Source organism: Mirounga leonina, unplaced genomic scaffold (genome assembly GCF_011800145.1).
Source record: "Mirounga leonina isolate KUSES-001 unplaced genomic scaffold, KU_Mleo_1.0 Mir_413, whole genome shotgun sequence".
NCBI classification, from domain to species: Eukaryota; Metazoa; Chordata; class Mammalia; order Carnivora; family Phocidae; genus Mirounga; species Mirounga leonina.
In genome coordinates this window covers 1,935,440-2,006,894 of record NW_023270734.1, presented here as the reverse complement: position 1 = coordinate 2,006,894, position 71,455 = coordinate 1,935,440, and the positions used below count along the sequence as shown (strand labels likewise).

General features: G+C 47.2%; 1 protein-coding gene across 1 annotated transcript; it reads left to right on the top strand.

Moving 5' to 3' along the window:
• The first annotated feature begins 28,913 nt into the window (after positions 1–28,913).
• JCAD (junctional cadherin 5 associated) lies at positions 28,914–69,590 on the top strand. Its single transcript, XM_034987203.1, has 4 exons — positions 28,914–29,009; positions 40,978–41,313; positions 55,314–59,116; positions 64,780–69,590. The coding sequence occupies exons 2-4, from the start codon at positions 41,036–41,038 to the stop codon at positions 64,812–64,814; spliced, it is 4,116 nt and encodes a 1,371-aa protein (XP_034843094.1). The 5' UTR covers positions 28,914–29,009; positions 40,978–41,035; the 3' UTR covers positions 64,815–69,590.
• The last annotated feature ends 1,865 nt before the right edge of the window (positions 69,591–71,455 follow it).

The window sequence follows — 71,455 nt, the reverse complement described above, 5'->3', positions numbered from 1 at the left end:
ACTAATGGAAGTTTTTTTGTTTATTTATTTTTGCCCCTGATTTCTTTGGCGGGGGGGGGCGGGGAACTGGAATGAGACAAAAAATGGGAAGATGGGAATCCCCCTGAAGGCTTTGGAAATGATTATCTGAGACCTTTCTTTTGTAATGTTGTTTTACATTTCGAAGGGAGGGAGTAAGAAGAATTGGGGATAATTGTAAGTTTCATTTTCCCCACTTTTTAAAACTTTGAAGGACAAGAATAAAAACTAGGCAGATTGGAAATTCAGAGGAAGTCTATGGAAGAGATCACAGAAAAAGTCCGGGTGGAGAATAAACTAAAAATCGCAAAAGACAACACACCTCTCCTGGCAGACAGCAAATGAGGAGTTCAGAGGCTACCAGTGAAATCAAGTGAAGGAAACAGTGGGAGGAAAAATCCAGAAAATGCATCGTTAAGGAAAGCAGCACAGATGCTGTTCAGCTTGCCAGCACGAGAGCCAACTGTTTAAAGGAAACAGGAAGCTTTGGGGGCGAAGGTAGTAAGTAGAGCAAATAAGGGAGCCGTGGATGGAATTTTTAGGCTGGAGATTTCATGGTGAAAAGTTATGGACGGTAAGAACTTTGGCATGGTGGTTAAAGGGATGAGTCATTCCAGAGACTAAAGAGGCTTTATAAAAAAAGATGTGAACATGTTAGGAGTTGGAGGACACTTGTCACACTAAACATCTTAGAAACAAACCGGAATTCACTCATTCTTTCATTTAGCATTTATTAAGCATCAACCCGCTACTGGGGATGCAAAGGTGGATGAAGCAGGCCAAACACAATCCCTGCTTCTTGGAGTTTACAAATGGATAAATCAGATAGTCTCACTGATGAATATATATGTTCAAGCAGGTGTTCTGGGCAAAGGAGTTCAGATGGAAGCGTGGACACCAAAGGAGCCAGGTCTGCATGGGCTGGGGCGGGGGTGGCGGTGTAAGCAGGCTTTCCAAGGAGTGGCATTTGAACTGGGATCTGGAGTGGGAGAGGAAGAAGGTTGGGTGGAAGAATCCTTCTAGATAGAGGGAACAGCGTGTGCAAAGCCCTATGGAGGAAGGCTCATGGCACCTTCAGGAAATAGAAGGTGCTGGAGAACAAAGAGTCAGGAGGGTGTGATGAAGTGAGGTGGGAGGGGCTGACAAAGCCACATCCGGTGGCCTAGGAAGTCATGGTCACTCTCTGGGGTTTCATCCCAAGAGCAGGAGGACATCATAGGGAGCTATGATTTCTTCCTTATGGGAGGAATGAGATGACCCCAGTAGCTGGACTTCTCAGATAACCAAAACTCACCCATTGGTGAGTTTATTTGTTGCAATTGCCAAAACTGCTTGTATTTTTCCCACCTTTGATGGACAAAGGTCTTGGATGAGGCTTGCTCATTTTCTATCCTTCCCAAGGCTTATGTCCCTGAACGCTTAGCATTTTCTCAATGGTGCAACGCATCAAAGACTGTACTTTTGAGGTATAAAAGCTGCTTGTCCTTATGCTTAGTAAGCCTAGACTGTTTTTTCTTTGAATCCTGGTCTGGCCGTGACCTTTATCAATTCCAGGGGCTGCCATTGTGTCTGCCTCACTCTCTAATGCCCCAGTCTGTTGTGGAAAGAAGAATCTGAGAACCAAATCAGGAGGCTTCAGTTCAGCCTGAGTACATGGGCTTCGTGGCTCCCTGGGTGCATTTTGGGTATCCTCCCGTGCGCACTGATGCTCCAAACGGCAGGGCGGCTGGAGTGGGCTTCAGCTCGTGGCTTAGGGCTGTGCTGTACAATACGGTGGCAACTGCCACACGCGGATTTAAATGTAATTAGTTAACACTGAATAAAGTTGAGAATTCAGGCCTTCATCTCATTAACCACATTTCAAGTGCTTGATGGCCACCATATGAGACAGCACAAATCCAAATGCTTCTATTATCACAGAAAGTTGAATGGGGCAGTACTGTCTCAAGATGTTGGCAGAGAGCAGGGACCAGACCATCTACACTATTGTCATTAATATTTTTAAACATCTATCTGACGGTGACTCTAGACACGGACAAAATGCAGAACTGGATGTGGCCCTTCTTCTGCCTCCAAGCTGACGAAAATACAACCCGCAAATTATTCCTTTCAGAATTGTTATAATTACTGTAATGCTATTGAAGAAATGCTTGGAGATCTGCTATTTCCAGCAGAGCAATGGACTCAAAGCTCATTAAAATTCTACAGTTGCTCCCTGGAAAGTCTGAGCTCTTGCTCGGTTCACCTTCCCACAGTGCCTCCAAATAGACACACGTTGCATGCATGCCATGCAGCCTTAATGATCTGTTCGAGAAATTCCATGACACCACCTGAGCCTCTGTCAGTTTATACCTCAACCTCAGGAAACCAGGTACATTCAGGACCCTGAGTCCTTGGCACAAGCAGATGCTCATTAAAAAAAAAAAAAATCATCAGCTTGTTGAACTGATGAGCTAGTTATCCTATGTTCTGAGCTCAGAATAGCAAATGAAGAAGAAATAGATCGAAGATATTCTGGCTGAATGTTATATAAAAGTCATATCAAGGTGTGATGAATAATGCATTAGAGATTCCTTGATTTTCATTATGTGCCAGCTTGAGAATGTGGTCTGTGCCCAGAGGTTTCCATAACCATCACAATCATAATGACATGTATACAGGATCCCTAATCCCTGTGACAACTCTGTAGGATAGGTAGCATTCTCATGGAACAGATGAGGAAACGGGTTCAGGGAGATGGGTTTGGTGGCAAAGCGGGAGTCTGGCTCTAAGCGGATGTGACTTGTATGCCCTCAGGGCCAGCCAGCACCCCCCCAACCCCGCGCTGCTCTGCTCCCAGATGCACGCTCCCCTGTCTCCTGGGAGATGGGTTAGGAATATGCACGCACCAAGGCAGCCTGACAGGAAAAGGAGGCCTTTCTGGTCCAGGCGGCTCGAATCTTTCTGGAAGCTTCTCCTCCTTGTAGTTCCTCAGGTGATGGTGTGACTTGTGTACACTGAACCTTAGCTTTTACTGACAGTGAAAGAGAAAAGCAGAACACAGCATTCTTTTTCTGACTGTTGTTGTCAGCTGACCCAACATGACATGAGTTTCAGAGAGAAGTTCCACTTTATTTAAAAGTGAACAAATGAGCAAACAGAAACAAACAAACCTGAAAAAAAAATTCTCCAGGATGAATGCGAACAGCCTATCTCTTGCTAATTTGGCCATTTGTCATTACCACTGCTTCCGGCGGAATGTATTGCCCACGGCAAGGCTGGGGTTTTTGGGTTTTATAAGGTCTCTCCCCTAGAGAACCTCAGCTACTAACCTGAGTGGCTCATAAATATTTTCTGAGCACCTGTCCTGTGTCGGGCACTCAGGATCCAGGGATGAGTGAGATGCAGTCCTTGCCCAAGAGGGGTCTGTGGTCTGGCCTGGGAGAGCCACAGGTCAACAAATAATTAAAACACAGCAGGATAAACGTTATGATACCAGTACATAAGAAGTGCAGAAGATTTGAGTACTAAATGCATACTTTCAACCTCAAAACCCAAGTTAGGGTAGGTTGGATGGGGATGCAAGCTTAGAGACGGGACAAGCTAGGAGCAGGCTATGGCTGCTAGGAGCAGGCTATGGTAAGTGCTGAGCAATCCAGACAAGGCGCCTAGGACACAGGCACCCATTACGGAGGCCACAGGGGAGGGTGGCCCAGGACCTAATTTAGAATGATGATCTTATAAACCACGGTTTACTCAGGGATAGAATCAACCTTAATAATTGACAAGTAAATAATCTGTCAGCGATACCGAATGAGGGCTGGGATCAGATAATAACTTCAAGAGATGAGAGTCATGGGCTCATCCATCGGGCAACATTGGGAACTGCAAGTTCGAGGCAGGAGAGAAGAAATGGGGGCTTGGACCAGGGAAGGACCCAGAGTTCTAGGGCACAAAGAAAGGACATAAAAGTTTGCCCCAAGGCCACAGGGAAAAGGATGAAATGATCAGAGGGACTCAGCATCACAGCACAGTCTACGATGCACCAGCCCGAGCCCATCCGGCCTGAAGTCTGAAGCGCTGGGTCCAACATCCTCCTTAGACAATCTGAATGGACCTTACCTCTGCTGAGCACTAGATGCTCTCCTTTGCACTCCTGAACGAGGGACTCTGTAGGCTTGTTTTCAGAGAGAGTGTGGGAGGCGGAAAAGATGGGAAACTACCCCACACCTCAGTGAGATCCGGGAGAGAGAAATTCGTGATGAAAAGGAGAGAACGGGCAGGCTGCATCTGTGACGTGTGGGCCAGAAGGAAAGGGGGTAGGAGTGGGTGGCTGGCCTTTACGAAGGCCAGGATGGCGTCTAGCTTACAGCAGGCAGAAACCCAATTTCTTTTCATAAGACCGCCCTCCATCTCCCCCAGGACTGCACGAGGGAGGGTGCAGGTGACAGCAAATCTCCTGTGCCTTCAACAAGAAGGTGAATATTCTATATAGCCGCTGGGGCAGCGACAGAACCCCACAGCACCGGGGGTCTGACTTGTCCCAGTATGTCCCATATTTCTCAGCATTCCCTCCCCCCTCCACACTTCATGAGTTTTCCTCTTGGCTTCAATACGAGTGGTGATGATGCAGGAAGGCCAGTTCCTGATGAATTCCTATAGCGACCCTACAAGCAGCATCACGTTCTTCCCTTTCGCATGGCAGATGCCACCTCACTCTCACCGAGTCCCTGGGGCCCAGCAAAGTGCTCCGCAAGACAGACAGCGCCAGGGAAGTCCCCTCCCTCTATAACAAGATGCCCACGCTCTCAGGCGGGGGCCTAATTATGGCAAGCAATAGCCAATAAACCGATATCCTACACAACCAACGAGTTTAGAGTTTACTTCCGAGATGCTTATGGAAGAACCTTGAGCTCCAAGTAGTTGCAGCATCTCGAAGCCATCCTCTGTCCCTGGGGCTCCCTCAGGTCTAGGGCTGCCACCAGACTTAAAGCCCGATCACCCAAGAGGGGCTCATACCAGGGGCTGGAGTTCAGGAGGAACTCAGGGATGCAAGGCCCTGAGCCATCCTACCCGCCAGTATTCCTTATTGACTCAGCATCCTGTCCAGCCCCTTTGTCCGTTCGTCCTGCTGCCTGAAGGGACCAGCTGCGGGCCTTATGTCTGTCTCACACATCTCCACACGCAGCTTGTATGCACCGATTTCACTGAGTTGCCAATTCCAAATGACCCAAAGTGACGTGGGTGTCCAGATGTGGCGAACAGTGGGCTGGTGAGCAGCGCTAATACGTGGGCACCAAAAAGTCGGTCTAGAATGAGCATGCCATTGGGATCTACACGGAGAAATTAGGAGACCACCTGTGGGCTTCGTCAACATTTAAAGGATGCCCAGCGTGAGTGACACCTTAGTTTCGGCTGAAGGCACATTCTTTTTATTATTCAGTCTCAGGATGTATATCAGAGCACAGGCCTTTCACATCTCAAAATCGGAAAGTGCAGTAGACTTAACATCCGGGACCTTAGCATATCTGCACATATGATGTTGAATTCCTTCTACAGTATATCCTTTCCATTATTTTTTAATTTCTCATGAATGTCTATTTCCTGGCTAAAACCCACAGCTTACTTAGGGCATTTTGAATTCTTTCACTTTCAAAATCAGCATATGTAGTTGGCTTTCTTTATAGACCCTTTTCCATAACAGAATACTTTCTAGAACCCCTCACAAGAGTTACTGAGCTAGGGGCACCTGGGTGGTGCAGTCTGTTGAGTCCAACTCTTGGTTTCAGCTTAGGTCATGATCTCGGGGTCGTGAGTACAGAGTCTGCTTGAGATGCTCTCTCCCTCTGCCCCTCCAGCTCGTTTCCCTATCTCCCTAAAATACATAAATAAATCATAAAAAAAAAAAAGTTAGTAGAAACATGGTGAAACCTGAGTTGAAATGTAGATGCTAAGCAGTAGACTACGCTCATCACCAGCTAAATGGCTTGCCCTCACCCCACACAATTGCTCTCAGACCATTCTAGTGCCTCAGCAGCAGAACAAATTATTACAGGTCACAGGCTTTTGGGGTCGTTCACAGAGAGTCAAAACCGGGAACAGTCCAGCTGCAAAGGCCCAGCAGCCAAGGAGCTGGCTCTGGCCCTGCTATTAATCCTGCCCTCAGGAAGGGAAAGGCTTCCTTCTTAAAGCCTTGGACCATTCCTTGTGGGGGCTGTGTGACACACAGCACCGGGCTCTGTGCTCAGAGGTGAGGCTTTCCCTCAGGATGTTGGCCATGGTGCAGGTGTCCATGAGGAGAGCCCTGAGGTGTCTCTTCCCTCAGGTTGGCCTGTTGGCTCCTGGGGGGAAGGATGGGGGAGGGCGGGGGGTTGGTGATGGTTTTGGCAACTGTGGAGGCTCCCAGCTTCTCTGCCCCGCCTGCCACCATAAGCCAGGAGCTGCGGTTTGGCCCTGCCAGGCAAATATGTGTCTTTGGCCCTTCCTGCTGTCATGGCCCTGCTCGGACCCCCACATTTCCATTCCCTAATCTCTGTCCCTGCCCTTATTTCCACTCTCTAATCACCTTTCTCCTTCCAGAGGATCTCTCTGTGTCACAGAAAAGGGACTGTGATTTTGGACCGAAAGGACGGTGTTCTCCTGAACTTGAATAGAGTTTAGAATATGGTTATTGCCATCATAAGGAAATTCAAATAGCTTTCTATGCCTTTCCACCTTCTAAACTCCCACACCCGTCCCAGACAATTTGACGTCAGTTCCCATGTGTTAGCACCCCCTCCTTCTGACAGGAACTTCCTTGAAAGATAAATTTAAACAGAAATTCCATTATGCCATTAGAATCTCATCCAGAATCGCATTTATTTTTGAAAATTTTTTTCTTAGTGCTGTTTAGTGATCTTTTAATTATGCCAAACAACTGTCAGAAATCATATTGCAGGGCTTCTCGCAAATGTCCCAGTCGTCTTAAGTCACCATATTGTTACTCCTCCAGAGTTTCCAGTGCTTTTGTTCAGCCAGAAGATGAAGACAAGCCTCTGCCCCTGAGGCCCCGAAGGAGAGGAATGAGCGTGACTGGGGGGGCCCAGGCCTGCGCTCCCTGTCCTCCAGGGCTGTGTCCGCGCCAGGCTGCCATTTCTAATCTTGCCTGGGGCCTGGTGCCGATTCCCTCTCGTGCCCCCGATCTTATTTATCAATAGCATGTGAATTAGAGCAGAAGCAAACAGACACCGAGCTAATCATGGCCCACCCTCGGGCTGGTGAGGACAGCTGTGTCCCAGAGGCCCGGACGTACCCCATTCCTTGCGGCGACTTGATTTTCAGTTTCGAGGGTCCTGCATCTCAGGAGCGGATGGGACCTTTGATTGAGGATGGAAAGGGATTTAGGAGTAGACAAGGATAAGATCTAGAATGTTCACATTTTCTTCCCTTAACTCTCCCTTGTATCCACCCATCCTTCTGTGGCTGCCTATCACCTATGCAAATATTTCTCCTAAAAGTCCCTCAAGCCATCAGCAAGTAAGCAGGTGGTGTCCACGATGAGTTTTGGACCTTGGTGTATTCTTAGAGTATTTTTAGTGTCCTTGGCTTTGGAAACAAAAGGAATTTACAGAACACCATTTATCACACTGCCAGACTAGCAGCTTTTGGCTGATAACCCCTAAATTAAAGATGACAATATTTAGTTAAATAGGTGCCCATTAGGTTGAGAAGGAAAATACCAACATATTCTCTAGTTGTTGGTAAAAGTTAACCAGATTATGATCACTGATGTTAACTACTGGGACCCAGACATTCTTTGGACCATTTTCATAAACATAACGGGGAATGAAACAAACCAGTCATTTTGAATTTATTTTGAAACAATTGTGTTTTCATATATTGCAAATAACTTTTATACAGCAGAGTTGATGTGTGTGTGTATGTGTGTGTACTTTAGGAGTCCCCCAATACAGAAAAGTCTTGCTGTTTGCTAGAGAGCAGGCACCTGCTGTTCTAGTCCAAGTGATTAACTCATCTACAGTGACTTCTCTTTTGGGTAAATCAGACGGCGTCACTGGCTACAAACATGGTGGTGGCTAGCCTATATTCTATGGAACTATTACCCAGTGAACTCTAGATATTTTGATGTATTTCGGAAGGGACTTCCACAAAGGTCTTCCAACATTTCTGTCCCTAGATAGCCATTAGCAGCAACGACAACAACAAAAATATGGAAGGAGCATCCACATTTCACACCCCTTCTCCCTGATGTTCCACTGAGATTCGACAGATGGAAACACAGCAGTAGTTTTGCAAGCGGCTGCCAAATAGGGCAGCCAAACGAAGCAGGGAGAGAAGAGGTGCTATTCAAGATGAGGAGAGACGGATGCTCCTCCTGCTTTCTCGCAGGTAGCCGCTCACCAAGACTGCTGCGGTTCCGCTCACCGAGACCACTGCGGTTCCACTCAGCTCACCAGATTGAAGCAGCTGGAGGCAGGAGGCCCACCCTCACCTACCCCAGGAAGCAAGCCACCCAGCCTTTCGTTTTCACAGATGGGGAGACCTTGATATAGACAGGGAAAGTGACTTATCAAGGACATAGATGATTTAGGAAAATTCCAGTCTCTCAACTCCCGTTCCAGTGGTCAGTCTCTCACACCCCAGTGCGCTGTATCCATCACAGAAGCTGACCAGGGATTGAGGAACCAGAGCCCTTCTGTCATCTGTGGCTTCTAAAAATTGCCCTAACCGGGGGAAAAAAAACCCTTCTTGATTTTGGTTAGTGAGCCTAAGTTACTTTTTATACATCATGTCCCTCCTTGGGATAGAGATCAAGGCCTTGGAACCAAATGGACTTCATCTAGTTCCTGCTTTTGAATCACTGTGTTTTTAAACCTTATTGGGTTTTTATTTTGTTTTGTTTTTAAAGAGAAAGAAACTGAATCAGGGACTTTATCTTACTGTCTTCCAAACTATTTGATTTTAAGCCCGAGCTGGCAGATCTGTCCACTTGCTCTGAATAAACCAAGGAACGAGGAGGCCTGCAGCGAGATTCCTCCAGCTTTGGCTGAGACCAACAGACTGAGAACAGAGTTGTGTTCTAGCACATCTAAGGGAGACCATTCTATCTGAACTTCCCATGGGGAGAAATACTGCCCTTTTCTATGCTAATACCAATGATCTATCTTCGGGTGTCTGAAGCTGGATCAACCGCTTCAAACTGTTTATTTGTAATGTTCACACTCAGACAACTTTGCTTTTTCCCACCAGCTCCACTCTATCGACCTTCGTTAATTTTAAGCAAAAATTTACTCATGTTCAAGGAGGTTCTTGATACCATGCTAGGTCTTTTTGAAGAGGGATGAAGACAAACACCGCTGACTTCTCCCCTGCCACGTTTGGAACCAGTTGAGTCAGGCAATTGTGTTACTGATAAAATGGTAGCGGAGAACGTGGTTTCAGTCTACTGGCCAAGCGGGCTGAATACCAGGCCCCTGAATTAGATCTGCTTTCAGCTGCCGACAGTGTTGCTGTTGAACAACCGTGACCACGTGGCTTGAGGACCGACGGATGGTGTGTGTGCTGACTGGAAGGTTCAGGGGCAGGAAGAAAGAAGGTGCTGAGCTGTGTTCAGTTCCTCCCAGACTTGACAGTGAGATACCACTTGGCCTCGTGCCTGGGGTACAGTGTGCTCAGGGGGTGGAGAGCCTGGAGGATGACTGTGTCACCAACGGGGAATAGGGCTTCCTCTGTCGTATAGGTGTTCCTACTTCAGAAGAGCCAGGATTCCCACCCAAGTCTCCAGAGCCCAAGTCTGGGGTTCGGTCCATTATTCCTACCCTGCTCCCCTAACAGGTAACAGTGGAGTTCTTTAGCGAGACATAAAAATCTACCAAAACTAAGAAATTCACTCTGTCCTTAAAAAGAAGAGATACAGCAATATGCCTTTTAGAAAGCTTGTTCTGACTTTCTCGGGTCGATTGAATTTCTTTGTTTATAAGAAGTATATGAACATTTTTAAATCATGTGTCTCAGATTGGAAAGAGTTCAGATTTACTGGTTGGAAAAAGCTAGGTGGATATCCCCCATCTCTTCATCCAACGAGTGAGCTATGGGAAGGACCATGGTCAAAAGTGAGGATGCCTTTTGTCAGTTGGAAAAAAAGCATTGAACAGCTCTTTTCAATAGTGGGACTGGATTTATACCCAGGCGAGGTAGTGATGAACGATGTGGCTTTGTGATGTGACTCTGAGCTCGCAAAAGTCACTGTTGAAAATCCGAAGCTAAGATAACTGAGCTTCCCACCTTGGGCCTACTGACGTCATCCTGCAGGCAATACAAAAGAAGCGAGCTCTAGATTGATGTATCTAACGCAGCTAATTTCGAACTCAGTAGTAGACTCTATTTTCCGCCCTGTCAGTAAAACGCACCCTTTGGGTTAAAGCCCTGCACAGCTGACACATCATTTACACGGATTTGTCTGCCAAAGGACAACTCAGTCCTTTGTGGAGGGGAGAGCTTCAATGTCCCAAAAGAGGCAGATAATAAGTAGACTTTGTTTCTAATTGTTTTGCTGGGCAGTTCTTCTTTTGTGTACTTTATACAAGTTAATTTTTCCTCGAGGAAAAGATCTTTTATAAAAAAAAATTTAAATGTACTGGTTTATTTTTCTGGTGACAGTTTGATGCTAAAAAAAGTCTGAGTTTTCCATTTTTCAAGAGTTGGCAGAGATACAGAGTTTTATACATTTTGTCTCTACAATCCCACCCAATTTGCCATGTCATTTCAATTTTTAACCTTTCAAAGGAGTTCATTTAAACAAACAAACTGTCTAGAGGGAAGACTAGATTGGTGTTAGAATTTAACTAACTCTCCCTGCTGCCATAGATTCCTCCTGTGTGGGTGAACAGAGAAGGCACTTAGAAGCCCATGGATTGGGCGCCATCACCTTAGACCCATGGGCACCCTTAGATAGAATAGGTAAACTGAGTCATCAGTGATGCAAGAGAGTAGGGCTCTTGGCCTACTTGCAGTGACTAGAGGGAATCTTCAATGTCAGCCCATCATTTCCAACTTACACATACAGTTTCCAACATATGACTTTGGTTCTTGAAACTCATTCTCATTTCTTTGGCTCATAACTCATATTGTCCCTCACTCGGAAGCCCTTCCTTCTTCCCATTTCATTCCCTTCAAGTAGTCTCACTGGCCTCTATCTTCTCCGAGTTTCTGCAGAACCTGTGTTGCATATTACAATCAGCACATCTTCTCTCTAACTTGATGGTAAATTTATTGAAATCAATGACTTTTATTCATTACAGACTTTTTGAGCTAGAAGGAATCTTACAGTAAAGACAAAGGGACATACGTAGTCATACTACTGAAGAGTAAAGAGCAATACAAAGTCACATAAAAATAGTGGCAGATAAGCAGATGGTCCACACAGAACTGGGCCACACTGTGCTCGTTGTATAGTGGATCATTTTATTTAAGCCTTGCCTGACTTCACAGTTTGAGGCACTGACTTTAACACCAAGTGTCTAGGTCAAACCAAAAGACAATCAAATTACTCCTCTTGAAAGAGTGAAAATGTAAAAAACTGACCTTGAGTTCACAAAGAAACCAAAGGATTAATTAACAAAAAAACGGTTTGTATAACTGGACGAAAAGACAGCCGTGAAGAGCAGAATACCTGCTTTTTGCATTTCTAGTGTCAGGATTCAAGTGTATTGCTAGGTCTAGGATCAGGATTGTGACTTTACTTTTGTGGGGGAAGTGATGAGGGCAAGCCAATCTGAAGGCCATACGAAGGCAGAAAACGGAACGAACATGGACTGGGTGACTGTGATGATTTCCAGAGTGTAATTTTATTGATTTTATATATATAAAATATAATGATTTTATTTCAAGTTAATTTACTCTGCCACCTCATGAATAAGAGACATTCTCAGATTCTTTAAAACTGTTTTGTCTGATTGTCTGTTTTTTCTTTTGGTCTAAATGCCTGTATTTCTGTTCTGACTCAGGACTGACTTGCGTTAGGGCCGATAGAAGTTTCATTTGATGCCCATGTAAAATTATGGATCGAGTTGTTTAAACACAGATTTGATGACTTAGCAGATAGGCATTTGAGGTTTAACTATTAAATTAAAACTCTCCCGGCTGTCTGTAGCTCTATATTCTGGTACACAAAGAACTCTGCTGTTTCTATTGAGTAGAGCCAGACACCCATAAATAAAAATATTTGAAATCTTAGAAACTCTTTGTGGTCATGTAAAATGTTGTTTAAGAATCTTTTATCAAATCATTCAGTAGATCCACATAAATCCACATGGGCAGAAAATCTAATATGAGTGGCTATTTGTAGAAATGGTCCTTTAGAAAATGCCCACTTAGGGGGCGCCTGGGTGGCTCAGTCAGTTAAGCATCTGCCTTTGGCTCAGGTCATAATCCCAGGGTCCTGGGGTCGAGCCCCACATCGGGCTCCCTGCTCGGTGGGAAGTCTGCTTCTTCTGCCTCTCCTTCTGCTGCTCCCCCTGCTTGTACACTCTCGCTCGCATTCTCTGTCTCTCAAATGAATAAATAAAATTTAAAAAAAAAAAGAAAGAAAAAGAAAATGCTAAGCGCATTGGGTGGAGGTGGTGGGAAGGCACCAGAGAGGATGCTTGGTTTCTAGCACCTGCTCTGGTTCTAAACCACGGTCTGGCCCTAGATAAGTAATTTGCTTCATCTGTAACGACTTCTGAAGGTTTCTCCAGTTCTAGAAAACTCTAACTTCCGTAAAATAGGAGATTTTTTCCCCTCCTTCTTATGTTTAATATTAAAAGATAAAACATTTCTACAAATGAGGACAGGAATATTATGCATTCTGGAAAACCCTGGAGATGTGCACCTGGAATTGGTCTGGAATCAACTGGCATCACCTTTTAAAATACCTTTTGAATTAAGTTTCAAACCATTTGATCAGAAGTCTTTTTTTTTTTTTTTTTGCATTCTGTGACATTCCTTAATAGCGAGTTGTCATAGCCTTCCCATAGCAGAATTTTTACAAAAGAATCCATATCCTAAGGGATTAGAATAAGTGAGAGCTTTTCTTAGCACTACCTGGGAACTGACTCTATTTTTCATCCTTCAGGAAGCTGCATTTGACAGCTAATGGATCTGTTTTGTTCTAAAACTACCATCTGCTCCACCGCACTTTTAAAGGTTTCTCTCATCACCCTTATGTGTGAGATGTATAAATATATATTCATAATTATTCATTTCTAAGAAAAAGGCAAAAACACAGTTACACTTAGGCTTCGAAGAGGTAATATTTAAACAAATATACCCGCGACGCCTAGTTATGCACACATTTGCTATTGCTGAAAACTCCAAGAGCACTTTAAGATTACTCCAGATTCGCAGGCAATGCTGGAGGTGAGAGTCCGAGTCACAGCCTCCAAACACGAGTCTGCCAATTCCAGAAGCTGCCATGCAGCAGCCGTGTGCTGTCTTCTCAGGGGCCTGTCTCCACCACACTGGTCTCTCTTCTAGTCCGAGACACGCTGGTGCCACCGTGGTGCCTGCTGGCGTTTGAATTCCAGGTTCTGATTTGTGTGTTCGACACTTTCTTCAATCCCGTGAGCCAAATGAATCTCTGATATGGCCATATGCTGGTTCACACTGGGTTTTTGTCATTTTCAGCAAAAAAATTCCTGACTGATGCATAAAATATCAAGATGTAGTGGCCCTCTATTCGAGTTCATTCCTTACTCTCTAGTTAACTTGGTAAACTAGGCCGTGGTGTGAGTTCATGTCTTATTCCTCCCAGGCAACATCGATGCTTCTTAAACTCGACTTCAGGAAGCATTTGCCTTCACCTGGGGAACTCTGGGTGGTCAGCAGTAAGGAGATTTTGGCCACGGGGAGGAGATGTTCTATTGTTCCTCAGTGAATCTGAAATATGAACAGTACCTGGTATAGCCTTAAACCAGGACCACCCTGGTGAAAAGAGAGTTTGCTTTCCTTTTTCTTTAAGCTGAGAACAGGTCTTGGTAGACTCCTGGTCTCAGGTTGGAGAGGAGCTCCGGAAGCCAGCTGGGCAGGAGGGGCCACAGATGAAGAGACATGGGCTGAGCCGGAGGAGAGCAGTTCAAGGAAGGCCTCCGTAGGTGCAGGCCTGTGCTATAATCCTGGGATAGCTGCTGGAATTGGACTCAAAGGGGACCTGGAGGGGGATGACGACAGGGAGCATTCCAGAGGAGGCAACGGCCTGTCGAAAGGCCGAGAGAGGGAGCAGATCTCGCACAGTGGACCCTGGAGGGAGGGCTGATAATCCATGAAGCACACGAATAGGAATTTAATGTAGGAAGCATGCGATGTAGGATTTGAACTCAACGGAGGCTCTACCATAGGTTTGCAAACAGAGGAGTAGGGTGATCTGCATGAGGTTTATGTCAGATTGTTCTCCTGACTTTGTGTGGGAAATCTGTGGGAGTAGAGGAAGGCCAGGGGTGGAGCCCCAGACAGGACACTGTTGCCAAAGCTGCAGGAATATATTGGAAGGGACGGGCTAAAAGGACACAGAGTGATGACTTTCTGTTAGGGAAAGAGACATGAGGGGAGGGAGGGGCTGCAGGTGATTCTAAGCCGTGAGCCACAGGAACTGAGAGGAGGGTGTCATTCATGACGTTCTTTGAAGACGGGAATAGGGAAGGGAGAGAAAGGAAACACTGACTCTTTAAGAAGAAAGGCGCAAGTGATACTTCGAAACCTGGCGGTTCTTCGAAGATGAGAATTCCGAAAAGAACAGTTTTTTTTTTTCCCCACTCAGTGACAATTAGATCAAACCACTGGACAGTAAGAGGATCAATTCCATCTGGATTCACCGTGGGAAACATCTCAACTACTCAACTCAGGTAACTCATTAAGGAAACACTTAGAGATTTTTTTTGTGCCAAGAGATTTATATGAATATTATTTTCATTCTGGTTATTTCTTCAGGAGGGGGTGTTGTTTGAAAAACTAAACAAATGTTGAATAATAATTGGGAATAACTGCCAGTAAGACCTGAGCTGAATTCTTTTTATAACATATTCTCATACTCTGCAGAAATCCTTCTAAGCTTTAAGCAGGGGAGACAAATGTGAAGTCCTAGTGTCTGGTTTTTGTGAGTGCAGTGTCAGCTGTGAGTGTATGAGGCCCATCAACCACAGGTGTGATAGTGCAGAAGCCCTCTTGCCCGCTGCCCTCTAGTATCCGAATGGGAGCAGCCATGTTGTGCATCATATGACCCAGCCCCTCAGCCACCGCCCATGGGAACCTGGTCAGTGAGCTGACACAAGGTCAGCCAATCCCTGGCCAGAAATCTAGGAAGAGGTTTGGCAAAACAAACAAACAAACAAACAAACAAACAAACTCTGCCCAGAGATGATAGTAAACTAATCAGATTCTTTCTCTTAGAAATTTCCTTCCTTGGCAACTCAAAGAGCCCCATCTAGAACAGTAATCTCTCCATCACTCTAAAGTTCACTTGTACCTTTCTGTACGCCGCTGCCGATCAGCCAGAAGCTCCTATAAGGACCTGACCTCCTAACGAAGTAAGGCAGATCCCTAGACCAGGATCACCAGCAATTTCACCAGTGTTGACCAGAAGAGCCTCACCAGAGTCTCACAACTAGAGACTGGAGCCAGATTTGGGGAGCTCCTACCACCATCTCCACAACCTCAAATACAGTTGCCTGCTTCAGGGGCACACGAAAAAGATGACCATGCCATCTCACCATCCATTACCACGGTGTATCTAAGACACCTTCTGTGCTGAGTATGTCCAGCCTCAGTCCCTGCATCAGGGTCACCATCCTCCTAAGTGTCACCAGGGAGAAAAGCTCTGATAGATCTAGTTCAAAAGAGGAACGCACGGTTGTCCTGCAGCCTTTTTATGTAGGAGTATAAAGGGGTCTGCTGCCATCGGCCGATCACCCGAGAAGCAACTTCTCTTGATGGATCGTTCCACAGACAGCTCTTTCCAATTATCACAGGTATAATTTACCGGCCTTGCTGTCGGGTCAGAGCAATCAGCTTTTCCCTCAAAAGCAGAAAGCCCTGCGACACTCACCTTCTGTCTAGCTTTTCAGCCATGAAAGAATCTATTTCAAATATCTTCCCGGGCCTGATGGGTGATTTGCCTGGGTTTGCACTAAGCGGCAGGTCTCAGATACTGCCACATTAAAAAAAGAAACCCTTCATCCGGCCCACTGGGAGTGCAAAGTGTCTTTCTTGATTCAGACGTTTGCCTTTCTACAATTGCAATCAGTCCCCATGCGCTATGTGGTTGTGACAGTTACAAGATGGAATCCCTGCAGAGCGGCTCCGAGATTTGTCAGGAAATAGGCTTCACACACACCCTGTTTTGGCTGACCAGGGCCAGCTACTGAAATTTCAATGGACAAACCATCCCTATCTTTATTTTTTTTTTAAGATTTTTTATTTTTATTTTAATTTGACAGAGAGAGACACAGCGAGAGAGGGAACACAAGCAGGAGGAGTGGGAGAGGGAGAAACAGGCTTCCCGCTGAGCAGGGAGCCGTATGTGGGGCTGGATCCCAGGACCCTGGGACCATGACCTGAGTTGAAGGCAGACAATGACTGAGCCACCCAGGTGCCCCCATCCCTATCTTTAGTGACTAAATTATTAAGAGCGCAGAATGCAAATCAAAACCACAATGAGATACCACTTCACACCCATCCGGGTGGCTATTTTAAAAAAGAGAATAAAAAAAATAATAATAACAGGTGTTGGCAAGGATGTGGGGAAATTAAGACCCCCGTTTATTTCCGGTGGGAATGAGAAATGGATCAGCCAATGTGGAAGACAGTGAGTTCCTCAGAAAGTTAAACATAGAGTTACCGTATCATCTGCAGCCCCGCTCGCAGGTAGGCACCTACTGAAAAACCCTGGAAGTGGAGACTCAGACAGCTATTCCTACACCACTGTTCACAGCAGCCTTATTCCCAATTGCTAAAAGTGGAACAACACATGTCCATCGATAGACAAGCGGATAAACGAGATGTGGTCTCTACACACAATGGACTATTTTTCAGCCTTAAAAAAAGGAAGGAAACTCTGGCACATGCTCCAACGTGGAAGCTTGAAAACCTTATGTTAAGTGAAATGAGCCAGTGACAGATGAAAAGTATTAATAGGATCCCATCTCTATGTGGTACCTGGAATAGGGAAATTTATTTTTTTAAAGATTTTATTATTTATTCGAGAGAGAGGCAGAGAGAGAAAGCATGAGCATGAGCGGTGGGGGGCAGGGAGCAGAGGCAGAGGGAGGAGCAGGCTCTCCACCAAGCAGGGAGCCCAATGCGGGACTCGATCCCAGGACTCCAGGATCATGACCTGAGCCGAAGGCAGACGCTTAACCGACTGAGCCACTCAGGAGGCCCTAGAATAGGGAAGTTTAAAGAGAAAATAGAATAGAGGGTGCCAGAGGCTGAAAGGACGGATGAGTGGGAAATCATTGTTTAACGGCTACAGGGTTTCTGTGAGGGGTGATGAGAAAGCTCTGACCATGGACAGTGCTAGTGAATGTACAAAATGCTACTGAACTGTACGCTTACAAATGGTTAAAATGGTAAGAAGAAATAAATGGAAAAGTACGTTTCTTCTGTTCAATTCCTTGCCGAGGGCAGAGGCAGCTCAGTTCCGGGTACCATCTTCTGCTCAGGTTTTGGGAAAGAAGCCACACCCCGTGTGTCGCCTTGTCACACAGAAGACTAGAAGCTCTGACTCTGGGAGGCAGGTTTCACTGGACCATTCCGGCTGGCTTGCAGCAGCCTTGTTAATATTCTCTGCAATTCCAAATGTCTTCTTAGATTTTCCCAAGTTCAATCACATACGTGTCCATTTATTTGCCTGCCATTCTGGGCAAGTGAGTTCTGCTGGGGAATGTGCCTTCTCCTCTCCCTGAGAAACCCTTTTAAAATGAATAAAACATGGGCCTGAGCAATTCAGCCTTCCCAGCTGGTTCTCACCAGCTTATAGGATGTCTTTTGTTTCCTTCCACCCTTGACAAGCGTGATGGCTTTGCTCTCATGCTGACTTTTATCCCGGTGAAGTTGAGGGTAACAGGCCTTCTGTCAGTCCCACCTAATAGACTCTAGTGATTCGCAATGCCATTCTACCCAGGACCACACATGTGTCCTTGTATTGCCCTAACTGCACGCAGATAGCCCTTCACAACTGCGCTGCAAAATTCGAGCAGGGATAACCAGCCAGCACTGGGGTGAAACGTGAAGTCCTGTTTCTACATCTGGCTGAGTGAGACCCACCCTCTCGGAGGACCACGCTTGGTGACTCAGCTGGAGCTGTGGTTTCTGCAATCAACAAACACCTGGACAGTGTAGCTATTTTGACAAAAGAAAATCATCGGCATTCTACCTCTAGAAAGAAGTAACTCTGTCAGATTTCTGGGTAGGCACCAAATGCTCAAAAAGTCCTGTTTGAACCATACTTGTAAATTAGAAGTGAAAACACGGACGCCCCAGGAAGCATCAGGCTAACGCCATTTGTCATCTCAGTCGAGAAGATTCGAAACAAGTGACAATGCTTGGGAATAAGTGTTGTAATATAATGAGGATACACACAGCCGTGGCAGGCTGTGGGGAACAGAGCAGACGTGGAAGCAGGACAGCTCTGTTGCTTTTTACCCTGAGTCTTCCAGGGGACTTCTTCCCCCTTCGGCAGATGTTAGTAAAGCAAAAACAAACTGCCCTAATTTCGAGTGCATTTCCCCTCCCTTGCTACTCACTTCAGATTTTTCCACTGTACTGCTCCATAATCTGATGGCATGATTCTGACAGGTTGGCACCTGCCAGTGTTTGGTGTTTGGCATTTCTGACGGGGCACTGGCTTCCATTTATGGAGGCATTTTTATCCAGAATGAATATAAGTTCCTGGAGTGGTCTTGGGGTACAGCTTCGCTTCAAAGTCCAACAAAGGGGGCGCCTGGGTGGCTCAGTTGGTTAAGCGACTGCTTTTGGCTCAGGTCATGATCCTGGAGTCCTGGGATCGAGTCCCACATCGGGCTCCCTGCTCGGCGGGGAGTCTGCTTCTCCCTCTGACCCTTCTCCCTCTTAATGCTCTCTGTCTCTCATTCTCTCTGTCTCAAATAAATAAATAAAATCTTAAAAAAAAAAAAAAAGTCCAACAAAGTCGTAGCAAACTTGGGCACTCGATCTCCTTAGCTGGTCGTCAGTTCAATTATTATATAACAATTACCCAGTGTCATCGGTCCTGACAGGAATGTGAAATCAATTAAGCCATTCCATGGAGTTGGGATAAAGCTGTGTGACATGACACCAGACTAACAGGTCTAATGAGAAGAGCATCTTGTTCCTTAAGAATCCTACTAAAAACATATTGAAAGCAACCTGTGACAGATTCTATTGCCTGGGCTTTTTCCTGAGAGCGGAGGGGAACTGTGCTTGCGTTATATCCTTCATTTCCAAAGCACACTTCTTTCCTTCAAAGGTAAGGACAACCCTGACCCATTCCATTCTGGATTCCAAGGCCTTTTTCCCCACAGAAGAATAAGATGCTTCCTAGAAGTCTATATAGATTTCTGTTTGTGTGACCAGAATTTAAATAATTAAATCCTCTAAAAGCTAGTCTGAGGTGAGAAATGCAAAGGAGGGGGTCTGCCTCCCAAGAATAAGCAGGTTTTGCTCCACATATGAGAAGCATCCTGTGTTGGGATGTGATGGTGGGCTTGCCATGGGTAATATATGCTCCGTGACCTTCCTCTCCCACAACCCTGCTCAGAGGAATCCACAGCCTTTTTGGATTCCTCCTCCATGTGGGGATCCCTGGCAGCTGGAGGTGAGCACGGAGCTGCAGATCTTGCCTTTCCCTTGAAACCATTGCTGTGGTGTGTTTGGGTGATGCAGAACCATACGCATCAGCACTCTCCCTGCCGTGACCTGCTCAGACATCAAGTGAGATGCTGTGTACCTGGGCATGTTTGAAAGCCAGGCTCAGGTAGCCAGGCTGACTCTTCTGGATGTTTAGGCCAGAGAATTTGGCCCAAGATACCTTTGAGTACTTAACCTTGAAATCACTGAAACTTTCAGTGGGTTTATAATCCAGTTGCATTCCTTCCACCTTGGCCGGTTGCCTACCTGGCACCCTTCCATTACATTTGGAAGGAAGGGGTGAAAAGCAGTGCAGTAATGTGCTAGCCACAGGTACAGTAGGTGTTAATATCCAAAAGAGGAGTCATGTAAATTTATCCTGCTCATGTATGCTTCAAAGGATATACTTGGCTTAGTATCAGATGGCTATTTAGTCCACAGTATTTTTGTCAAGATTTCTAACACATTTATTCATCCTCTCGTCACTGGGCCAAAACTGGTCTTCTGAATCCTGAAAGCTAGTTCTTTTACTGCCCTACACATGTACACACACACAGAGCCATATGCTCAGATTAAGCTCGGAGACTTCACATTTCACATTAAATAAGAGTCCTTTTATTTTTTTATTTATTTTTTAAGTAGGCTCCACACCTAGCATGGAGCCCAACACAGGGCTTGAACTCAAGACCTGAGCTGAGGTCAAGAGTTGGACACTCAACTAACCGAACCACCCAGGCGTCCCAACAAGAGTCCTCCTATTAAAGTGTTCTCTTGGAATCTTGTGATACCTGGGCTCCCTGGAAAAGTGAAGGTATCTCTAAATATCCTGCTTTACACAGTATCTGAACTGAACTCTTTATTTCAATAGCTTTAAGGAGGTCTAACACTTCATTTTAACCTGAAAATGCACATGCTCTCTGCAATACTATTCTCTTGTCTGGAAAGAAGGAAGGCAGGAAGGACAGAAGGAAGGAAGGAAGGAAGGAAGGAAGGCAGGAAGGACAGAAGGAAGGAAGGAAGGAAGGAAATGCCAATCTTGCTTTCCAATCTAAAAGACTAAGTGGAACAGTCTTAAAATTTGTTAATCATCTAGTATCTCTGTAACATTTTTTCCTATAAAAAGCAAATGAATATAGAAATAGTTTCCTCCCTTGGTTCTCAACAAACGAAGGCACTGTGCTCATAAGTTATATTTAGTTGCCCAAAACTGAAGATACTAATAGCTCGTGTTTGCAGAGGGCTATGATGTGCCAGGTGCTCTGTATTTCCCTTATTCATTCTCACATGAACCCGATGAAGAGGGCAGCAAAAGAAGAGCTCACATTTATGGAATGCTGACTCTGTACTGAAGACGTTCACAAAATATCTCATTTAATCCTCACAGATGAATTGTGGTTTGTTATCGTATAAACTGAGGCTCAGAGAACTGAAGACGCCCAATTCATAAACGCAACATGTAACTCCAAGCCAAATCTGCCTGACTCTGGAGCCTAAGTATTTCTTCCTTCAGGTTATGTTAGCTCCTGCCAAGCAGGGTAATTGGGAGGCACGTTACTGTCAATGCATTCAGCTTCCCCCAATGGGGCAACCACTCGCTTGGCAGGTAATGAGACCTACGGAGCCAGTGAAGAGGTGGGACCAGAAGAACCTTTCCGTAGGAGCAGGTTAATATTAGGATAGGTCATGAGCTGCTCTCAAACTTCAGGGCTCATTAGAATCTGGGAACTTATTTAAAAGGTGGGCTCCTTTATTTATTTATTTATGTATTTATGTATGTATGTATGTAGTATGTATGTATTTAGAGAGCGTGAGTGGAGGAGGGGTGGGGGGGTAAGAGAGTGGGTCTCAAGCAGACTCTGTGCAAGCCCAGTTCGGGGCTGGATTTCACCACCTCCAGATCATGACCTGAGCCGAAATCAAGAGTCAGTCGCTTAACTGACTGAGCCACCCAGGCGCCCCTGTCTTTTAACTTTTAATATATTCCTTTAAACATAGTTATTAAGACCTTAAAATTTAACATCAAATGGCTGAAAATCAGATTTGCTATCCTGCAATCACTTCAACATTAGAGTAATTTGTCCCCACATTCCTCACTCTGTCAGTATTTCCCTTCCCTATGTGCTCGTGCCCTACAGTTCGTTAGGAAAGCTGGGAAAAGTTAAAAAAAAATAATTGAACAATTTATTGTGAGGTAGCAGCAAAGAATTAGTAAGTAGGAAATGTACTTTAAAAAAAAAAAAGATTTTATTTGAGAGACAGAGCACGCAAGTATGAGCAGGGGCAGGGGCAGAGGGAGAGAGAGAGAGAAGCAGACTCCCTGCTGAGCAGAGAGCCCGGTGCAGGTGGGACTCAATCCCAGGACCCTGAGATCATGACCTCAGCCGAAGGCAGATGCTCAACTGACTGAGCCACCCAGGTGCCCTAGGAAATGTTCTTCTACATTTTAAGTTAATCCTTCAACATATAAAATCCATCATAACCTCATGTATAGGTTTGCCTACTGATAAACAGGTGGCCCCTGATAAAATAAACAGGTGGCCCTTGACCACGAATAAGAAAGGCAGTGTTCTCTGGAAAGGATATTAGTTTTGTTTATGAGTATCATCTGTTCCAAGAATGTATAATATTATAGCTCCATTGTATGCTGTATAGAGAAGGGGGGAAAAATAGGGGTGGGTTTAATACTACATCTGTGACTAGTTAGTTATGGTAACCTTCAGGTATTTGGTGGTTTCAGCAAAAGGTCTGATGCACATTCCAGGCATCCAGAACTATAGGGAAGACTGTAAAAATGTTTAGACAAAGAACGAATACATTCACTAGTTGACAAAACTAGAAAGTACATGCAGTTCCAGCTGACTTCAGAACTGTACTCCGTTTAGCCTCTGACGGCAGAAATGTGCTCTAGATTCGCAGGCGGGACAGAGGTTCTAGTGATGGCACTTGCAGGAATGGGGAGTCTTGCTGGGCCTTATCGGCAAAGCCTGGGAAAAAATGAACCAAGTTATCAGGGGAGGGTGGGTGACAAAAGAAACATTGCAGCCGCTGTCCTGGAGCTTACTCACCAGCGTTCTAGCCAAAGGAGACACTGGGTTCGGACTTTTATTGTTACTTTTTAACCACTGCTGATGAAAAGCTGACTTTCGCTAATGATTTATTTTCTTTTCTCTGAATTATGTTTCATGTCTATTGGTCGCCTTCCTACAAAATACTAATTATTCCCTTTGTCCTCTCTTATTTGCTTTTAGAAAATTTAATTTCTGGTGGGTTAAACCAAAGAGACAAATAGCATGCCATCTGCTTGAGATATACATCACCCAGGTTTTTAAGAGGCAAATAAGCAGAGTTTGAGGACAATAAGCTGTTTTTAAGGCAGAACACGGAAAAAGCAAAAGTAAAACTCAAAAAACAGACTTACACCAAGCAGATAAATAATTCAAGGAAACCTCGTCATTTTCTAAAAGTGTTGGCCGGTTTTCCTTTGGTAACCTTTGACCCTCAGCTGAGTGTTTTGACCCCACTCATCTGGTGAGGATTTATAACTCGGTATTTGTACGGTGTGAGTTTAAGTGATCATTTTCCGCTTCAGAGATACTCACCAATTCAGTTCAATAGACAATTGTTTCATCCAGCTGCCAAAGATAAGGTGCTAGGTTGTGGTAGACAGAGGGACTGATTTGTACTTGGGTCTCAATTTATAAAGGTGACTGAGTGACAACATGGAGAGGTCAGTGCCCCTGAAAGCCAAGAGTAAAGTTACTCACAGTTCCTCTAGAAACATGAGGCGTGGCATGCCATGCAGAGCCACGGCGGGGGGGGGGGAGCACCAGTGTCCATCAGGAGACAGGAAGGAGCACAGGGAAAGCATAGACCATGGCCTTTATTGTGGTCTCTGTGTAAAAGGCAAGGCATGGCTAGGGAAACAGCTGAGGATCGGCTGATCTGAATAACTCTAGTGGGCTTCAGGGCTGTAGGGGCGGTCCCAAGCCGGGGGACATCCTGGCTTGGGGTGTGACAGGTAGGTACGGAGGTGGTTTAGAGGATGGGCTCTCCATCACAGGGGGTTGGAAACAGCTGTGGCCAGTAGGTTGGCCCCCTACTATAATTGATGGATGCCAAACAGACAAACACAGAACTGAGGAAAACACGGTTGGGACAGGGGTGAACAATCCGTTCCACTGGGAACTCAGAATCTAGGAGCTGAACTAAACACATATGCCAAGAGAGCAAATGCTGGGTAGACCATGATACAGCATAGCAGCTTAAGCAGAATGCTGTAGGAACCTCACAGAGGCAAACACACAAAGTCATAGAAAGCTTTCTTAAATGGGAGATTGCCATTCTCTTCAACGCTCAACTAGAATCACTTCGAAATCATTCCACCCCAGTAATAGATGTTGCCCTTACATACATGGAAGGACACAAGTCAAGGCCTAGCCAAGCTCCTGGCATAGAAGAAACATTAAATGAAAGGTAGTTCCCACTTGTCTCTCACAACGTGCTGTCATTTCTGTGTTGCTAGCCATCACCGACTTATTAAAAGGCCAATAAGTCATTCTTGCCCCAAAAGGAAGCTTTTTTTTTTCTTTCTTTCTTGCAATTAATGTTGGTAACCAACTTGTTTCATTGTTGTTCACATAGTTCCCATTTCTTAAATAAAAAGTCACACGGGGTCAAAGAAAATGCTGGAGTTCTTTTTGGTTGATTCCTGATTAGCTGGTGTGTGATGGCAAGAGAAGCAGCTCAGGATTGCCCATGCCGGGACCACTCTGGTGCTGACCACACCTCTGTCTTCTCGAGGTCACATGTGCATCTCCCTTGTACCAGTGGGATCCCAGCCAGCCACTGTCATTCCTGGGAGGACAGGAAAACAGGATTTTCCTAATGAATCTGGCAAAGAATCGCAGACTGCAGGCAGGGGGATGCTTGGAATGTTCTGTCAACCACTAGTAAACAGCAACCCCCTACGCTAGGGTGGTGACAGGGCTTGGGAGAGAGGCAGAGAGGCTGTTTCCCATTAATGCGTAGCCTTATGGAGGAAAAAGCTGACGAAGAGGTAGCAAATAATTAAAAATGATTTTTCTCATGCAAAAACCATGCAGATTCACTGTCCTTAGAGTGAAGGTATAGGATTAAAAAACATTTGTGATTTCTCTCTTAATCCCCAGGATTATAAATTTTCTGTCTGGGCTGGTGCCAAATCGCGTAAATCAACAGTTAACAGATACCTCTTGCATTTTATTCCCGAGAGACTTTGCTCTGCTGCTCCTCACCATCACACAATGATGTTGATGACTTCTGTTTTTCGAATGTTTATCATGTTCCAATCATTCTGTTAGGCTTTTGACACACGATTTCTATTTCTTGTGCTCTATCCCTGCTTCTCAAACTTTCCTGTAAGAATCATCTGGACACTTACTGGACATTTCCCTAAAGTATAGATTTCTGGGTCTCAACTGTAGTAATTAGAAATTCTGATTGTGTCAGACGCGGATCAGGCTCAGGCACTTTCGGTCAAACCCCCAGTTAATCTTAAATGAAGTGGTCCATGGAATGCACTTTGAGAAACGGAGCTCAAGTTCCTGGTTAAAAATTACGCAGACTAGCCTCTGAATTAACATATAGCATGTCACTATCTAAAAAATAAGGTTTTTGGTACCTGTGGACATCAACATATGCATATGTTTACATAGTTATTATTGTCTGACTTTCAGAACGAGTTAACAAGAAGGACTTCAAGGTTTTATCAAGGACATTAATCTTTAAAAAAAATTAGAACTGGTAGTGTTTTTCAGACTAAGAAAAACATCAAAGAATATCTAAGTCAGCTAAAGGAAACCTTATAGTAGGTCATCACAAAAGAGCCCCAAAGCAAGGAGGGAGGAGGGTTATTTTAGGTCCTTGAAAAGGCAGGGAATTAAAGAAACAACGGTTTTGTCTTTTTTTTTTTCCTTTTTTCTTAAGAGGCCATTGAGCATTCTTTCTCTGGTCATCGCACATCTGCCCTGATGACTCAATAATCTGAGTTCCTTCCTGAGTCTGTGAAATCCCTTCTCTTGGACTCAGAGAAAGGCGGGGACAATCGGGCACCCAGGGCTGGATCTTGGCGCACGTTCCCTGGCCAGTGCTGGATTTCTAACGGCATCATGCTCCAAGTTGGTTTAAATCATATTTTATATCACATATCACAGAAGCAGCAGATAGATATTTTCCTCTGTGTTTAAACCTCCCCAAATCAAGCAGGTAGGAGGAAGGGACTGAAGTTGCATGAAAGCGGGGTGGGTGGTGATGAGAAGGAATGTGATTCTTCCTACAGTCAAAATAAAACTGATGCAGGTGGTTTCTGAGTTACAAAGCCCTGTTAGGAAAAAAATTCCTTTTTTTCTAAAAACACAACAACCAACATATGCATACATGCATATATAGAAGACATGAGACTACACGCGGATGTAGAGCTGGTTTCTCACGTGCCACGTCCACGGTCTCATGGCTGTGTACGGCTCACCAGTGTGGCACATTGGCCCAGTGGACCGACCTTACCAACTTTTATCCTCGTTTGGGGAAGCACCGCCCTCCCCTTTGCCTCTTGTCTTCCTACATTATAATTCAGACAGCCACCCCCTCATACTTATGTATCTTTTCAACCTTACCTCCTTCATCATTATTCTATTCTCAAATCTTCAGAAAAATCTCCCAGCTCCTCCACCGCCTTCTATCCTGTTTTCATTCTGCTTGTTCATTTCAAATGGCCTTAGTCATGGCTGGAAAGCAATAGAGTAGGGCTAGTGATGTATCAGTGCTGGAGAAAGAGGGAAGCCAAACAGTTTGAAATGAGGTTGTCATGATAAAGAGACAGGGCTCCGAAACCACAAAAGTCTTCAGAATTGCAAAGTCATCTTCAGAATCCACAGTAGCTCAATCTCATCAGCTTCCTCTAATTAAATCTGCCTTTATCAACCTTTCTGCTGAAACGCAATCTCTCATTAAACTTTATTTGGGTGGGTTTAGCTTAGTTCCTAGCATTGCTTCAATGTTTTGTTTTGTTTTTTTCCTACTACAACCATACGGCATTTCAGTTACATTATAAAACTTCTGTGGGTTTGACCCAGAAACCCAACAATATAACATTGTTCTAATCAGTTTGCTGGCTGATAAATGATCTTGCAGGAACATTTGGCTCCACATGTGTCTGCAGAGTACTGGGCATATATAGGTGTTCCACAAGAAAAAAAGTTATTTCATTGAGTTGACAAATTGAGGACAAATGGGAATTGCATGTCATTGAAACACTCTGTCCCTGAGAGACGAGTTTATGGCAAGAAGTAATGTCACCACTGCATAGGACTACGATTTTCCACAAAAGCCTCTGTGATTCATTTTCTTTTTTTCTCATCTTACTCCCTCAGCCTGGAGGTGATGTCCTTTGCCTCTGCCTAGACACAATGCAGCTGTCCTTCCGGGTGCCCCCCACAAAGCCTTCCCTGGCGGCTCCAGCCCACAGAACACTGTTAGTACAAATACCAGTGGTGGGAGCTGCCAGTTCCTGCACGTTCCCTCTGTGCCAGTACTATGGCTTTCCTAGGACAGGAGCACTATCCTTATCCCCATTTTGTCCGAGAGGAAATTGAGGTGGACAGAAGTCAAGTAAAACAACTAGAAAGTGGCAGAAGCACCCCAAATTGGGATCTGTGCCTTCCTCGAGCACCTGATCATGCTGTCCTGTCTGCCCCATCTCCCCGATGTGGTTTCCTTGGATGCATTATAGATAATGCAACACACAGCATTGGATTATATTGTTTTTCTTCTCCAGCACTAGTGTGTTTGGCTTTTTTTGCTTTCTTAGCCTATATGCTCCTTGTGGTTAGCGTTCAGAGCAGGGGTCTTTGGCCAGATTCTGCAACTTCTATCTGCATGCCTCCCGGAGCCCCAGCATCCAGGGCACCCCCTCATAGGACTGTGGTGAGGATTACGAGAAAATAATGCATATGAAGGGTTCAGACTGGGGTAGTCCATGGTGACAGTGCAAATAACTTTATGTATTACTGGTGTTGTGGCAGTGAGCACAACCCTAAATCCATGGTGTGACTAAGAGGTTTTCTAAAAATTCATTCTGCAGGGACTCCAGTCTGCTCTGCCATCCACGTTTGGCTCCGTGGACTTGACTTAGCCAACACCCTCTCCCTCTCCCCAACTCATCAGCAAAATTGAACACTTTATGTCTTTCTTCCACCCTCCAGAGTACAAGGACTTTTGCCCTTGAACAGACCTGGCAGCCGTCTAATTACTGCTGCCAGGGAAACATGCAGTGGGCGAGGAGTATCTGTTCATTCCAGTCTGGACTCTCCCACTGACCTCCTCCTACTCTCGCTTTTAGGCAAATCCCACTCCCAGCCTTAGTTTCCCCATCTGTCACAAGAGAGGATAGACTAACTGACCTCTAAAGTCTCCTTGAGCCTATAGCTAAGACTCTTAGAGGTCTTTTTTTAAACAAGGAAATCCCAAGCACTAAGCTGTTGTCACGGGCACCGTTTTCTGCTCTTCACGCCTTCCCTGATTGTGTTTTTGTGAAAGAGTATGGATGTATGGGTGTTTGTGTGTTTTATGTGAATGTCTTCGTGCATGTGTGTGTATATGTGTGTGAGTTTGTATGTGACTGTATATGCGTGTGTTGGTGTGCGTCTGTGTGTGATTATACATGAATGTGTGTGCATCTGTATATGAATATTTGTTTTGTGTATGTGTGTGTGTGCACATTAGCACAGGGTCAAAGCCGTCCAAACCCAAGTGACAGGAAAAGAGAGAAGGGTGTCCAGCTCACCTGTGCCTTTAGGGCGACCCACCCAGGCAGGGCCCGCACGAGGCGGGTGAGCTAGGCTCCCCACCCAGGTGCCGCCCCCCGGCGGAGAGAGCCAGAGCCTGGAGGCCGCCTAGCAGGAGGGGCGGGGCGGAGGGCGGGGCGAGGCGGGCGGTGGGCGGGGATCCGGGCGGGGCGAGGCCGAGCGGTGGGTGGGGCGGGCGGCGGCGGCTCCGGGCATGCTCGGCCGTGGTGGCAGCGAGCCGGGCGGGTCGCGCTGGTCCCCGGCCGGCCGGAGCGGCGGCGGCGGCGGCGCGGGGCAGCATGAGGGAGCCGCTCGGTAAGTCCCGGCGTCTCTCGCCCCTCCTGACTCCCGCCGTCCGTTTAGCCCGCTTCCATGGCGCTATGCGGGCCTCGCCCCCAGCCTCCCGCGCTCGCCCCCAACTTCTCCAGCCCGGACGTAGCTCCGGTGCGAGCCTCCCCCAGCTTTAGGGGATGTCCGCACCCCGCCCCGGGCGTCCCGCACGGTGCCCAGGCCGGCCGCCGCGGGCCCCACGCCCGCAGCCTCGGGGTGAGGGAGCGCCCGCTTTGCGGGGAGGGGGCGTCCCCGCCCCTCAGGCGTCCAGCCCGGGTGCGGGACTCCGCCGAGGGCCGCGGCTGGCGTTAGCGCTCGCGTGGCCCCTTGCGCGGGGAGGGCGCGGGACGGCGGGGGTCGCTGTCTCCCCTCTCGGCGTCCTCCCCGCCAGCCCGGCTCCAGCCAACCCCCCTTTCGCCTGCGCGCCCCGACTTCGCGGACATCACCCCAGGAACTGACAGCCGCTGCTCAGAGTCCCCGAGGTCCCCGGTTCCCACGGTGGCCGCCTCCCCCCTTCCCCCCTCCGCCGCCCCCGGCAGTCCGGACCAGCCCGCGGGACGTTGAGAGCTCGCCGCCGCCCCCCGCGCTCCCTGCTCGGGTCTCCGCCGGGCCTTGCGCGCCCTGCTCTGCGGAGTCAGGACCGCGGATTCGGGCGCTAACCGCCCTGCTTCCCAGCAAGTGCCTGGGGCGGCCCGCCCCGGCCGTTGGTGGTTAAGCAAAAAAAAAAAAAAAGGGAAAAGAAAAGGAGAGAGAAAAGGGTGGGAGAAAGGAAAGAGCCCCGCCTGAGAGTGCTGTAAATCTCGTTAATCAGCTCGTTTGTGGGATCTGGAGCCTGCCTGCCTGCCCGCCTGCCCAGGTCTCCGCACTCCGATCTCTTGAGCACCCTCGTTCCCCCCACCCTCCAGTCGCCATCAGATCACCCTAGAATGCTAGGGTTTGCGTAGATGCCCTGGCCACAGTGGGGTTCAGCACCTACAGCTGAAAACTCCCTTCTTGCTCCTTGTCATTGAGGTAGCGCCCAGCGCCTCAGATATTTCTGGGGGTTTGCAAAAGAAGCTGTGATTTCACTACTGGAGAAGAAATTAAAAAAACCTAGAACTCTACGCCAGTGCAACCTGGTCATGCCCTGTTCTTTGCTCATCCACACTCTCTAGGAGCAGAGGACTTTGGGGAATTAGCTTAGGCAGATCACCCTCCCCTCCACCCCCACACCCTGCCACCCTCATTCCCATCCCCTGCATCTCCTCCCTCTACCCCCATGCTCGCCTGTCCCTCCCTTAATCTAGTTGCCTGGCCTGTCTTGGGGAGAGGGATGAAGTAGTGTGGACCATACAATTGGGAGGTTTTCCCTATATCTTCTTGTCTTCCTTCTCTGACTTTTTGTCTTTTTAGGTTTGCAAAGAAATTTGAGATGAGGGTTGGAAGATGGTGTGTGTGTGTGCGTGTGTGTGTGTGTGTGTGTGTGTGTGTGTGGTGGGGACTTGGGTTGGGGGGGAGGGAGAGGATTCCTGGGAGAAGAGGGACATAGGATTCAGGCAGCCAGAAATACTTAGACAAAAATGGCAGACTCAGTATTCACGTGAGTGGTTGCAGGCTAAACTTCAGGAAAACAGTGCCTGATGTCAGGCAGTTTTAGAATTTAAGGTGACTGGATTAAGACCATGCAGCAAGGCAAGTGTGTATAGTTGTTTTAGAAATCACATGCAAATTCTATTTCAGGGGACTTGTGATGGTTTGCATGTGAAATTGGGAATTCGGTAAATTCATTTGGTTTCTCATAATGTTGTGTGGGTTTGAATTTTTACCTTGATATTAGGTGTCTCAATCTTGGCCACCAGCTGAAGAGCAGTCCTGAAGGTCCCTAACTATTACTCTGGGCAGACAGCATGTAGCAAACAGTTTCACTCCCCCAAGAGTGGGTGAGCAAATATTTGTTGAAGGAGGCCTTAATCTGCTGGGCCTTCCTCCTGGCAAACTTCACCCCTGTGCTGAAGAGAATGGAAGGTCAGGCCCTTGGCAGGCCCAAGAGATTTAAGGGGGTTGGGTGGGTGGAGAAAGTCTGTGCCAAAAAAAAAAAAAAAGAGAGAGCGAGAGAGAGAATTTTGTCTTTCTACCTCCTTGGACTAAAACTTCAAGTATTCACATGCTCTGGAGTGCTTGACAAGCTTATCAGAGTTATCTAATGACCTATCTGAGTAGTCACAGACTCCAGAGGTATAGGGCTTATCGTTCAATAGCTAGAAAATGTAACTAGAGATTGGAAGTACATAAGGAGAATAAATAAGGACCAGTTTTTCAGTTAAAACACACACACACACACACACAAATCTGAAAAGATCCTTAGAGTATAATTTTTTTTAAGTGCAGTTTAAAAATAAACTAGAAATGCTATCAGTAAAGAAAGCCCAGAAGTCTTTGGTTCCGCCAAGTTCTCATTGTCCTTGCTAGAGAGTCCTCTAGTTTGGGAGGACAGTAAACACCAACCCTGCTGTAGGAGTCCAGAGTTTCTCTTTTAATGAGCTTGGCGGGACTTCACGCTAATTAATCTAGGGAGAGTTTAGAACACAGAGCGTTGGATTTGAAACAATTGTTCTGTTGTAGTTTTTACTTTGATAAGCAAAGACTGTCTCTCTGAAATCCTATTTCAGGCCTATTGCTGAACCCATTACTGCAGTTTATTTGGTTTTTTAACAGATGTTGTTTTTCACCTCTTGGATGGCAAGGGTTATCTCACTCATTAAACCTTGTTATTGTGCTTTGTTTCAAGAGTCTATTGAGTTAAGGAATGCTGAGGGACACTCACTTGCTGGGGCTCGCAGCCCAGGGGAGGCGAGGTCAGTCTCCAATACTTTGATAGAGCCTTTAAACGCTAAAAGTCATTGAAAAACTATAGGAACTGCCCTGATACTAAAACCTCAGTTATCTCGATTTAAATTGATGGTATCTTGTTTAAAATTGGGATTATTACCTTTACTGTCTTTAAGTATATTTTCCAAAAACTTTCTGTAGACAATATAGTTGGGAACAGCCAGGCCAAACTGGTAAAGATTAATTATTAGACCACAAAATATCCTTGTAATTTGCTGCTTTTTGGTGATCTCTCTATAGCTTACCTCTAAGCTTGTTTCTTCTGTATGTACATGAAATAATTTGTTATAAAGGGACACCAAGATATATTTCAAAGAAGAAAAAAAAGGGGAGAGACAGAAAGCAACTGTAGGTGTATACAAAGAATAGTAGGAGAAATGGAAACCAAACTCTTGGTGGTGGTTATCTCTTGGCACAGTGGGGTTACTGGAACTTTTACTTTTTACCGAAACACTGAATTTTGCAGTGTTTACTGCTAGAATAACTTCACGTGACTTTTGCAGTTAGAAAATAATGTACAACTTATATGAAATAATTTAAACTTTAACATTATTATAAGACCTCGGCTCTTTTATCCTAAAGATATTTTAAAAGAAAACTATGTGTGTTCTAAGTTTAATAGACTACATCAGGAATCTTTACACATGGAGTTTGATTTACATGATGGTAGTGGGATTACATTCTAATCTGTTGTAAGTTTTACAGTTATTTTTGCAAATAGCCAAAAATTCCAGAAGATTTAAAAAATCTTATCCAATTTCACTCCTTTTCTTAATGACTGCTAATCTTTCAGAAATGTTAATGAGGTATTTAGGGTCTCATAAAAAGAGGTTGAGGTCGCCAAAGCAATAATTGTGTGGCAGAATTTAGAGGTGAAAGAGGTGACAGGAGTGTGTGTGTGTGTGTGTGTGTTCACACAAGTCTTGGGGGGAAAAGACAGAAAGTTAGAAGAGATAGTATTTATGAAAATAATAAAGTACATAACATTTGGTACTTTCCTTCTCTTTCTCTGTGTTTTGGAATCAGTGCCTTAACACTGACCCAACCCAGCAAGATTAGCATTCCAGGATCCTTTTGATCTCAGACCCAAGTTTTTCACCTCCTTTTTTTTTTTTTTGGTCACCTTAAAGAAACTGAACTCAGTGATGTTTGCTCTACTAAAATTAATGCTTCACAGATTAAATACGCTTTTTATGTTTAGGAGATTTTAACAACTTGAGGGCTCTGGCAAGAGCCGGCCATCACACTGTTGTGCAATGGTAACAACAGTGTGTGAGCGCTTACTGTCCCAGAACTTCACCTGGGACTGTGGAGGTCTTGATTGAATTATTAAGACTGAAAAGAGAAATGGAATCCTACTGCTCATAATAAAACACATAGTTCTGTGATTTAAAAAAAACCCCTAGAAAGCATTAGATGTCCATATATCAGTTAGCAACGTGCCCCACTGCTTCGTTTTAGGTCTTAGCCATTTACCTCTTGTTTAAAGCAAGTACTTATATATTAATCATAGCATTAGACTGAAAAGTTGTCAGTTGAAGAAATATTTACAGTGAACTGCCAACAATTTGAGGGACTAATTACATCTTAAGTATGGAATGTCAGTGAATATAACTGCGAAGTTTTAGGTTTTCTAGAAGAGTAACAATGTCTCATCAAGACCTTTATGATGCTGTTTGTAATCTTGTATTAGATTTTATCAGCAGAACATGTAACTTTTGGCTTACTGGAAACAGGTTATACGACACATGTACCATATACTAGACCCTTATAACCTTATATAATTCACTGTTCGTTTATTCTTTTCTTCAGTGTTTCTTTTATTTTCATTAAGTCTTCCAAATTCTCAAAGATACATTTTCCTAATCCTACTTAAGAAACTGTTCTTAATTTTTTTTCTTTTTTTAAAATATTTGTTTTTAAGGTAAACTCAACCCCCAACATGGGGCTCGAACTCACAACCCCGAGATCAAGAGTTGCCTGTTCTACTGACTGAACCAGCCAGGTGCCCCTAAATTTTTTTCTGATGGTGAAATCATATCAAGTTAAAGTACATGAAAGTGCCGGTATTTGACCATTTTTTTTTCCTGCAACATGGCAACTTCCTATGGTTCTACCAAATATATTTCATGACAGGACCTCATAAAATATAGTAAAGTATAAATAAAGACATTAAAAAAACCAGAATCCCCTATCACCTTTGATATTTTGATATGTTTCCTTTTGGTGTCTTTTCTCCTGTGTGTGTGTGTGTGTGTGTGTGTTTGTGTATGAAATTGCTATTGTACAGAACATAGGGTTTTGTATCCTGTCTTTACTATTTAATGTGGTGCCATGAACATTTCCCTGTGCCCTTGTATATCTGAAAACATGATTTTATACATGCATATACATATACTAGTCTACCATGTGGATGCATCAGGATTTTTTAAACCATATCTTAAAAGGACATTTAAAAAATTAGACAAATTTGTTTGATCTAAATTTTTATTTATTATAATTAAAACTTGGGTAAGTATCTTTATAGATGACGTTGTGGGTATCTCTGATTATTTCAATAGGATGGATTCCAAGATAAGATTATTAGCCCATAGGGTTTCCGATTTTTGAAGATTTTATAGCATGTCAATCACTTTTAAGAAAGGAAATACCCATTTACACACAGATGCCCCCCACATAGTCATACACCCACAAATAGGAAAACCCTTCATCATGCCCTCGCCTACAACAAATACTGCCTTCTGAAAGCTTCAGTAATTTGATCAGTGAATAATAGCATTTTGGTTTAATTTGCATATCTTTGATTACTGGTGAGAGTAAACATCTGTTTTACATTTTTAATTGGGTATTGTCTCATTCCTTTATTAATTTTCAGTTCATGTTCGAGGCAAATTTTAAAAAGGAAGAAAAGTTTTGGTTGATCTAATGTGTTTTTTAATAGTTTTATTTCACTGTCTTGGGGAGCCTTGTAACTGTAAATATGAGAATAAAAACTTTTTATTTTTATAAATGTAAAGGGAGAAGGAAATGGTACCTGTTACAAAGTAACATTCATGTGCCAATCTCAGCCTCTGGTGATGAGCATGCCTGTAATAGACACACCACAACCTAGACCATAGCATCTGCAAGGGAGGGTGTTGAAAGGGCTTGTGTCTTTTTGTTCTTCAGCACAGAGCCCCGTGCCTGGCACGTTCACTGTGACCCAAGTGTCCTGAGCGATATAAGTTGGAAGAAGTGTTCAATACCTGTGCTCCAGGACTTCTGGATGGAGAGTTACTAGCTGGTGTGCTCTGTGGCCTCAGCACCCAGCCCCGCCGCCTCCTCTTCTCTGTATGTGGCCATTCAGCTCTGCTCTCTTGGTTGGCCTTTCTGGGTGCTAATGGGGCCAAGGTCAGAGGTTCTATCTTTACATGACCTATTCAGCTTTGCTCTGTGTCATGGCCACAAGCTGTATCTTTTTTACTGTGGCCAGCTGACTTAGAAATGCATGCTGTTCATCACAAGGGTGAACAGGCTTGAGAGAGGGACAGATTTCTAGAGCTAGAAGGACCCCGAAGAACTTCTAGTTCAACTTTATTTTACTTCTTCTGGAGAAGACTGAAGCCCAGGGAAGTTCCCTTCTTTGGTGCAGTGTCTCAGGCCCAATTCAACATAACAGATACGTACTGAGCAACGTGGAGAAACAGAATCTCATCCCTACAGTGAAGGAGTGGACAACTCTGTGCTTAAGTACTCATGGCTAATATTTAAAGAACTTAGAAATCTACCACAAAATAAAATTACTTGAAGTGGTCTCATTCAGGTTTTTCGGATGGGACAAATAATCTGATAAAAATCCATTTGGAAGTGATTTGGGGAAAGATAATCTTGTGGGGCTAGGTTGGTTAAATTAAAATCAAAGTACCTGTCATCTTCTCCAACCAATAGTTATTTATGATTTCTGTATTTCTCCTAAATGAAGTGACCATTATCTTAGTTACCCAAGACTAAAATCCATTGCACTTCTTTTCTTGAAAATTACCACCCTTGCATGTTTCAGTAAAAGAGACTCATAACTGCTTGTCCCCACGTCTGTCCTTGTTCTAACCACTTTCATCCTCCACCTTCCTGCCAGACTGTCAGACAGTCTTTCCCGTTTGTCCAAACACTTCTGTGGTTTACCAGTGCCTGCTCACACGAAGTCCAAATCCTATCCATGTTGTAGATAAGAGTGACTATTTCTGTATCGATCATTTTTCTTTTAGAATTTAGGGGTTTTTTTTCCTCAAAGTTTCCCCTTCCTTTCCCATTTATCATGGATGTAGTTTGTCTGCTTCTCAGAGTCATGCAACAGGTTTTATGATAGCTCTGTAGGAGCCTGAAACCAAAAATGATCTGAGGTCTGCTCAAGGTCACGAAGCAATGACAGTCTATTTGTGAATGAATCCTATTCCTGAGCACTTAAAATTAATACTAGCCCTGCCATCAAACCATCACAGTCAAGCGAGGCATTAGGCCTTGTGCGTGGGTACACGTATGCATGTACGGGTGGACACGTATGTACATACGAGTGTGCGCATGGCCTGTGTGTGCCCGGTGTGCTTAAGGAAAGAATCCTGTAGAAGAGCCATCCTAATCCAAGGGAACAAAGGAAATTTTTTTCCTTTTAAATACAGTTTTTCATTTTAATGCCACCATGCCTTCCATCTTTTCTTGTTTATTTTTATGCATTATTGGATAAATTAGGAAACTTCTGTTGTTTAATAGGAAGGAACTTTAGATGGGCAAGCCTAAAATAGAGGCAAGTAGCAAGGGCTTTGAAGCTAAACAGACCTTGGTTTGAACCTCAGATCTTCACTTACAAGCTCAGGCTCTCAGCCTCAGTTTTCTTGTCTGTAAAATGGAGACATTCATGGTTACCTTAGAAGCTTGCTGGGAGCATAGAATGAAATAAAGTGTGCTTTCTCTTTTAACCTGTTTGTTCTTTTTTTTTTTTTAAGATTTTATTTATTTGTGAGAGAGAGAATGAGAGACAGAGAGCATGAGAGGGGGGGAGGGTCAGAGGGAGAAGCAGACCCCCTGCCGAGCAGGGAGCCCGATGCGGGACTCGATCCCGGGACTCCAGGATCATGACCTGAGCCGAAGGCAGTCGCTTAACCAACTGAGCCACCCAGGCTCCCAAACCTGTTTGTTCTTATGTTAAATGTTTCCTCTGTATGAATGGTATTTAGATATTCATGCGATGAAAAAGATATTTAAAGTGGCTTCATTTGTCTCTTGTGTTCTGGTCCAGCCCATGCTGGATGTCACCCCCATAGCTGAGATTGTATCTGGACACCTGCACTGTTGTGAACACTCTTCCTAGATGTTCCACTATGAGTATTCAATACAAGGAAACAAACAAAAGTAGTGAAGGAAAAAATTTCTTAAGTGAACTGTCTGGAAAATCATACTTACAGTGTAGGTCTACCTTGAGGTGGAGGATTCGTTTGGCTTAGAAGCAATCTTCCAGAAGCTTCCTTGACCCCTTGAGATCAGGTTAGGGTCCCTTCTGCCTATTTTCCTGCAGTCTATACAGCAAGACAGTAAGATTCTCAGGGGCAAAGAATGTGTCTTATTCATTATTATAGTTTCAGGGCCTGGTGCATTATAGGCCCTCAGGACTTGTATCTTAATGTTTTGGACTATATAAAATAATACTGTTCTTAGTGACTTAGATGGAGATTGAAGTATCCATCCAAGATATATGGGTGATATAAAGCAGGCATGACCTTGGAAATCAAAAGTTACATCCTAAGTGACACAAGAGGAATTGGGAAATGGTCTGAATTTCATAGTGAAAATTAATAACTGATGTGAAGTCTTTCCATAAGGCAAGTAACTCTACAAACTAGGGCCACTGTAGCATGCTAAATCCACCATCTTGTGTTTACGTGCTGATTTACACTTTTACACATTCTTACTTGGTCCTCAAAACAGTCTGGTGGGAGGGGAAGAGAGGAGCATTGCCATTTAGCAGCCCAGAAGACTGTGGTTTGGTGCAGTTAGTCACTTAGTCCAGGGGTCACGGCTGGGACGGTGTCAGCATCACACTTGATACGGCATTATTTTAACTGTACACATACCTTTCCAAGTTGTTAAATCTAGTGTTCTACTAACTTACGTTTATGTCCGATTTCTCTGTGTTTGTCTTTACAGCAAGAGTTTGAGCTGGTGGGTGGGCGATCCAATTAATTACTGTTGATTTAGAACGCTGGTATCTCAGGATCAGAAAGAAGCTTTAAAAGGGACAGTTTTTTGTCCAGCAGTTCACCGGAGGCCTGTCTCCTCAGCCACATCAGCGTCTTCTGGTGGCCGCTGGGATCGATGTGTCCGTGATGGGGCGCTTGCTACCTCTTGAGGCAGCCCATTAAGTCTTAAATAGATAAGGATGCTAAAGAAAGTAAGCTGAATCTGATAGGGATCGGAAAAAACTATGTCGGTTTCAGGGGAGCAGTGATGTTCAGCAGGGCTGTGGAAATGAGGAGAAACCCCGGCTCTGAGTTGGGATCCGAGGGTGCAGAATGTCAGCCGAAGGGAGAGAAGCCCTCGTGGATGGGGTGGCGGCTGGGAACACTCGTTTGGGTTGTGGGGCCTGCGGGTCACCCCTCTCGTCTTGGCTTACCTGCACGGCTCCGGGCATGCTGGAGTGGCTATGCTTCGTGCTCCCGCTCCCCACGGGAACCTGGCCTCCGTGAGACAGAACAAGTTAGACGTTTCCAGTAATCAGTACACCTTTGACCTCAGACCTGTAAGGTCAAGTTATGGCTCTTAGACTTTGAATCTTTTTTGGAAGACGGCTTGGCCTGGGTCGTCATGCCACTCGAGGGTTTGCGAGATAGGATTACCCTGCTGACGTGGCCATGCAAGACCAACTGTACCAACTCCTCCCCCAGGAGGAGAATGCCCCACATGCATGCTTCTCCCACCCTGGCAGTGGACTGCAGCCCTGCTGGCTCTGTGGTGGACATGGCCCTCTCCTCTGAGTGCTGCATGGCCGCTTGGAGGATAGCACGCTCGGCTTTTCAAGAGCCTGACCTAGTACGAGAGAGAAACTGAGTGTAGTAAAACCTAACTTCCAGTGTTAACTGTGGTGCCCGCTGGATGTGGGACATTGAGCCAGCCTGTGTGGGGACCCTCCCTGGTCTAGGCTACCAGGATTGTGTTGCCATGTCATTTCTTTTTTTTTTTTAAGATTTTATTTATATGACAGAGAGAGACAGCGAGAACAGGAACACAAGCAGGGGGAGCGGGAGAGGGAGAAGCAGGCTTCCCACGGAGCAGGGAGTGCGATGCGGGGCTCGATCACAGGACCCCGGGATCATGACCTGAGCCGAAGGCAGACGCTTAACGACCGAGCCACCCAGGCGCCCGCCATGTCATTTCTTTACTTCTGAGATAACTGTACCCCAAATCTATATCCCCTCTCTCATATACACATGCATGCAGTTGAGCTAGTGAACTCCTAATCATTCTTCCAAACCTAGCTCAGATGTCCCTTTCTCTTACTTGTGCATTCATTCAACAGTTATCTATAAGAGCCTACTGTGTGCTACGTGCTGGGGGGGCGGGTAGCCCTGAACAAAATGAGGACCCTGGCCTGGTGGCCTGGCCTCTGGGTTCCCATAGTCCTGTGTTTGTAGTGGGATCACTTTCCCCTGCAGACTCTAGTCCAGTGACTTGCTCTGTTGAATCAAAGAACAAGTGCTCGCCGCTCTGGTCCTTCCATTTCTACGTGAATGACCCAAGTGTTACAACCCCCTGCAAGACCCGTAGCAGGGGCGTCAGGAGGGGCAGAATTGCTCTGGAGAGTTTTCCACCAGTACAGTAACTGCCAGAGCTCGTCAGCCTTCCATGAATTGTGGGGACCTAATGGGAAATTACCACTTCCAAAGTCTGATGCTCTCTCTCTGCTGACGGCCGGGACTTTTGGGGGCCCCCTCCCCCATCATCTAGCACGTGATGAAGAGCAGGGAGGCGCCCAGTCAGCAGAATGGCACGGCGGGCCCCAGTCGGGATTGGCACGGGCAGGAAGCACATGTGTCTCCCTTTCACCTGTGCGCGGCCCGCAGGCATTTCCCGGCCATTGTTCGCGGGGGCTGCCAGCGCGCTTTCCGCCCTGGCCGAGCGGGGCTGCCGCTGGCCTCCTCCTGCAGCTCTTCCAGGCGCGGCCCATCCCCGAACCCCCGGAAGACACAGGAAAGAAGATTCCCTTGTGTAAAAATAAACATGGCAGCCCCACCTGTTTTTACACATGGGCTCTCAAGTCCCTTCCTTTTGTTCTCGGCAGGTGCTGGGGCCTTAGGACGGCGGCCCCCCGGGAAGGAGGCGCTGTTGAAGTCATATACCCTGCTGGCGTCTGGGATGTGGCCACCCCAGGCTCAGAGAGGGAAAAGCTGCCCCAAGATTTCTTGGGGGAGAAATCTGATTCTTACAGATTTCCTGGGGGAGGGGAGAAGTGTGGGGTCCCCGCTGTGGTGCCGTCCAGGGGCTTCCCCCGCGGCCCCTCCTGGGTCAGGGCTCGGCTGCTGACAGGGCCCGCTCGGCCCTCGGAGAGCCAAAGTAGGGCTACAGGATGGAAGCGCGAAGGGTAATAAGGTAAAGCCGGGCACTAGTCGTTGCTCTTTTTAGAGACTCCCAGGCGTAATTGTGGCTTCCCCCACAATTACACAAAAATAAATCTGTGTTTATTTTGTCCTCTCTGCTTACACCCCTTGTTTTCAGAGGACGGGGGGGGAGGGAACGGTGGACACTGTTAATCATCTCGTTGCTTAAACATGGTCCCAGACTCTGCTACAAGAGGCTGCCGGCAGAGGGTGGGGCCCCCGGGTTTCCCGCCACGTCCCTCGGGGCCCGTGCCGCGTCCACGGCCACCCTCTCGGGTTGAATGTGATGGAGAATAACTTCAGGCAGAGCGATCCTTGCTTCTTCCTGGCCGATGCGGGCACCGTGCTGTGCGCATAACCGGGCCCTGGTTTTGGTTGGAGTAAGGGCAGCGGGAGGTGTCGGGCGCGGTTCCGGGAGCATCAGTGACTCCTCACAAACCCGCTCTCTGTTGTCCCTTCAGTGTGGGTCCTGCCAGTGCCACGGTCCCAGGGGCTGAGCTTTGATGAAGCCGGGGCATTATGTACAGCGTAGAAGACCTCCTGATTTCTCATGGATACAAGGTGTCGCGAAGTATCCCAGCGCCCGGCGAGGATGAGCGCGAGGGCCACCGGCAAGCGAGGAGCCGCACCAGAGCTGGCCAGGGCCTGCTGAATGGGTGTGACCATGGCCCGGCAGCCCTCCCCCCCAGCAAGCCGTCCCAGGGGAAGGGACACGCGAGCACCTCAGAGAACAGCCACCGTGCTCCCAGAGCCCATGGAGAGCCCCAGAGCACTTCTTCTCGAGCTTCTGAGCTGGGGTAAGCGTCCATGTGAACCCACCATTGTCTTTTGTCTTGGGGATTTGGCAGTGGGTACGGAAGTCAGATCCCTCAGTGCCTGTGTTTGGCTGGAGCCGGGGAGGGAGAGGGTGAGAGACAAGGACACTTCTTTCCACTGGGGTATCTGGGGTGTTCAGGCAGCACGGAGCCCAGGGCCTGGCCATAGGAGGCCTTCAGTAAATAGTGGTGAGTAAATGAATCCTATCACGTGAAACACACGGCATTCTAATACCCGCCCTCTCTTTTCCCTTACAAGCTGCTCATATTGCCTCAGCTAGGAATCATTTCAAAACTCTGTAAAAGCTAGTTTCTGTCAGGCACACATTCCTAGTCCATTAGGCTTTCTTATTAATAGGTTTCAATCTTGTGTACATTACAGAGTTGAAAGAGGTATATATCGCCCTCCATGTGTGATGAAGAAAACCTTTCTTCTTGTATATGCGTATAATTCCACTGGCTCCTGACCCATCTTTCCCTTGCACACACTGGCCCCCATATAGGTGTCCCGTCTGAATACAGCTGTATCTGTGGGTGTTTTCTTACAACCAACCAGAGGGCAGGTTGGCTGGGGGAGGGAGGGCTAAAAAAGAGGGAATTCGGGCAGCTTGCCACAGAGCCAGCATGGGAGAGGAGCCCTGCGACCCCCATGCACACAGTTTGAGGCGAGAGGAAACCCATGTCATCACTTCATAAAAGTGTGTTTGTCCTCAGCACTGCGTTGGGACTAGGCTCAGCCTGGGGGAGGAGGGCTCTGCCGGTTGAGAGCATGTTATGTAATTGTGCGTAACTGACAAGAAATGGACCCACGCACAAATGGAAGCAGAAGCCTGTCTTCAAAGGAAACAAACAAGCAGAAAACCAAGCAAACAAAAAGGGGAGTAAATTCAGTCTCAGGGAAATGAACCCACCTCCCATGGTTCAAAGTCACCTTTTCGCGGAGAGGATCTTCCTTGTTGGTTGGCAGCTTTCAGATGAAAACGGGAGGGATTTTATTCTTAAAATGTACAGCATTCAGCACCTTGGTTATCGAGTGAAAGCGAAGGCGATCAATTGCCCTGCTGGTGCCCGGGGAGGTATGAGCGGGTTGATGCTGCCCCGGGAGCTCTGTTTCTCCGACCACGGATGTGGCAGGGTCAGGAGGAACCCCGGAATGGAAAGAGACTTAAAGCTGCTTTTTTTAACCTTGCCCTTCAGACTCACACTTGTGTCCACTACTGTCTTGGGCGTCAGTCTCTTTTCAGCCATGTGCCCTGAAATACCTGCCCACGCTGGATTTGGGGAGAGGCCGCTTACGCATGAGTCGGCAGAGTTAGGACAGCCCTAATCACACTACGCAGACTTGCGCACGATTCTGTCCTGCCTTCTGTTGCTTCTAGCTTTTGTGCTGAGTGTGTCTGTACCTTCTGTCTCGGATTTCAGGGCACTGAGGCTCTCCACTGTGTCTGTTCCTTCCTATGTATTTGCTTGTTACAGTGCTGGATACATAGTGTGTCTAACGTGTGCTCATGGATTCAGTTCTTTCTTCCACCGTTGTAACAACTGTTGAGGAGCAGGAGACTCCATTTGTGGCAGTGGAATCCCTGCAGATGGGCGTTGTAGGCTGTGTGGGGTCTCCCTCAGTCTCACAGATCAGAGGAAGGGGCAGTAAAATCCCCTCTAGAATTCGGGGCAGGCCGCGTGGCTCCCAGCCTCATCTACAACCTGCTCAGATGTTCTAGTCCCTTAGTGCTAACAGGCTGTTGAGACCACAAGCACTCACAGCCCAGCCTCTAGGTAGGTAGGCATAATCGGATCTATAGGCAGTCTTTCTTTCTGTCATGAGTAAAGTGCTCATGTAAGTAGCTTTGGGTAGCACTGGGATGTCTTCATACAGATGACAGAGTTCTCGACAGATCCGGCCATTTCCCCCCACCCCCACCCCATTTCTGAGGTTGGCTGATTAACTTATGAGATGTAGGGTAGCTTTTGGATGGAAGGTTGCCTTGGGGAGTAAAAAGAATATGCATACATGTTTGCAAAACTCCATGCCAGTGCCCAGAGCCTCAGAGACCAGCTGCAAGGCTTCCTGGGTTGAATTGAAAAGATGTTTTCTTCCTTTAGTAGCTTATAGAGAACTGGAAACAGGAGGCAAACAGAAAAGCGAACAGAAAGGTAGGCAGGAGAATTTCTTTTCAGGAAAAAAAATGTCTCGAGAGGAAATAAATAGGTGCTAGGAGTTAAAGCCTGGAAATTGAAGAAAAAGAAAACCCAACAGTACTTTGGCTTATGTGAATTCTGAATCGGGATGAATCAGTGGTTCTCTGCCAAGTCCCAGCCTTCCGTCTGCTAGGTCTTGCTTCCTGCCTCTCCCACACAGTAACACTTGGGGCTGGTCTCTGGGTCTGGAGGGGCAGATGGGGCCCCCAACTCCAAGCCAGCAGCCCAGGCCGGCTCAGGAGGGCCTCCTCTTCTGGCAGTGTCTTGGGTGGGGTGAGGTTTGCCCTGGGGCGTGTCCCCACACCACAGGCCTGGCCTCAGTGCCCACGGCCTCCCCAAAGAAGATGGTCAGAGTGGTTGGGAAGGCCACAGGGGCCCAAAGAAGGTGGTTTTGTCTTATTCTGGTAGGATGGCAGGTTAGCAGTGTCCTTACAGCCAAAGGACATGAAGCCCAGAGCATGTCGTAAGGGCCACTCACTCAGGACCACAGCGGAGGGACGCCCGGCTTGGGCCTCAGGCCGGGGCTGCCAGGCAGGCTGGTGGCCAGCTCTCCCCACGTGAGGCCTGTCCCCGTTTGAAAGGGGCATGGGATTCTCTGCTGCCGTGTGGGGGACTGTCGTCTCTCACTTCCTTGTCCTCTGCCCTCCCCCTGGCATGCGCGGATGTGCAGTGTCTCTCAGAGCACAGCTGCGTCCCTTTCCTGTCTGGGGCGCTGCATGAGGGATGCATCCTGCCGTACCTAGATGAGACGCGCGTGCGCAATGCTGCCACTCCGTGTGTGTCGTAAGGGCCACGTTGTCCCGCGTCGGGGGCCACGCCTCGAACGTCAAGGTGGTCTGGTGAGAATGATGCACTTTGGTCTTTTCTTCAGTAATTAACCTCGGCTTCCAGCAGCGTTTCTTATGTAAGGGCTGGTTAGATCCAGTTAAATTGAGAAAGAAAACCTCAAATATGGAGCCTTGACTCGACTTTGCCTGCGATGTCAACCCCCAGCTCGGGATGGGCCCCACGGGCTTCCGCCTCCGCCTCCAAGCCCGAGTCCTGTGCCCTCTCCTGGGCACACCGCTGTGTGCTCTCTGTGCACCAAGCCCTGCCTGGGACGACCCAGAGCCCTCCTCCCTAGCCCCTCCTCCTAGCTCCCACCAGCAGCCCCTCCTATCAGCTTGCCTCTGGGGGAATGATTCGCTCCCGGGTGTTCTACCAGCACCGTCTCCTGGTCCCCAGGATTGTCCGCTTCCCGAAAGCTGACACCATTGCGAATTCATCTCTGGTTTTGCTAACTCCTATTAAGGAATTTTGCGTTTATTAAACACTCAACACATTTTTTTAAAATAAATTGGATGAAACCTAGTACTTCTATGCCCAGGCAGTTGTGGAAATGCTGAGTATTTCAGAACACTGGGAGAAGACGGGATGGGAAGTAGAGAAGGTTTTTCCAGTGAGAGGACCCGAGCGAGGCTGGTTTGGGAAGGTTCCATTGTGGAAAAGAGGGGCACCGACTTCCCAGGCTGGGCAGCCGAAGAGGCAGTTTTGATGGCTTTGTCCACACCACTACCTCCTGGGGGACGAACAGGGTGGAAGGGAAAGGAAGGAACAGACACGGGACTCAGCAAAAGTCCCAGGAGGCCGAATAGCCTCGGCAGGGAAGTGTCCCTCCTTTGTAGATTCTGTGGGTGCAAGACCCCAGCCCGCTCGAATGACAGGAGCAAGTTGTCCTGAGGCTGTAATGGGGAGTCTTGCGGAGCCCACAGGTAGGAAATGAAGACGAGCGGGGCCTCATTGATGTGGGGATGAGAAAGCTGGGACCCAAGATCGGTAGTCAGTCGCCCTCTCTCGGGGTCGTGAGTGGTTCCCCTGGGGGCCTCTCCGCTCTCTGTCCCCCATTGTCACCTGGCTCTGCATCTCCCGGTGCTTCTGCTCCCTCCTTTGCAGACCAGCCTCTTCCCTTCACTGACAGCCCCTACTGGCTAGTAACTTTGGCTCAGAGTGACTTTTGTTCTGCTCTTGCTTCTACGTGATGGTTTAGCTCAGGAAGCCCCTGGTGACCACCACCCATGCCTCTTAAATTTTTGAGAGAAGGACTCAGTAGTTGGGCTTGGGCCTTGGTTAGCACCTCTCAGCCCTGTCCCATCAGCGGGGACAGGGAGCAGGGGCTGGATAGGGGAAGAGAGGGTGGACGGGGAGGAGGGGATGACCAGATGTGGATGTCTGATCTTCACCTGCGCTTGGTAAAGGGGCTGCGGGTGAGGGAGGCGAGTGCTGACCATGCACCCCCAAACATGTGCTCTTTTCACAGGTCATTCATTTAGTAACTCCAGAGACTTGGCATTTCCCCCTTAAGTCAGTTACTCCGGAGAGCTTATCTCGAGGCTAAACCACTCCTAAATGGTCTCGGTTAGCAGATTGTGCTGCTGGAGCTGGCTGCAGGCTTTGCACGAAAGTCACTCACATGGTACAGGAAAAACCTCACGGGCCACATCAGATGTCACTACAGGATCGACAGGTTCATAGCTGGGAAACCACGGGTGTCTTAAAACTGCAGACAGCATTCTATATATCACATGATTTGGTGCTAGATTTTTAGTGTGTCCTCCTTCTTGCTGTATAACCAACAACAGATACTTCTGGAGTGCATCATATGTAACGTCTGTGTCCTCCCTCTGGCAATATGGAAAGGATGTTTCTGAAAGCTTACATTTACATCTGTGTTCAAAGATTATAACGAGAGGTTCATCAGTTTGCATGAAGTTGAGCCATCAATGCACATACTGTGTTGTTCCAAGGCTGGGTTGTCCACACGTGCGCGTGCGCGTGCACGCACCAAGATTAAGGAGAGAACAGAGGAAATGGGCATAGGGGAAAAGCGAGCTGTTATCTATACATGGAGGAAACGGCATGCTTAAGATGTAAGTAGCCATTACTGCATAATACTTCGCTACTTTTAAAATATGTAGAAGGCTGTTATCAGGCATTCACGGTTTCCTTACTGTGTTTCCGCTGAAAGACTATAATCAGAGGAAGCTGTAAAATAACTTAACATAGCAGGAGTTTGGATCTGAAAGTCATACCATAATAGGTTCTTCTCTGCTTGGCCCCAGGAATTCTGGTAAAGCTGTTTGTTAGTTAACCATGAGAATAACTTGCAATTACATCTTGTCATCAGTGGCAGGCGTCACTGAGGAGAGACGTAGCAACCTAGACGAGTCTCTGATGTGGTAGGGGCCTCATCTTGGGAGGTTTCTATTTGATCAGCAGACGTCTGCTCTCGATGGTGCTACTGGATATGGGAAACAGTCACTTCTCAGAGGCTTTTTAAGCTTCTCTCAAGTCATAGCCTGCTTATAATGGTTTTCCAAAAAGGAAGCCTTCAAGTTTAACATCTGTTTCTGTGTATCTGTTTTTCTTTACAAAATTATATTTCCACAAACATTATTTGTCTTTTAGCTGCTTGCTTCATATCCTAATTATTAGGTGGTATTATTCTGACCTCTTCACAGAGGAAGGTCCGAATTGTTTGAGCTGGTGAGTTCGTGAACACACATGGCAGATTCCGACCCCCTATGCTTCCCACTGTCTTTTTGGTAAACCCTTCTTGCGAGGTGCCTTGTTCTGGTTGTAAGCGCTGCCACCATCCAGACATGCCTGGAGCTGGTCCCCCCTCCGGCACACACTCTCAATGTAGCTTTCCTGTTGCCAGTGCTTCCCGACAAGAAGCAGGTTAGACCCTCTGAACATGAGACTTCAGGAAGAACAGCGATGATGATGAGGAGGTGCCTCTAGAATTAATGGGGAGACTCCAGCAGCACAGCCTAGAGCTTCATTGGTCTGGGTAGCTGGGCCCTGGTCAAGAGGAGAATTGTGAGTTGAGTGCCTTCTTTGGTCAGAGAACTGGGTCCATTAAGGAAGCCAGGAGATACCCAAGCGAGAGGCGCACTGGGTGATAAGAAGACGAAACACAGGTCCAAAAAGAGCCCTGAGTGCGTCTTTAGTTCCAGTTTACTTTGTTTCAGAGATGATGATACCTCTGAGTTCTTGATGAGGTTCAAAGAACCTGAGACCAGAATCGAGCTGATGCACTAAAGTGTACTTGCTGTACCTGATGATGGGCACAGTGTCCTCGTCTGTCTACACAGAGAGCGGGCTCGTCCCTTCTAGCCCCTTCTGGGTCTGGTTGACCTTCCTTGGCGGCTGCCTCCCCCACTCTTCACTGCTCGGAGCTTAACCTGTGAGGCACAGAGAGGGCTCGCTGCATGTCCACGTGAGCACGGGGTTGGTGGCCATAGGATCGTGAAAGAGAAGCGAGAAATTAGGGGTGGCTTTTCTTCATTGTTGATGGCGACACCATATAGACTGCGCCGGCGAAGACATTTTCACGGTAGAACTATGTCCTTATTAAAGAGAAAAGGGGAAATTCAGTATTTGCCTCACCTATTGGAGTTATGGGCAAAAAAATGGGTCAGAGCTTGCTCTTCCTGCTTTGTTTTAATAAACTAAATATTGGTCTGTTCTCCATCATCACTATGGAAGCGGGTGTAGCTTCTTCCTTAGAGACCAGCCATCACCGGAGGGGCAGAGTCTTGTTATGACAGTCAGCTATATCATTATTTCCTGTTATTGTGAAGGCCCATTGATTACGACTTCGAAAAGACAATACGGATCTAAAATAATCATCACAAAAGACAAACACTCAGTTCTTCTCTCTTTCCTTTGTGCCCCTCACCTCCTTCCTCGGATGTCACGAGGAAAAGAATTTCAAAATGATCGATGCTGCTGAGAATTTAATTGGGTTAATAATAGTAATACTTGTTTTTTTTTTTTTAAAAAAAAAAAAAAAAAACCAAGGGCTTATTGTATGTTAGACACTTCGCAAAACAGTTTGAATGTATCTTCTCATTAAGCCCTCCCAACGAACTCAGAAAGGAAGGAACTATTCCCATCGCTGAAGAATCAGAGACAAAGCGAAGGGAAGCGATGTTGCAGAAGGCACAGTCTGGAAAGCCAGCGTGTGGGCTGGGTGCTCAGGCTCCCCTCAGGGCATTGCCATACCCTCCCTGTTGGTGCACCGAGAAGCCCAAAGCCACCGATGCTCCCTGTAGCCCGGGGCAGGACCACAGCCCTGACCCTCCTGTGGACCGGAAGCAACCCTCCCTGGGGGTGGACATAGGTTCATTGGGCTCCTTCTGGCCTGACTGCAAGCACCAGTATCTCTTTCCCCTCTGCTCTGTCGTCTTCTTGCTGCTAAGAAATTTATCAGATGGTGACTAGTAACCGGTAGTAAATACAACTAACAATTCTCGTTCAGATTGAATTGTTGCTCAACAGTGATATTGATCCATAATGTTTCCAAAGGAGCCTTATCTTCTCTGACTGATCTTTATGCTACCCTCCATATGTGAGTCTTACTCTTCTCTTGACCTCATATTTTCCTTTCCAAAATTACCTTTTTATTACCCTGGGTCAGTGGGTTATTTACACAGTATAGCGTATTGAATATACCAGGGCACACTGAAAAATAGAATTGCAGGCTTGCAGGCCCGGGGAGCATTAAGAGCAAATTCTGTAGCAGTAGATGGCTGACCCCATCACAGAAACATGTCAGACATCTCACACGGGGACTGGTGAATATGAGTCACTCTAAAGAGATGGCCCAACGCCTCTGCCAATCTAGAAGAAGAGAGCTTCTCCTTCGAGGAGTGGGAGGCTCTTTAAGTGACTGTGCATCTGGGTAAGATGGGCCCATCTGGAGTAGGGAGTGGCTTCTGAAGGAATAGCGTTGGCAGAGTGCCACAACTATCCCCCACATCCTGTAGGATGTGACCAGTAGGGTGGGGAGGCAATCGGCAACACCAGCATCTGCTAGGCTGGCAGGCTTGCCAACTGGAAGAAATCACGGGACCTGGAGTCCACTTTAGTGGAACCTCCCACCCTCCACCCGGACCTCCACTGGGAAGCACTGCTGGCTAGACTTTGGGGGCTGTCCCCGGGAAACCAGGTTCAGGATTTTGTTCATGGAGGAGGGAGGGCATCTCTCCCATGCCCACCAGTATCGACGCAGAGCTAGGCTGTTGTGTGCCTGGATGAGAAGTTAGTACAGCTCCTGAGGACCTGGAGTCTACTGAGAAGGTGATCCCGGAGCGTGTGAAACCATGTTTACAAGTCACGTCAAATGTTGCCATTCTAAGTAGGCTTTTACTTTTTTTAAAAAAAAGAAGAACAGTATTTTTTGTTGTGGTTGAAAATGAGTCATGAGTGTACTCATAGAAATGTCTCTCTTTTTTTTTTTTTCACCATTAGCTTTTATATATTCCGCGAATGGGCTTGCCTCTTTTCCTTTGGACATGTTGTTTTTCACGTGTTCCCCTTTCAGATACTTTCCAAACAGTTTTTATCAGTTGTTTCTTCTCTGTGATAAGGCGTGGGCTGTCAGCAAGCGTAACGTCTGCCTCACCTCTGTCCTGCTTTCCCAGGCGCTCCGTAGAAAGACCCTGCTGTCTCTTTGAACTTGTCCACACAATTTATTTGAGTTCTCACATTCCACTTTGTTTTTCTTATCTTTTTCCCACCCTGTATTAATGTGTTCAGCTTGTTTTTGTAAAACGTCCCATTGTTAACTTGTTTAAGATGTAAATTATTAGCTCTCATTGTTTTCAAAAGAAAAATTTGATCTCCTCTCATTTCCTCAAAGGTGCGAGAAAATGCTCTTGGCCTTGAAGCCATGTGAGGGAACACACAGTTTAGCGGAGAATGGACATCACATGTTGAAGCCAGTAGATATCCATGCTTGATAGCTTGTCTGAGGGAGAAACCGACCAGCACTGTCACCAGGTGGGGTCCACTTGAACCTGTCTGAGTCAGGCATCTTGGGTACAGGACAGATGTTTGTTAAGTAGGTTCTTTAGCATGTTCTATTATATAGATTATTTATTATTTCCCAGATGACGTTGTCTTGTACAAATAGAAGAAAGCTGAATCCAGAATGCTTAGCCATTTTGGTTAGTTAGATAGGGCAGTTTTGACAAAGTTAAAGTGATACAGTGTAACCTTTTTAGGTGGGGTACCTAAACCTAAATAAACTGACTACATTACTAGTGTAGGTAGTTACAGCCTGACTGTTCTTGCCCTATTTATGTCATCCTTTATTTGTCTTCTGATCATGTTCATGGAACGTCCATAGACAAATAGCACCTTGGGATCCCGGCCACCTCTTGGCACTTAAGCACACCACACATTTACTGAGAAACCAGAATATCCATTGAGAAAATGAGCAAAAGCCACACAATGTGGTTTTTCTCATAAAGTCAGGTGCCCCAGGAGAATGTTTATAGGACTGTAAGGAGTAAGAACGGTGCTTATTAAAGCTGTGTGGTATATAAAGCCCACTCACTATCTGCTGAAGAACAGAGGCAAGAAAGGAGATTCTTGACTCTCTCTCAATTGGGTCCATGACAACTGTCACTTCTTACTAAGTTGCAGTGGTTCAGTCTTGCCCTTGGACTGTGTGTAGAGTCTAAGACCCTGCAGTCCATGCATCTTCTGCTGTTTCTCGGGGCATCTGTGATGGACAGGCGGTCAGAGAGGACTTCCTCAGGGAAGGGCCTGTGGCCTCCGGAGCGCACGGTGGTGACTTGCTGGTCCACTCAGGTGGGGGCGGGGCTGTGCAAGGAGGGTGCAGGTGAGGGCTTCCACCCTGCCCGGTCCCTATGGAACCTGCCCCAAGAAGAGTTCTGCTAAGCTTTCAAATCCTAAGTGCTCAGAACAAAGTTTCAGCAATAGCAAGAGCAAATGAAGAAGCTGACCTTCAGCCATGCCCCGTGTTAAGACTACCGCCACTCTGTGTAAGTGGTAAATGCAGTAGCATTTAGACTGCTCAGTGGCAAACGCTTTACCTCAAACTGATTTTAAGTATTTTCTGCTTTGTCAACCGATAACTCAGTTTTGCTTTAAGTGGCTGCTTAAAAAGTTATCTGGAGCGGGGGTGGGAGCAGGACTTGAGGCAAAGAAGGAATTCCAAAATACCACGACTATGGTGGTACTGATGATGGCATGCCTCAGAGAGAGTGCAGGTCCGGTTATGAATTTTGTGGTGTCCCAATACATACTAAACTTTTGTGTACACCACACCATAGTCTTTGAAGTGCGCGATAGTGTTATGTCTAAATAAGCAGAGTACGTACCTTAATTTAAAATATTGCTAGGGGCGCCTGGGTGGCTTAGTCGTTGAGCATCTACCTTCAGCTCAGGTCATGATCCCTGGGTCCTGGGATCGAGCCCCGCATCGGGCTCCCTGCTAGGCGTGAAGCCTGCTTCTCCCTCTCCCACTCCCCCTGCTTGTGTTCCCTCTCTCGCTCTCTCTCTCTCTGTCAAATAAATAAATAGAATCTTAATAAAAAAAAATATTGCTAAATGGGGGCACCTGGCTGGCTCCGTTGGTAGAGTATGGGGCTTTTGATCTCAGGGTCATGAGTTTGAGCCCCACGTGGGGCACAGAGATTAAAAAAATAGAAAATTAAAAAATTAAAATATTGCTAAAAATGCTAACCACCATCTGAGCTTTCAGCAAATCATCCTTTTGCTGGAGGAGGATCTTGCCTCGAGGTTGGTGGCTGCTGAAGGTGGGGGTGGCTGTGGCAATTTCTTAAAATAAGACAACAGTGAAGTTTGCCACACTGGTCGACTCTCCCTCCCATGAACAATTTCTCTGTGAGATGCGATGCTCTTTGATAGCGTGTGACCCACAGTAGAACTTCTTTCACTGTTGGACTGAATCCTCTCAAACCCTGGTGCTGCTTTATCAGTTCAGTATGTGGAATATTCTAAATCCTTTGTTGTCCTTTCAACAATCTTCACGGCTTCTTCGCCAGGAGTAGTTTCCATCTCAAGAAACCACTTTCTTTGCTCATCCGTAAAAAGCAACTCCTCATCTGTTCAGGTGTTCTCACGGGACGGCAGCAGTTCAGTCCCATCTTCAGGCTCCACTTCTAATTCTGGTCCTCTTGCTGTTTCCACCCCATCTGCAGGGACTTCTTCCACGGAAGTCCTGAACGTTCCGTTTGTAAAAACGGTCGGATCTGAGAAGCGCAGTAAAGTGAGGTATGCCTGTAGTGATGATGATGATGATGGTGATCATGGATGTTTACTATTTACTGACCATCCAGGCTCGCAGAATAGCAGCCTCCGTCCGGGTGTTGGGAATGGTCCCCTTTCAGCCAGTTCCTGGCAGCTCTTCACCCTCTCGCCCCACCCCAGGCCTTCACCTGCTGTTGCCCAGAACCAGCGGCCCCACGGGCCTGTTCCCACCATCCTCACTCCACTGTCAGCTGAAAAGTGGGCTGTGCTGTAGAAATCCTTTGAAAACCACAAAGGACACCTGAGCATATGGAAAAAAAAAAGCTACCCTCACTAGTAATCATTGAAATGCAAACTGAAACCAATCAGGAGTTATTTCCACTTATCTAATAAGGAAACAATTTAATTGTAACAACCAGAGATGGGAAAGGATCAGCAAGATTGGCTCTCCTCTGCATCTGGGTGGGGGGAGAGTAAATTGCAACTGTGGGCCTAAGGGCAGATTTGACAATAGACACAACATAACGCCCCCGATCTACTAATTCCTTTTCTAAGGATTTATTCTGTATAATCTGCGACCTGCTTAGTGTTTGCGAACAATAGTGTTTCTCAGAGAGTGTTGGAATGTCCTCTACAGAGGCCTAACGGTGATTAAAGGAATCCTGTCCCTATGATACAATACTAACAACCATCCTTTAAAATTATGCACTTGAGGAATTTTGCATTCCATCGGAAGACATGACACGGAGTGGCTACCCGAATGGGCTTTATTTAGGGTCACACTGTGTTTGAAGCGGTCCCTACTCCTTGCAAGCTGTGTAACTTGGGAGAGATGTCGAACCTCTCTGTGCCTCAGTTTCCTTATCTGCAAAAGGGAGAGAGAGCAGTGGATATTGGGCATCCTTCCCACAGTGCCTGAGACAGCATACGTGCCCAAGTGCATGTTAGTGTTAAGTTCCTTATCTTCTGTGCCTCCCATTTCCCCCTCGGTCCAATGGGAATGACAGCAGTTCCTGTCTCGGGAGCGCAGGTGCGTTAACGGACAGAAGGCCCGTGGCGTGGGCCGAGCACGTAGTAACGGCCACGTACGTAGCAGCTGCTGGCCGCACTACGCATGCAGGAGAATGTCCACATAAACCAGATCCCTGGCGGAGACCACAGCTCTTCGAAAGTCCGCATCCTCACCTACACCAGGCCTAGAGCATATGTATCAAAATAACTGTCACTGGGTGAGAAAGATGACAAGCAGGTTTTGTCTTTTGTACTTTCCTCTGTTTTTCCAGATTTTGGACAACAACTGCATATTGCTTTTATGATTTCAAAACCCAGTAGCGGTTTTGGAGTTGGAACACTGTCTGTTAATGAGAGCAGTTGAGCGTGCCATGATGTCTTTGGGTTGATGGCTTCTCCGCGCTATGGAGAAACTAGCCGCCTAGCCTCCAGTCGCTTGTAGCAGCCCCTGACTTTCTGCGCAGGACAACAGTGCTGTGCGGATTTCTTCTTCAGCTGCGTTAGAACAGTGACTCTGCACCCCGGGTGCGTGCTAGGATCATTTGAGGGGATGGCAAAATATACCGGTGTCGTGCTGCTGGCTAGACTGGGGGGCTCTCAAGGAAATTCTGACATGTGGCCAGGTGACGGGCGGCAAGCTGGGAGCAGGCTGGCACTTGGTACTTCCATTTCCTGCCTGCCCTGGGGGTCCTGGCGCACGACAGAGCCCTTCTTCTCCTGGTGAGTTTCCAGGTCAGCCCGAGCAGTGTTTCCTACATCACCTAAGATGAGACTCCCCTGGAGTGCTCGCTACAACTGTGGGCACCTGGACCCTGACCCAGACCTCCCGAATCTGAACTTTTACCGGAGAGACTTGGTAACGTGTGTATTTAACGAGCCCACTGGGGGCTTCTTGTCATCAGGGAAGTGCGGGAACTCTGTTGAAGCCCTGGTTCTGTCTCAGTCGCACACTGGGAATATCCGGGTACCTGGAGAAACCCCACTGCCGGCTCTGACGTGACGGAGCAGGGATATGTCTGGGCCTCGGGACTTGGGAAGCCCCTCTGGATTCTAACATGAAGTCCTGGTTCACAGTGACTGGCCGTGATGGTTCTCAGAGTGGGGTGCCTGGGACCCCATCGCTTGGCAACATGTTAGAAATACACTTTTGTGGGGTCCCACCTGAAACTGCTGAATCAGAACCTGGGGATGGGACCCGGCCGTCTGTGCTTGAGCAACCCTTTCTCATGCTTCCTGCCCACGCTGAAGTTAAGAACCATGGCCCTGGGGTGGAGTTCTGAGAAGCAGGTTCCCAGACGAACTCCCGGGAGAGCTCAGTTGTCAGGACTCAGCAGGGAGTGGACTCCTAGTGGCCCATGACCACACTTTGAGAAATGCTGCTCTCGAGTTGACCCTTGTTCCCTCGGGCACTTTGAAGTTCTAAGAGCCTTGACATCTGTCAAGTACCACCAACATCCTCATGTTCTTGTGGGCAGCTTCTTGCTGCCACCCCTAGGCCCTTGGTGACAAAACTCGTGGCTGCCTTCCAACCATAATTAGTGGGACATGTTCTCTTTAAAGTCTGTAAGTACTCTGGTTAGGAAGATACTTTGCAGAAGTACTGACCCGAGTTTGACTCGGAACGCCAGTCACAGAAGCAGAGAAGGACGTGTTTCTTCTATGTGGTTCTTGCCCCGGTATAACCTCTGTGCCTCTTTGTTTTGTAGATTTTATCATCAGCCTGTGCTAAGGTGGTCCTCTCAACCGCAGACTGCTCACGACCACGCCTACTGGAGAAGAAGACGGCAGGAGGTCAGTGGCCTGCTGGGGCCAAGGGACCGAGAAGATCTGGAGGTCAGAGGCATGGCCCAAGCACAAGGTCTGCCCATCCACGCAAGGGAGGGTCCATGGGAAGTTGGAGGAAGGACAGAGAATGTGATGAAGAAGGCAGTTTGGGAAGAAGAGCTGAGAATGGCGGGACCTGCCAAGTGGCAGAATATAAGCCTCGAGAGCTGGAACCAGCCAAGGAAATTAGGGAGGCAGATGTCCGATGGTGATGGGGAGAAATTATTTCAAGATCTGTACCCATTCATGCAAGGAGAGCAGGCGTTGAATTCCCAAAGCAAAGGGAAATCCCAGTCCCTGCCCAGGGTTCTTTCCTCCGAGAGCCTGAGTTGCATGGACATCCCCATTCCATTAAATGATGGACATTTTCCAGGTGTTCCTAAAATCCCATTTTATCCCCCAAATTGTGCACCAAATTTGGAATCCACAAGGAACCCTGAGAAGAGCGGCTCCTCGGTCCCTTTACCCCGGCCCAAGTTTGGGCGACCCCTCAAGCCCCCGTCCTACGACTCTCACCAGCACTCCAGGGTGGGAGTGGAGAACAGCGACTCTCCAGTCAGCCAGCAGGTAGACCTGTGTGTCTCCTACTTGAGCAGAACTCACGAGCCCAGGCTGGAGCTGTGTGCATCTGACTCCGGTTTAGAGCCTCCGGTGTACGTGCCTCCGCCATCGTACCGGTCACCGCCCCAGCACATCTCCAACCCCTACGTGGAGGATGCAGCGCCCAGGCCCGAGTGCGGCGGTCCCCGTCAGCAGCAGCATCCAGTGGAGCTGCCGGGCCCGGGTTGTCCGCTTCCTCCCGGCCCCCCGGGACCCGAGAATGAGTATGGTGTGAGCCCATACTCTCCTCGCGGGGTCCCCCTGCAGCCCCGGCCTACCACCGCTTATGACGGCTCTGTTCTGTATATTCCCTTTGACGACCCACGCATCCGACATTTTAAACTGGCCCACCTGCAGGGCTTCTGTCAGGAAGCAGCGGCTGATGGGCAGCCCTACAACCCCAGCCCCCGCGCCACCCCGGCACCTGAGCATGGACACAGTCAACACGATGGCACCGTCTCGAGCCCGCAGAGTGCAGTGACCCCGCCAGGCAGTGTGAGTGGCTCCTCCACCGCTGATCCCAGTCCCCGGTGGCTGTGGGGCCCGCGCCCCAGGGATGCAGAGAGCAGCGGCTTCCCTGAGCAACGAGACCATGGGGCCATGAGAGGACAGTGGCCTGCCACGGGGGGCGGCCAGCAGGGACACACAGAAGGCCCAGCCTCCTCCCCAAGCCCGCAGGGCGAGAGTACCTGGGAAACTCGAACCAAGCTCAAGAAATTTGAAACTGGGATTCTGACCAAGAAAAGTTCAAAGAAAAAAATGAACGAGACGATATTTTGTTTGGTTTCCATCCCAGTTAAATCCGAATCACATCTGCCAGATATAGATAGGAACAACAATGACTTAAAACAGAGCACTGGTAAAAAGAATGGGCTTGATAAGAGCCCGGCTTTGCAAGAACAAAGTCTGCTGAGCACGTCTTCCACCGACCTGGAGCTGCAAGCTCTCACAGGAAGCATGGTTGGGAGAACAGAATTCCAGAAACAAGATCTGGGGGAACCAGAAGAAGGCAAACAAACAAATGACCTCAGATTCATTCACCCTACAAAACACAGAGAGCTCAAGTATTCTGGCTCGTGGCCAGGACACCAGTACAGAGATCAGCAAACACAAACTACTTTCACCGAGGACTCCAAAAGCCCACGGCCCCTCGCTGCTGAGAAGCTGGGAGGGTCCCCAAAAGCCGTACTGACTCCCAGACTTTCAGACCCCCTGGCCTCTGAAGCTCACACGCCCACGGCGTTAGCTTCCAGTGACCAGAACCAGAGGCCAAAGGCGCCTCCCCTCGAAGGTCAAATGTCCCTCAGCCCCTCCAGCAACAGCGCTTTCTCAAGGACTACGTCCTGCATACACCAGGCACCCGCTCCGAAAGCAGGGCCCGGTCGGGCCGGCGCGGATGGCCGTGGCCGCGGGGCCAGCCCTGTGTCCCGGGGTGAGGTTGTGAAGGGGGAGACCACCGGCCCCTGCAACAGTAAGCAGCTGTTCGGGCAGTTTCTCCTGAAGCCCGTTAGCCGGCGCCCCTGGGACTTGATCAGCCAGCTAGAAAGTTTTAACAAGGAGCTTCAGGAGGAGGAGGAAAGCGGTCAGAGTGGCAGCGACAGTCACAGTGAGGACAGTGACACAGAGTGGCCATGCGAAGGCAAGAACTGGGGCTTCGGTGAAGCCAGCCGGGCCTGGAGAGCTGAGGAACCCCGAAGGAGGCCGGTGCTGGAGGAGCCCGGGGCCCGGCCGGGAAGAGTGAAGAGCAAGTCTGAGAGCTGGAGCGAGGAGCAGAAGCCCGGGGGGCCCCGTGTCCTGCCTCAGTCCCCGGGCCCCACGACGGTGGGGCCAGGTGGTGGCAGGGGTGCAGCCTCGCTGTGGGCACACGGAAGCCCGGTCGCAGAGGAGGGGCACCAGGAGGCGGAGCACAGAATGAACAAGCTAGCCGTCAGCCCAGGTCCGCTGCACAGAGTGACGTCTTCTAGGTCAAGTGACACAAAACCAGCGCCCTCGTCCAATCCAGCTGAACCGAGGCAGCCCCAGGGAAGTCAGGAGCTGCCCAGTGTTTCCATTTCTGGGGAGCTGAGCACAGCACCCCCTCGGCAGGCTGGGGCTGGAGGGGAGAGGAGCCCGCTGCTCCCACTCTCTCTTGCCAGCAAACCCCGAGGACTCTCCGCACCGGACTTGAGGTCTGTGGGGCTCCTGCCCGCACAGAAACCGAGTACCGATAAGTTAGATGGGTCTTTAGGAAAAGCGAGTGCAATAGAGATCCCCCCGAATGAGTCCCTTCAAGCGAGGGCTGCGAGGATCCTGGGCATTGAGGTGGCCGTGGAGTCCCTGCTGCCGGGCGCCAGGAGAACGGGACAGAACCAGCATCCCGGGCCTGATGAAAGTGCCCGCGGGCCGGAGGCCCCCAGGGAGGAGTCTGTGTCCAGCTCAGCCCAGCCGGATGACCCCCCGGTGTCCATGGATGCCTTTTATGGCAGGAGAAAGTGCGGCTGGACCGAAAGCCCTCTCTTTGTCGGGGAGAGGGAGAGTGTCCGTCGGGCTCCCCAGGCTGCTGAGCACTCAAGTGTGGACAGGACTGTCCCCAGCAAGGCCCCAAGCCCCGAGCCTCAGCCCAGTCCCGAGCCTCAGCCCAGCCCCCAGGAGTCCCAGGCCTTCAATCACAAGGACCTGGGGACAAAACCACCCTTCAGGTCCACTCTGTTCCATTTTATAGAGAGGACCCCAAGTGTGTCAGGCTCAGAAAAGAGGCTCAGAAGCACTTCCAAAGTGATCGAAAGTTTACAAGAGAAACTGGCCTCCCCCCCGAGGAGAGCAGACCCTGACCGCTTGATGAGGATGAAAGAGGTGAGTTCTGTGTCTCGGATGAGGCTCCTGAGCTCCCGGAGCACTGACTCCATGGAGGAGGCTGAGGAACTGAAGGCTGAGAGGGGCCCCGGGGTGCCACCTGGAGGCCCAGTGTCTCTGAATGCTGGGGAGCTGTCGCAGAAGGCCGGGCACCCCCCCTCTGTCTCCAGGGGTACCCCCTCGCTGGAAGAAGACGGGCATCCGTCGGCACAGAGGGACAAGAAGAACGTCCAGCAGGATTTCTGGTGCCCAGGTGAGGAGTCGGGCGAGCAGGCGGGCGTTCTCAGAGTAGAGAAAACACCAGGTTGGTGGATGATGAAAATCCTGCATTGGTGAAGTTGAGATTATGAATTATTGTTCCAAAAGATTCTTCCTTTTACAAAGAATTATCCAGAGGCTTTGCTTAAAAATCAAGATCCTGTGGTGTATTGTGAAGGATTATATCTTTATGGAAATTACCTATGCAAACAATTATATACAGTTACCTATATAAACAAGTGTTGGGTCCCTTACCGTGAAGAGGTAAATCAGTAAAGTATTCCAGCTTTGGCGCAACACCTCGATGAGCCTTGCGGGAGGCCATAACGTGGGTAGTCTGCTCTCTCTCCCAAAACAAGCGTTCATCCAGACCACCCGCACGCTCTTTATTAACTCTGATAAGAAAAACGTACCCAGATAATGATATGAACTGCCCAGCCCATGATGTTGTGTCTCACACTGCACCTTCCAAAATCCTTTGTCCCCCATTTTATCTGTTTTTGCTACCACACCTTTTATGAAACTTGAAAAAGGTTTAGGAGATAAAAGGAACAGTTTGTACTTTCTCAACACCCTACCCCTTTATAAAAGGTTCACCCATCAGCTCTGTCCCAGAAGGCCCCCTGAGGCCTGAGTGCTAAAGCCCAGGACAGAGGGTTTTGGCAGCAGGGCCGCGCAGGCCTGCGGGCCTCTCCCTTCGGTCACCCTAACGCCTTCAGAGCTGCTCCAGGTCAAACCACGAGGCGGGTTCCTGGTGGCAGCAACAGGGATTTCTCACCTCTCAGCTCTGTCACAAACAGGCAACTCTGTTTCCAGCATTTTCTTCAGGGGCTGGGGAATTAGCAATGATACATTCTAGAACTAATGAGAAAGAAGAGTGGAGGGACATGTCAAAAGGCCTGATCGTAAACCGCAGACAGGCAGGGACCTTGAATCGTTCATTCGGACCTTTTTACAGTAAGGGGAAACTGCGCCCTCGTGTGTGTGACCTCGCTGACCAGGGGCCCCGGGCCCCCCTCCTGAGCCACGCCCTCTGGTCTTACTGTAGGGCGGTGCCCTTACCCCCACCTTCTCTGTTTCCTACTTGGAAATCCAAGGATTTAAAAGTCAATGGCCAAGATTCCTTATTTCAGCTAGAAAAGTCCAGAATTCTTGTTCCACAAAACATCCCCATGGCAGTTTTTACATTTTCCCACAAATGCACTATGATTCTTGGGAGTGTTAGCCAAGTGTTGCTCAGTTGCTTATACAAAATACATGATTGAAATAACCCATTGGTCAGGGCCCTCTTGGATCATCTGACTTGACAAATTTGGTCTTTGCCAAGAAAGAGAACACTAAGATGTGCAACTCTTGCCATAATGGTGGAAAAAAGTGTTACATGGCCCATTTTTTGAGCTATTGGGACTTATTAGGCCTCAGCCTAATTCCTCTCCTGGTCCCTCCCTCTCCCCACCCAAAATATGCCCACTTGCTTTTAAGTGTGAGCTAAAATGAGTTTCTTCCTCTGTCCTGTCTCATCCCAAGAACTGTAAGGATTTTAAAATGAGACAAATCCTGTTATATTAAACGCCAGTTTGTCAAGATTTCTGTGTCTCAGTCCACGGCCCACATATTTTGGGAGGATTTTATAACACAAAACTTCTAGTTCAGTAAAGCACTCCCTCACTTTTTAGCTTGATCATTTGGCATGTGGACGGGGTTGGACAGGTATCTGAAAACATGTAGATAATGCCAATTTTAATGTTAGCCAGCCATTAGAAATGGCTCTTCATAACCTTTTTTTTTTTTAAACTATAGTTACTGACAATCAGTAGAATTTTTTTTCCCTCTCCATCTGATGCATTTATTAGTACATAATAAAATAATAAAATGACCCCAAATCTAAAGGCAGAGAGCTCCTCGTGATGCCACACGGCTCCCTCTGACACTCTTAAATAATTGCATAGCAGGACGCCATCAGGGACGATTTCGTACACGCGCCAGGGCTCAGGTGAACCTCCATCGGCCCCTCATGTGACAGTCACCAGGCCTGTCCCAAATCATTCTGAGAGGAATGCAGATCATAGGATGGAGATGGTCAGGCTTTGAGATATGTTAGCTTTTCCCCTCGTTGTTGCTTCACAAGTTGGAATAAAGCCTTGTTGCTTTTTTTGCTGATAAACTCTTGGATTTTGTTTTCCTCTTGATGTATTTTATCATGTTACACACACGAATCATCATCTCCATCCCCACCCCACCTCTGTTCCCGTCATCCCGGTGGGCAGGAGCCACTTCACCGCTCCCAAATTCACAGCCCACTTAGATCCAGATTTTGTTCTGGAATTTTAAAATAAGTTTATATCACGGATATCTGTGACGTCCCCCTGCCCAGCATACACACGCACACACGCCCTTCTAGAACTTAATGATCTGTGTGGTGGTGTAGTACCCATTGTATCATAAATACCTTTATTGCAACTTAAAGGTGGTCCTTTCAGCTGACATCTTTTTAGTGGTGCCGGCTAAGAAGGCAGCACCTCAAAACTAACTCAGGTGACAAAATCCCATCTGTGCTGGATGGATCGTGTTCCAGTTTGGAAGCATAATCCAGGCACTGGTAGTGTTCGGAGCCTGCTGGTTCCGTAGCTTCCATGGCAGACTCTGTCCATGTGGGCGCAGGAAGAGAACACGGAGAGACTGCTTCAGGCCGGGGCTGCATCCTGGGAGGGTGTGAGGTGCCAAGCAATGGCACTCGGGGGAAGGCTGGATATCAGCACAGCTTCGAGGTCAGTAGCTCTCAAGCATGTTAATGCACAAAATACCCACAAGGGTAGGCCTGAGTGAGTGGTCTCCAGCTGAAATACTGCCCACCGGAGCCAGGATTCTCATGACTCAGAGTAACCTCTCTGTCCTCCAGACCTGCATCAGCCGGGATGATAGCTCCTGGTTTCATGTGGTTCCTTGAGCATCTGAAATGGGGCCCATCCAAACTGAGAGGTGCTGCAAGTGTAAAATACACACCAGGGTTCAAAGACTTAGTCTAACTTTTTTTTTAAGTTTCTCTATTTTTATATTGATTGCCTTTCGAAATGAAATTGGATATATTTGGTGAAATAAGATATATTATTAAAATTAACTTCACCTGTTCCCTTTTATTTGCTTTTAACACAGCTTCTAGAAAAATTTAAAATAACGTTATGTGGCTCACATTGTATTTTTATTGGACCTACACCGTCCACGACCCACAGAAGGAGCCTATTGTCCTCCAGAGTTCTTTCCCCGGCTCCCTGGCTCTGGGCCGTTAGCTTCAGCAGTGAGGCTCTGGGGTGCAGGCCTGTTCTGTGGGGGTGTCTCCCTCTGCCCGGCCCAAGGTGAGCTGCTCAGTGCCCACTGTATGTACCTTGAGGCTCAATAGATGCTCAAGCTCTTCCTGGCCTCTCAGCAGCTGAAAATGTGCCCCTCCTGCCGCGTCATCCATTAGTGACCGCCCACCCCATTTCCAGTGGAGAAAAAGATGTTTTTGCTCAGAGGAGGGCCCCCTCGGATTCCGCACCCAGGAGGCTGACTGAGCACAGAAATGCTGCTCTCGGCGGTCGGTATCCTGTGTCATCACACTGGGTGTGGCCAAGTGTAAAAGATCAGAAGGCAGCAGACCCGCCTGAGCCCCCCTTGCTTTTAGCCACGTGGGCACTGGTGCAGCAAATCATGTTGGAGGTGGAGCAGGCTGCTTTTCCTACATGCAGGCACTGTGTCCTATCTGGTTTCTAACGTCTGACTCTGCGCCCTAAGCACGGTCGTCGTCGTCACGGTTGTAGTATGGATCGTAACCGGACTGGGGCTGAGTTGAGACGGTGGGGGGAGGCGTGGGAGAACATTCAGCTGCTAGAGAAATTGGGATCTATACGGTCTTCGTCATGTACAGTGGTCCAGACAGATTTGAGCAGAGATTGTTTTGCAATAGTGTTTATAACTGTCAAATTCTGCCAATCCTTCCAAATTTCGTAAGTGTTTTTTCTTAAACAGGACACCTTTGTGCTGCTGTGGCAGGAAATTCTGACTAGAGGAGGCACACAAGTGAGCTCGAGGTTGACTGGGTCCCAGAGATCTGAGTCTCCAGGGGGTCAGATTCAGCATCACCCAGCTGTAGCCCTCATGGCAGCCCCGGACCATTGTCCTTGTGTATGGTGTCCCATTTGGAAACCCCACCGCTCACTTGGGCCCAGGTTGGGATTTTCCAGTGTGGGCTGTGGAATGGGTCAGCGCGATGGCCCAGGCCCATACACCCGGGTGTGTGGGAAGGCCTAGAAGAGGGTGCTACCAATCATGTGTCCATCCTGGGGCCTGTCTGCTGGCTGGTGGCAGTCAGGGACAGCAGGCCTCTCGTTGCCAGCCAAGTGGTCAGGATTTCAGGGTCCTCAGGCCTTTCAGGGACAGCATTTGATCACAGAGATGCTTTTTTTTTTTTTTTTTTTAAAGATTTTACTTATTTATTTGAGAGAGAGAGTGAGAGAGAAAGAACATGAGTGGGGAGGGGGGGAGAGGAGATCAGGGAGCCCAATGTGGGGCTCGATCCTGGGACTCCAGAATCATGACCTGAGCCGAAGGCAGATGCTTAACCAACTGAGCCACCCGGGTGCCCCACAAAGATGCATTTTTTTTTCCATTTATATGAAAATTTTTTTTAAAGATTTTTATTTTATTTATTGAGAGAGAGAATGATAGAGAAAGAGCATGAGAGGGAGGAGGGTCAGAGGGAGAGGCAGACCCCCTGCTGAGCAGGGAGCCTGATGCGGGACTCGATCCCAGGAGTCTGGGATCATGACCTGAGCCGAAGGCAGTTGCTTAACCAACTGAGCCACCCAGGTGCCCCAGGATGCATTTTTTTTTAAAGCAAGATTTCATTAGAGTTGTAATTTACAAAAAAAGAGAGAGGAAGAAAAGAGAAAGAGAGAAAGAAAAGAAAGAAAAGAGAAAGAGAAAGAAAAGAGAAAGAGAAAGAAAGGAAGAAAGAAAGAAAGAAAGAAAGAAAAGAAACAAGAAAGAAAGAAAGGAAAGAAAGAAAGAAAAGAAAAGAAAAGATCCTTAGTATCAGCCAGACATAGCACTGCTGGTTTACCAGTGTTGCATTTAGTGTTACCGATGCCCTCCTCTTCCACTGTGGACCACAGGAAAGAACTATCAGAAATTAAGCAACTCACGGGGCGCCTGGTGGCTCAGATGGTTGAGCATCTGCCTTCAGCCTGGGTTGTGATCTCCAGGTCCTGGGATCGAGCCTTACGTCGAGCCCAACATCGGGCTCCCGGCTTATTGGGGAGTCTGCTTCTCCCTCTCCCTCTGCCTCTCCCCCTGCTCATGCTCTTTCTCTCTCTGTATCTCTCTGTCTCAAATGAATAAATAAAATCTTTAAAAAAAATTAAGCAACTCACATGTTTCCATCTGTGATTAGGTAATGATCATACATGTCCTTTTAAAACACTCTTTTGATGATAGTTTCTTACTCGGTGAAATCAATATTGTTTAAATGTCTAAGCATTCACTTTACACTTGTGGATTTTTTGTTCCCTTAACATACTTATTTATGGTCCGAGGATTAAACAGAAAACACACAAATTGAATATACCACTAATTTTTTTGTGTTGCCTTTTTTTTTTTTTTTTTTTTTTTGCTTTTTCACAGATTCCTATGACCCTAGCAGAGTGGAGAGGGTGTGAGGAGATGCCAGTGAAGCCCGAGATCGCTAGAGTTTACTCACCGGGTGTCGCCTTGTCTGGCCTGCCCTCCCGGCTCGCCCGCGTGTAGGCTGGAACCTGCTGGCTTGTAGATCCCGTCGCAGCCTCTCCAACTGCCACCAAGAAACTCCTCGTCCCTACAGAATCACTTTGTGGAAATAAAGCAGTAGTCCATTGAAACCATCTGTTTTCATAATATGAAGAGTTAATACCTCTATTTAGAAAGGAGTCACATAAACTTTCCGTAATGATGGATTTAGCCAAGCTGGTAAATAGTTTGGTGTTAATCTGGTTCTATGTGAAAATTCGAACGTGAATGATTTTGAAAGGACTGTGAATGTCATAAATTCCCCTGTGCATCTCCACGGCCTGTGGTCCATGCTCACGATAAGGAGTTTGGGACTTGGGCCAACTGCCCGGCGTTCCAGCACTTTGAGTTTAGGGGAAATGGGATGAATATATACGACCCATTTCTAATCAATTTGGCCTTCTGCTGCTGCAAGTAACTCTATTTATAAGTAACTTGCCATCAGAGAATAAAAGCAATATCTTTTTAAGTTCCTAAAAGATTAAAACTTGTACCATAATGTACTCAGAGTATTATTTATCTGGCGATGAAATACTTTTGATCATTCGCAAACACGCCATCATCTGCTTTGCCCTCAGTATTATCTATTTTTATGTTCTGTATGGTTGTTTAGAAATTCTTTATATGAAAAATAATTGCTGGTTTAAAATAGACCATTTTAACAAAGTAACTATATTTCTTTTTACAAAAAATGCTATTTTTCTATGATGTAAACAATTGTGAGGTGGCAGATTTTTAAGGAAGTATTATTTTATTTAAGAGTCTGTATCCCTTTGTGTGAGAGGAACCCAGAAAGGGTTCATGTTTGTTTTAAAGCACACATCCCTTACCCCTTCACAACTCAGCTCCTTTTCTTTTATCTTAGAAAGAAATGTCCCTATAGACATTTTACAGGGTTAATAAAATGAACTTTTCACAAAGATGCTTTTGCAAATGTAGCTGTAAGGTGGTATTTGAAAATAACCTGCTCAAAACCAGCCAACATCCTTACAACTATTTTTGCTGCCATATCCACTAGAATTACCAAAAAACATAGCTTCATCTCGATCTGTCTGTGGAGATCTCCCCTGAGACCAGACTTTCCTCCCCCTGCCCCTTTACAAAATACTGTATTTTTATCTAGAATGATCCTTAATTATTAGTCTCTGCATATTTTTTAAAAGTGCCAGAGACATTATATATATGCCAATACAAAACTACTCCAAGGCCTATGTATTCAACTGTGTTTACTATTGCAGTAGCCTGCACAAATTTTATGCATTTTTATGCGTTTGCCCCTTCTTTCCAAGTAAGGTATCTTGTTAGCTAACACTTCCTGAATGGTTTCTTGTCTCTTTCCTTCCTCTTTCCCTCCCTTTTCTTTCCTTCCTTCCCTCTGTTTCTCCCTCTCTGTTTCTCTCTCTCTTTTTCTTTGAGAAACCACCTTATCTATTTTTAGACGTTTCAAATTCCTAAAATATGAACTGTTGGGTGGTCTGCAATTTGGCCTGCAAACAACTCTGACTGGCCCATTTTTATCTGTACCATATGACTTTATTTCCTAAGAACTTCATGTCTTTGGACTGTAATAAACAACACAGAATCTAAGTAATTCTGAACAATCGTTTCAAATACACTTATCTGCACTCTTGGTTCTTACTCTTACTTCTTTCCAGATTTTGACTCTTGTGAAAGGCTGTAGTAGGCTCTTGCTTTCCCAGCAAATGAGATGGGCCAAGTCTCAGCATTTGGAATGGTTAGAAACTTTTTCCCAGGAAACATTTAATGGGGAAGAGGTCAGTTAGCCTGTTATAGTTGGTGAATCACTCAAGTCGTCTACTAGAACCAAACGAGGGTGGCTACCTGGAGGTCTTTGTGGGGTCTGCTTCTCTCCTTCAATTGCAAAAGGAAGAAGGTGTGCGTATATAGACGTACATACATAGACACATACATATACACATATCTATGATCTCTGTTCTGACTTCCTCTTCAATATGTTGATCCCATCTAAAAACTTCTTTTAATCAAAATAACTAAATTTTAGCTTATTCCTCAAGAGAAAGAAAAGGATCCTGAAGAGAAAAAAATAGGGTAACCTACGTATATCACAAAGCAAAATAGGATACTCTTTCAGTTTCTATTCTAAGTTGTACCATCTTTCTGAAACCATTCTGAATTTAGTTGAAATTATCAATATTTATACTTTGAACCTTAGTATCTGGATTCCAGCCTGTATATAAATCTTTTGTTGTGTGTTGGGGGGATAACTTTGACAATTTGACTTTTAAGCTTGCACATTCTGAGGTAAATAATACATTCTCTAATCCAAAATAGCTTCCCAGAAGTTTTGAACTTAATGCTAATTATTCTTTTACTATTACCACTTCTCATGCATATATAACTATCCATTATTATTTGTGGCCGGAAAAAAAAAAGTTCTCCTATTTTGTGTTTGTCATTGTTTTTCTCGTATGTATGCTAACTGTTGGTGTTTCATAATTTGGGGCTTATAAAATTAAAAGTTCTACCTTTGGCCATTTGGACTCAACATCACATGAGGAATTGCACATGAAATGTATTTGTACTTTTTGATTTACAAAAGAAGGGAAAACATGTTGGTAATAGAGCTGTAATTGCCTTGCTTTGAAGAAAATTTCAAAATTACCGAAAACCAAGTACCTTCATTATATCGTTTTCAACCTTATGTTTCTGCAGGCTGCAGAAAACTGCCTGCCCAAGGCACACCGCTCCTGCGCGCGTTTGCAGAATGCTTTTCTTCTTTAAAAGTCCCTGAAAACGTATCTGCTGAGATGCTGGTTTCCTTACTAGAATCGTAGGTGAAGGTTTCGATCCATGTGCAATTTCTAAGTTGAACTTTTTCTCTTCTGTTTGACTGTTGGTTGAAGTGTTGTGGTTAATGCAAGTTCAAATGTGTGAACTCAGATGACTCTGGAACTAGCCCCTGACCGCGTTTTGCAGCAGCAGGATGACCGACTCTGGTGGTGGCTTGGCTTCGGGCTTCTGAGGAGGAAGGGCGCAGCCGCCCCACTGTTGACTCCTTCCCAGCTCGGAGCAGAAAGGACTGATGGAAAATATGATGAAGCCACCATTTCATCTGTGACCCCCCCCTCCCCCCCCGCCAAAGACTGTGTTTGTGCGTCTTGGCTGTTTTGCTCTGTTTTGTTTTGTTTAAAATGATGAAGTAGGACACAATTAAGTGTCAGGTTAGCAGCTCTTGGAAAGTGACCAGTACAGCCGGGTTCCCACTCCCTAAAGAGCCGGGCTCAGAGAAACCCTCCCGGTTTCCTGAGCTCTTGTGAGCAGTTACTGGCATGTCCGGGCCTTGTTCAGCCAGATCTGTCTGTGCTCTCGGGGTGGGATGAGTCTCCGGCTGCAGCGCTCCCAGGCCTGGGGGATTTTCGCATTTGCTTTTTCTTTTGTTTGTAACTGCAGATTCTGTACATCTGTTTGTGGGAGGAGAGTTGCTACTCAGGACAGGATTTAAGAGACAGATTCCAAGTGACCTTTAAGAGTCTGCATGGTGGGAGGTCCTGTTCCAGGAGAGTGGGTTGGTCCACCCTGGGACCCACCAAGCGAAGAAGGAGGGGGATGGTAAAATAAGGTTAAAGAGAGAATAGGTCCCCAGCCTTCACATTTTACTTAAAAAAAAAAAAAAAAAAAGTGGTTAAGACTACAGTCCAGATTGAGGCCTCTTCAAAAGGTCAATATGGTCTAGCCAGCTGCCCATCGAAACAGTCCTTGGGTTCATCAGCAGTGTGGAGAGGCGGGCAGAGTGCCTGCAGATTCCTGGCTTTGACTTTTGAGAGCCCCTGTCACAGTTGTGTTTATTACAGAAGACAGGGAGGTCCTTGTTCTGTGGCCTCTGTGCAGTGACTGAAACTTGAACCCAAAGGCAAGTCCAGACTATCCAGCCGTTGGTCCCATTGCCTTGATCGGGGGGCGGCGGGGTGAGGAGGAAGCGCCTCCCATAAGGTGATCCATCCCCTTCTCCGTACAGAAGCTGGGTCTGCTGCGGCTTGTAGCCAAGCCAGAGGAGCGAGACTTCTCTCCTTCACCCCCCTCCCCCACCCCGTGGCAGGGCTGACGTGTGTGACACTCACCGTCATGGAGCAAGAGCGAGACAAAAGCAAGTTCAATTTGAGGAGCATATGGCAGAAATTAGAAATGAAAACCATATGTCCCAGCCAGGGAGAAAAGCAGTAACCTACAGATTATAAAAATCAATGAATTACTCTCCACTTGGGTCAGCTGAAATGTGAGCCCTCACGCCCAGGCCTGTCAGGAAAGCTAAGCAGAAGCATCTCGAAGAACAAAAAAAAAAAAAAAAGAACTTCCCAAATGTGAATACAAGGCCCCGTAACCCCACAGAAACTCTGTATCTGCTTATCGTTTCTTTGGGCACCATGAAGATGGAAGGAGGCAGGTAGAGAGGGTCCCAGGAAAAGACCCAACGGGTAGCGGGCAGTCTCCAGCCGCGGCTCATCAGCCCCAGATCAGGCCGCACCAGAGGTCTTACGGTGACGAGAGGTGGAGGTGGGTGAAGAGGAGTAAAGCCCAGATGAATGTGTTCAGGGAGCTCTTGTATCTCCGCACAATGTAAAGACTTGCTAGTTCCGGATGGTTGGCCTGCTCAGTAGCACACGTATTCCAAATAAACATTTTGCATGAAAGTACCTCTGTCCGTTGTCCTTGGCTGTGGGTGCACGAGCTGCCCCATGGGCCTTCAGGGCTGGTCCCTGCACCGGCTGCAGCTCAGATGGTGTCCTAACACAGGGATGGGCGGTCCAAGGACTTCCAGCACCTCTTGGTCTCCACTGAGTATTTCCTGGGTGACCGAGCTCCCCTTACATCTCCTGCAAATTCTCACTACAGGGTGGAAAGAGGCCTACGGTCAATTTGGGGATTAGGTTTGACTTTGGGCTCCTTTCTTAGCCAAGTGACCTTGCCCATGTCCCTTCCCTGGCTTCTGTTTTCCCCATCCGCCTCTCCTACTCCTCAAATATAAGAACCAAACATCTAGAAAAGCCCACATTGTGGGTGTTCAATGAATGGAAAACGGAGGTAGACCTGTACCTTATGGGGTACAGGGAAAATGCTTGTTGGCGAGCTTGTAGGTTTGCAAATCCAGGCCTTAGTCCTCTTACAGGGATTCACCTCTTTGCTTCTAGTATCCCAGTTCTGGAAGCAGATGCAAATTTAGCACCCCGTCATGCTCTCGATTTGTTTCTAGTAGCCCAGGAAACCTAGAAGCTGTTGTTGCTGAGTTTTAAAAAATGATTTGGTCCTTCTTTCCAGCTTAAGCTCGTTCTCTTCCCCACTTGCTTCTGTAGACTTGTCCTCATTCCTTCCTTGGCCCCATGTGTGTGGGTCTCCACACTTGAGGGTTCCAAGGCCCTCTCAGTAGTCTGAAATTTCAGATCATGTTCAAATGCAGCTTTTAAAGTAAGAGCTATTCCCAGTTGGTTGGTAATTGAATCCGCATAAGAAAATAAACCTGAAAAAGAAGTCCCTTGACCAAATTAATGCTATAAGATGAAACACACAACCTAGGGATTGGGGGATCCATCCCGGTCCTGGCTCTGCATTAACCAGCTGTGACTCTGGCCACCTCCCCTGCTCTCTCTGGAACACTTTGCAAGTGGAGAAGTGGAACTGAACTAAATTAACCTATCTCTTCCAACTCTAAGATTATATAGTTATTTTTTTGGCAAAATTGGAAGTCGATGGGGTCTTTGCCCCACCAGAAGGGTCCAAGAGTAGAATGATGTGAAAACCACAGCTGTACAGGCCTGAGGACTGGGTCATCATTGGGGGTAGGGAGCCCTGCCATTATTTCTCTCACCAGGGTGGTCCATTTCCCCATTCCAGTAACTTCTCTTACTTCTCTCCTCCTTGCCATACTTCAGAACCAGCCAAGAGCCTGACAATATTGAATTCTCCCAAGCCTATTTTTCTTATGTTAGAGCAGGGCACTGGGTGTTTATGAGCCTGGCTGGCAGCCCAAAAGCATTCATCCACAGTGTCCATAGAGAGCGTCTTTCTCACAACTTGCCTGCTCGGGGTCCTTTTAAATGCACTTAGGTTTGGAGACATTTGTGCCTCGCCAGCTAAGTCGGCCTTTCTGCTTCTACACCCCACACAAATCTTTCCCCGGGTGGTCAGCTTGTGTTCCACAGGCTGGAAATGCTGTCAGTCACCCTGCTGCTCAGCCTTCGGGGGACAACAGCACCATGGAAAACTTGGAGCATCAGCCCTCCCAGGTCCAGTGGGCCTCTGGTTTGTTTTCAGCCGGAGAGTCTAGCTTCGCTTTGAGTGAGAGGAGGTTTGTGCCAGATCACATGGAGACTCCATTGGCTTGGCAAGTTCCCTCTGCCCTGCACTCCCGCTGCCATCACGGTGGCGGTTTTTACCTAGCCTAACCCTGCTGGTGTTTCTCCACTTACGATGGCAGGGTCGGCCTGTGGAGAAATAAACTCAAACATGCATTACCTGTTTCTTTTGAGTATTTAAAATAAAATGCTCAACACGGGGATGA

Bases quoted from the DNA above. Each gene is read 5' to 3' on its own strand.
- JCAD (XM_034987203.1), top strand. From the start codon at position 41,036: ATGTACAGCGTAGAAGACCTCCTGATTTCTCATGGATACAAGGTGTCG. The intron at 41,314-55,313 runs GTAAGCGTCCAT...TTTGTTTTGTAG, and splicing joins TCTCGAGCTTCTGAGCTGGG to ATTTTATCATCAGCCTGTGC. The intron at 59,117-64,779 runs GTGAGGAGTCGG...GCTTTTTCACAG, and splicing joins GCAGGATTTCTGGTGCCCAG to ATTCCTATGACCCTAGCAGA.